Genomic DNA, 60,948 nt, shown 5'->3' with positions numbered 1-60,948 from the left:
ACAACTGATACCACACTCCGGAGAGCCCCAAGCACAACACACCACACCTGGAAAAGATTGCTGCATCATCACATTTGACTGTTCCTGGGCAGCCCATAGATCTGGCACCTGTGTCACACTCTTCGTGCATCCCAAACAGATCAATGCAGTGTCACCTTAGAAAGTCTTTAAAAATGGACTTTAAGTTGCTCAGGAACCAAATCAAATGCACACTGTGTACCCAAAACCTTGATCAGATTCTATACTGCTTCATTTCAAAGCTTTCATTTCAAAGGACAAGTGGAGAATGCAAGTGCATCTCTGCTTCCTTGACTGTGAGCAGGCCTCAATTCCAGCAATCTCCTCTAGTTCTGAATCTCCTTCTGCCCTTGGAAAGAAAAAAGTGTAGCTGATTCTAGCCCTGCTTCAGCTTACTCTAGAATGCACCCATTAAAAACCCAAACTGTGATGAACAGGATGCAGCAATAATCTTACGTATCTAACTACCCATCACAGCTAAGAAGCAAAACATAGACACACCTTAAGAACAGGACGGTTGGGTTTGTTGGTGATGATTTGGGCATTTTTCAGGTCTTTTTTTTGAAAAGCAGGTGAATACTAGGCAGCGATTAGTACTCTGGAAACAAAACAGCTACTTGGAGTAAAAGAGGAACTCTCAGAAAAAGAATGTCTGTGTCTTATCATGGGAGAATTCTTTCAATTCTTTTTCATCTATCCAAGATGGATAGGGTGGAAGTTGATGTTAAAAACAAAACAACAAAAACACAAACCAAACCCGTTTGTATGCAACTAAGAGAAGCCATGGCTACTGGCACATTTAGGAACTAGAGAGAGTTCAGAAAAGTCAAAGTAATCCCAGACTGCAGGGGTTGAAAGTCTGATGCACCATGGCTGCAACCAATTTCCATAAGCATCAGCTGGGGGGGTGTTTCTGTTTTGTTCGGTTTCAGATTTTTGTGTGGGTCTGGTTTTTTCTGTCATGAACAGTCTTCTGAAGACTAAAACTTAAATATCCAGATTTCTGTGTGGGAAAGCTTACTTGTACTAACTAACACAGGCTTAAGAGGGTGGAGGCATCAAGTGATCACAATTTAGAAGGAGAAAACTGGTTGTGAAGCCAATCAAATGAAAAACAGTATATGGAGACTATTTAAATTTTAAAACCACATGTAGAGATAATAAATGGAATAAATGCACAGAGAAGTTCAAAGATTTTTCTCCTCTTTATTTAAACACAAATACATTTACAGCATGCAGGTAAGTTAAAACTATATGGCGTCTTCCCCAAACCAATTGTTTTAATGCATCTTAAGTGTACTGAAGTTAAATCAGATTCCACAGGTAGACTTGTCCTCATGTCAAATTTAGAGTTACACACAGTAGTGAGTCAGCATTTAAGTTAGGTAAATAATTTAGTTGTTCACCAGAAATAAATATTATTTCACCAAGTTCCTATCCTAAACCATCTTTTAAAAATATGATCTAGAGGAACATAAAAGTAAGAACCATTCAAAGACTGCAAGTTGAAATAGCAGTGTTGAACATTCCCTGTATAGACTGAGTATTTTAATTTACAAAATACAGTAATTGTCCTGTCTGGCTGACCTATGCCAGCCAAACCAGAAAGCAAAGGAAGTTGTGTGTTTTTCTCTTTTACATTTTAAGAGGCAGTTCTTGGTAAACTTCATAAAAGGTTTAAAATAAAAAAAGATTTAAATATAAAAAGGTGATGTACACTGAGCTACACACTAGTTACTGTTCAATCTAATTTTTTAAACACAGCAATTTTGAGCACCAAAACCCATGACAATTACCTACAGGAATGAAACCCCCATTCACAGGCATGAGAAAAAAATCCTGCTTCATTTGAGTGTGTTGTTTTGTTTCTATGATTGCACATTGACAAATGAAGGCCTGAAAACCTGTAGTTAACATTGAGAAAGATAATGGTCAGTGCTGATTCCTTGATGAGAAATTTAATTTAAAATATTTTGTTGTTTCTTTTTTTTTTCCTCAGTATGCTGCCTTCGACTGTGCTCTAAAACAACTGCAAGTTTGGAGTGTTTGGTGGCCTTAAAAAAAAACTGTCTTAAAAGCTGAAAACTCCAAAATAGTGGGATTTCCAACTGATACAATCAAACTTTAAAAATCAAACTATTAAAAATTCAGACTACTGTAGATATAGAAAAAAAGTGGTTCAAGGTCTAAAATTTGACTATACTCCATCATAATATAAATATTTTGCCTATTTTAAAATATAAAAATTGAAAGTGATTTGCTCTCTGAACAGTCATAGAGTTTCTACTGTTTCCACAATAACTGAATACCCAGCAAAAAACTCAAGCCAGAACAAAAAGTTCTATCAACCAGGTCTGAAAAACCCATTGAATTCTTCCAGCAATACTAAGTTCCTTCTTTCTTAAAGACCTGGTAACTAGTTTCTATACAGAAGGCTGTTCTAAAAATTATAGTGGCTAAACCCTATCAATAAGTTAAGTAAATTACAATATAAAAGTTTAAACCCCGGATTTAGCTCAGTGAGAGTACCGGAGCTTAAAACAAAACAAAACAAAACAAAACAAAAAAAACCAACAAAAAAAAAATCAAAACCCCACATTTCGTTTTGTTAGCCACTTTACAGGACTTTATTGCAAAGAGAAGAAAAATATTCAACAACTACTACTTTGGACATTTCATATACCTACTTACAAATGGATTACAAATACAATTCAGGGTAGCACTTTTATTTATTTTATTGTTATTTTAAACACATGCCTCTGGCATTTCTGGATACATCAGTTTTAAAAAGTTGTGTCCTTTATTTACGTATTTGAATTCATTGGCCTGTTGTTGAAAAAGGCTTTTTAAAATTGAAAGTCAAAATTTTAGCCAAAAATTCCAGTACTGTATGTAGTGGAATATAAAGTTACATTTTTAGATTGCCCTCATTTCACTATTACAAATAGCAAAAGTGAACCATCATAGATACAGACAAATGGACAGACAGGCTCATCAGAATGAAGCAGAATGTTTTCACTCCACCAGACTGTACTGTGTGCAGAATCAGGAACAGGACAGATGGGATAATCCATTGCCAAAGTCTTTTTTGTAAACTCAGGTTTACTCTTATTACTGTACAGTATTTCATTCTAAGTCACCCGGTCACTGGGCACTGAATGAGAGAACAGTTACACAGCCTTGTTCGCACTGAACCCTTTAGGGCGGCGGTGGCGCGCGCGCAGTGCCTCGTGGCAGCTGCCGTAAGCACCTCAGGATCCTCACACTGTACAAACACAGTTAGTTCCAATGCTCTATGCAGCATTCCAAAAGAAAACTGTAATGTAGAGTGCTGCCCTAATTCAGTGGGACATGTAGTGTTATGTGAAGTGACAAAAATGAAAGTATACTTAAACACTGTTGCACATTCCCTAAGACAATAAGATGTACACAAATTAAGCTAGAAAATTTGAACTAAGATTTTCTCAATGTACATTCAGCTTGGCACAGTGCAGACTAAATTTAAGACATGAAAGACAAACTGTGTAATAAGCAGAGCTACACTTTAAGTAACATGTCATTTTTCAAGACGCCAAAATTGCACTCTAGTTGGTTTTTTTTGGGAATCAGTTAGCAGAATTTGTAGAAGGGGGAAGAGCTGTACAGGCCAGGTATAATTTATACAATTTTCAAAAAATAATCCTACAGTCCCCAAATGGAGAGATTATTGTCATGGAATGACTCCCTCTACAGAATATCCAATCCTCCTCATGCTGCATTTACTTTTCAGCAACTGTAAATGAGAAAAAAACCACAGAGTTAGGCCAAAAAAGCAAAGTTATTTACATTTACAGTAGACCATATCACTATTTACATGGCCTTTAAGAGCCCAGTTCTTAAAACACTCAGATAAGTGGTAATGAAACATCCACTTTAAAATAAGAAATCACACAACACAAAGCATTCAAGCAATGCTGTCTGCTACCAACAAATTTACAGCACGACAAACTGACAGGGTATGCAATCTTGACTGCAATAATAATAAATAATTAAAAATAAATAAAAAAACCATTACAGACAGAAACCACTTATAGCCCAGCTCCATTTCCCATGACTGTGGCTGCTTTTCCTGGCTAGTGGCAACTCCTTGGTCATTCAAGCTAAATGTTATTCAAAGTTGAAGTACCCTTCAGTTCAACCTCTTATTTACTAAGAGACATTACTGAACAGAACCAGGTACCCTGCCTAGTTCTACAACCCAGTTTTCTCTGAACTGGAGAGAAAGCTTGGATAAGTCAGTCAGCTAATGAAAAGAAATGAATAGACACAAGATTCACATAAGCTGCTCTGGAGCCCTTCAGAAGAGGAGCACCCAGGTTTCAAGGACCCACCCCATTTTAGATGTATTTCAAACTGAAGATGCAGATAACCTTAACTAAGGGAATGTCTAGAAGACATTTATAGACACATTCAAAAGTGAAGGTGACAACAGAGAATATAAAGTAAAGCATTACTGTTAGGTGAGCAACAGATCAACCAACTATAAAGCAGATACTAATTAAACGATATGATTCTGTAAAGCAACTTAAACATACCAAATGCCATACCACATGCACGTGTATATAATATAATAATACTATGTGTAGTTACTTTGGAGATTAGAGATGTTTTCAAGTAAGTGCACATTTAATTTCAATTGCTATAACTACATTTGAGCTAGGCTAACATTTTAAGTCTACTGGATGAGGACATGAATTCTGTTAAATAATTCCAAGTCACTGACACAAAGCAGTGTGCAAACACAGAAAGAGAAGCAAATAAATAACATGTAAAAAACCAGTAAATTTTATTTCATCACTGAATGTTTTCCTGAAGAAAACCATATTTAAAAAGATACTAGCAGGACAAAAGAATTTAAAATGTCCACTCCTTTCCCAAACAGTGGCTACTGTCTTTGACTGGTAACTACCTCCAACTGATTGTTTCCACATTTTGTTCTACCCCAGGAGAACACCATCAGAATTACCATTTTACAGCAAACACATTTTAGAAGAAAAGCAGCAGCATCTTTAGTCAGATGTACATTATACTGTTCCACTGGCTATAAAATTCTGTAAAAAAGACAAGTTAGTCTGACTATTCAAGTGACTTTATGCCACAGAATGAACTGTAATAAACCTAATACAAAGTAGTTTGCTCACACATTTTAGAAAATGCTACAAGACAAACTTACACTTTGTCTTGCCGTCCACCTCCACGCAGCACAACTGGCTGGCTGTTCTGAGTGAACGCACCTCCACCACGAATTGCACTTGGATGAGTTGGAGAAGCTGCTGGATGCTGGCCAGGGCGGATAGGCTTAGCTGCATGGCAAGAAATGTGACTTACAAATATATACACAGCAATTGTACCTTGGATTATTCAAATTTACTGATACCATTAGCCAAATGTAATAATCACAACTGAATGCACTTTGAATAAGAAAACAAATTTAGAGGATGGCATTCTGAGAACGTAACAGATTAGTGTCAGCTACAACAAACCCTGGAAAATAGACACGGTTTTGCTTTTATTGCTCCCTGTTAAAGCTTGCAAAGCTTCTGATAAAGATTATCTTCACATGAATTATCTGTCCCACCTAATGTATTACCTTCTATGAATCCTATTTTTTGGCAGTAAGAACTCAAATAAGACACAACAATAGACAGTTTCATGAGAGTTATGTCACAGTAAGCAATCATTATAGCTGCTGTCCTTCCCACATCTACTTGATTGATAAGTCACTACTTACACTCTCTGCAGGTGGTTCTGTGTACCAACACTCCACAGATAACAGTGCTTCATCAATCTACCATCACATAAAAATAAAACTTGCTCTATAGCCCAAGTAAAAACCTGGCAGTTTTGACAGGTCCTTCACAAGCTGCAAACACTTAATAAACCGTATTTTCCATCAGTTTTGCACTTAGCTCTTGACAGAACATGCATAATGTATGTGTAGGACTTCACAAAGTCCTGTAATATTAAAAAGAAGCACCTAAAGTTTCAGCAAGCAAAACTGAATATAAAGAACCTACAGGCAGCAGCTGCAGCAGAGAAACACTTCTCAATTACTGCCTTATAGGATGCTGATCTCCAGTAAGACATGACTGGTTCATCTAGATATTTAAGCACAAGAGGCTGTATACCTCAGGTGAGCTCACTAGAGAATTGTTTGTTTTCTTGGAGACCACTTGAGAGAAAATTAAGACAGAAAAGCACCTGTCTGCAAGCTCCCACTTCATGTGACCAAAATTTTGTAACTATTTTGCAACAGTTCTTTGCAGACCTACAGAATATGGGCAAAATTTAACTGCAACACTCACTTCAGTCACATTAACATTTAAGAGAAGTATATTGATGCCTTTAGTTCTACAGCTGTAGTGTAATGTGCACGGTTAAGTCCTCCACGGGTTACACACCTTCTCAGTCCTCAGCACTCGACAGAGTAATGGCAGGTGGAGGAGCAAAGGAATATGACTATGCTACCTCCACCTTCCCACCCCTTTCTGTTTTTCCATTACTTTCCCCTAGAGAAGGCTGTGGATACTGTAATGTTTTGGAACAAAGAACTGAAAGGGTAATTAAAGATCTTTGGATGTTGTGGGTTTCTGTCTGCCCCTCTCCCCCATAAGGATCAAGTAAATTTTGTTGTTGTTGTTGTTGAAAGTGATGGCTTAATCTTTCTTGTTGCCTTGAAATACCTATTTAGTTTTAGAAATTGGAATGGAATTGTAATAATCTAAGAGATTAAGACTCACATGCAGTGTACTGTTTCTTCTAGGAAATGTAATATATTCAGGCTAGAATTCTAGGCTGGTAAGCCTTTCCCAAAGCCATTTAAAGTAAAAAAAAGCCAAACAACCATAAGGTACCACCTGCACACACAGTCTGTTAACCAAAATGTAACTCACAGTAGAAAATAGATCACATTCACATGGGCAGTTTCAGTGAGGGCTGAAAGATGCGCACATACCCAGAGATAAAAAAAAAAGTAGGAGACAGATAAAGCTTTAGGGGGCAAGGGATTCTTTACTCACCGATTTGCGCTGAATGTCCTCTTCTGGCCATATTCTTGGATCTTACAGCTTCCTTTATACGATCTACTTCTTGCTGATACCGCTTGCGATCACGAGAAGCATTCTCTTTGGCTTCCTTCAGTGCAGATTCCAAAGCTTTAACTCTTTCAGCTGTAGCTCTAAGTCGCTTCTCCAGTTTAGGAAGTTCGCAGCGAAGATCAGCATTATCACGTACCAGCTACAAAACCAGAATTGATTATTTCCTTGGTATCTCTCTTCATAGGGAGAGCTAACCAGATAACCTCCCCACCCCTGAAGAGGCAAAACAGTAGGGTTACTATATTAACTTTGCTTAAGCTTTTAGTAAATCTATATAGTTCAGTGACATTAAGACTGTCATTTGAAAAGTCAGGTACTGTGGAAGAACCTGCTACCCAACAGAGGCACCTCTTCCATCAGAGACAGGCAACCATCCCCTAGACTGACGCATGAAGTCTAAACTCAAACTCTTCAGTTTAAATGCAGCTATTTTGTTATACACCCACATGTACTTAAATTAGCTAATTAATTTATGTTACAAAACAATAGGCTAAAATTTTCCTGTATCAAGAGACACACTTAAGATGTAGAAGTATCTACTTATAAGTTACTTTATGACCAATAGGCAGGTGCTTCTGTAATAACGAACCTGGAGCAGTTTTATTAAAATTTGAAATGAAGCCTCACTGTACCTGCTTGTGAACCTTTGTAAGCTGTTCAAGATTATTCTCAAGGAAGGAAATCTTCTGTTTCTGTGCAGCACTGCCTCCTGTATCATCTGAGTCGATCTCAGCACTCTGCAGTAACAAAGGCACCGGGAGGGAGACATGAGGCTGAGTACAAATCTGATCTTGAATATTAGGATCAAGCCAGAGGAATTACACCAAATAAACACCAGTTCCTAGTTTAGTTCTGAACTAAAATTTATGTAACATTCTCAGAAACAAGCTTCACTATAACACCACATTACCTTTTTCACTCTAGTAGCCAGATCTTGAACAAACAGCTTCCGAAGATTGTGAAGAGTCTGAAGTTCTTTTGCCTACAGTTAAGGACAAGAAATTAACAAAACAACCCAAACAAACTCTGAAAGAAAAAAAAGAAAAGACAAATACTGACATTTGCTTTGGAATATATTCTATCTTACCACAGTCTCTTCCAAACCCTTTAAATCTTGCCTCGCTTGTTCCCGTCTGTCCTGCATAACCCTAGAAGAGAATAAATTATTCCTGAAATATCCTAGAAAAATTAAAAATTTTAATGTTTTAGAGAACTAAACACTGTGTTGTACAAATGAAAAAAGTCTTTTGGTTAAAGTCTTAAAGATGTAACTAACAGATGACACCACAGTCAGAAATCTGTATGGCATGGCAGGGTGGGATTGGGGGAGCTGCAGAAGGAAAGAGGGATATACTTTTAGTATTGAATATAAACAAGTACATTCAGATGCATAAACTATAAAAGTTTCCAGAATAGTAAAAGACAAAACTCTGAGAGTCAGCTTCAGAGTGAATACTTGGGGAGATCTTATCCTACAAATGTTCTTAGCTCTGACCAGCCAAGATCATAAGTATCGTGTGACAGATTAAAAATTTTCTCTTTGGTTTGATTAACACCTCACCCTCAACACGTTGGCAAAACCAGCATCACAAACAACGATGTCAGTGTACAGGAACATAACCTGATGATTATCAGTGTACAGAGCCGCTGTCTTGCCAGTTAATGTGAAAGCATTTTCTGCACAGGAAGTGTTCTTTCTCAGAACTGTAAGTCAGTGCAGTTATCAAGATGACAGAATATAGGAAAGGAATGTGGACCTCTCTTTTTATGACCTGAGATTATAATAGAAAGGCCAAGGGCAGAATGAAAATGAAGTGTTCCTGTTAATCAGTTAAAAAAGCTTCTTTTCCTCTTGAAATTTCTTCTCACTCAGTTTCACTACTAGCTCACAGTTAAATCAGTAAATATTTGATATAATAAAATATTCCTAATAGTGTCAGTATCCTATCCGTTTTCCAGACCTCTCTGTATAAGTAGTTCCAGGCATCTTATACAACTCCAAATTAAAAAAATTGAAGTGAATAATGTGCATTGTTCCTGGCCTGTCATTTGCCATGTGCATTTATGATAGACAATGGAAAGTAACTGGATTCAGAAAGGCTGGAGGAAGACACAGAATACAAAACTAATTTTTAAACTTCTTTGCAAATCTTTTGGAGAGGAATGTTTCTATACAGCAAGTGCTTTAAAGTGGTCAATGCTAGATGTAGCTGAACGTGCAAACTGAAATAGGAAGCAATAAGGTGCTACATATAGCAAATCTTGCAAGACAAGAAAACCTATTGTAGTTAATGTAAGTTTTGTAATCATTGTGGCATATAAATCAATCAAAATAAGATGGATTCACAAGACCAGAGTACTGTTAGTTAAAATTTTAGTCTTAAACAGGATAAACGAAAAAAAAAGTAAAAAAACCAAAAAAAACCCCAAGCATTGCTTCTTGGTTACCAGCACAGAACAATCAGGTCCCTCTGATTACTTCAAATTCCATGATAAAAACCCCTGAAAACCACTGTGTGTGTTTTAAACAGCCAAAAAGCACTTTTCAAAAAGTACTTTTAAGTATAATGTATTTTTAGCTTCTATAAAGATAAATATGTATGTACCAGAAAGGGGTTGCAACTGATACACTTAGAAAGACTTCCAGGAGATTAAGGTCAGCTTTCTAGAAGCTGAGAAGTGTTTTCCAACTGGATACTTACCTGCAAGCAGAATTTAATTCCAATTTTTGCACTAACTTTTGAGTCTCTAATTCACCAACACATTGTATGTAGTTAATCAATGAAGCATGCAACTGTTTAAGAATAAACCAATTAGAGCCACCTAACAAGGTAAATCACATAAGAACCATAGAGAGAATAAGGGAACACAAGAACCAGTAAAAGAGTCAGGAGATTTGTTAGAAGACTCTTGTAGTTTTACAGAATGCAGTATGTAGCCGCAAATTGAAAAGTTAATTACTCCAATCCATAGCATATTAACAAAAAAAACCAGTTGTGGCCTTCATATCTTACATAATTTTACTTCCAATTTTAAGTATTCAGGCAGTGAGAAGGTTTTAAAAAAGGTCCAAGAAGGCCTCTCTTTAATAAGCATACTATAAAGTGAATGGCACTTCATCATATTAGGTCACTAGTTTATAGAGTAAGTGTCCCCACACACATTTGTTTCATGCGTCATTATCACTTACGTAAGCTCATGAAGTTTTCTGCTTTTTTCCTGATCGGTCGCTTTCAGCTTCTCGTGCTCGACTCTCAGGCGTTCCTGTTCAAGCATCATCTTCTGGTTTTGGCTGAACACAGACAGTAAGTATTTCATCAGCTGAAACTCTCAGACACCACATTCAGTAACAAAATAGAAGACAGAAGGACAGTTCTGGAAGAAACTCTTGCCACTTCCTTCCCATTGTACTGTGCTTCTGTACTTGCACAGTCCAGAGACATTTGGCACCACTAAAATAATGACAATTACTTACTCTTGAAGCTCAGTGATGAGCTTCTCCTTTGCATCAACTTCATCTCTCAGGCTACTGATTTGTTTCTGATGCGTCTCACGATGGCTCTGAATTTGCTGCTCCACAGCTTGCTATTAGTAAAAACCAGAACATATGAAATGCTCTGAGTTACCACCAGACTTCACTCTGTGGGGATTTGGGTCATTGGGGTTTTCTTTTTTAAAAAATTAAATTGGTTTACCTTGACTTCATTTGCAGTTTGAACCTTATTTAAGTGCTCTTTCTCCATCTCATGGACCTTTTCTAGTAGGGACAGAGAAGAAAAAACACATTTTAGCCAGGTATCTAGGCAATCACATGGATGATGGCACTAATTTCCCTCTCCCTTGCCAACACCTTACAATTTGGAAAAAGTCCGCTCCCGCCACAAAAATCAATTAAATTAGTAACATCTTTAATCCTATCAATAACAGTTCTTGCAAACAGCAAACGTATTTTACCATGGATTAATTCTGCATGTTCAGTAGCAAAAAGTCTTTCTATAGGTCTACCTTTCAACTTAAACAGAACAGAGCAATTCCCTATTTATCACTATAATCTTAAAATGGTGGTGGTGGGTGGGGTGTAGGGAAGCACATCCTACCCTGTGCTCGGAGTTGAACTAATTCTTCATTAAGGGAATCCACAGATTCTTCCAGCTGCCTCTTTTTCTGTTCCACATTCTGAAGATATTCAGTCAGTGACTTGATCTTGGCTTCATGCTTGTGGAATGAAAAGATTCATTTACTTTGGAACTAGGTACCATAGAATTACATCTGCATAAATGGTTCATATTTATTTTTTACACAACAAGTGACCTCATCTCAAAACAAAAATGGTGCCAACTAGACTCTCAGAAGAATATGACTACTCAAGTAGATCTGTAATGTAGCCTGTAAGACAATGTCTTTATTCTGGACTGGCATGAAATACATTTTTGGCTGCAAGAAGAGATATTTTGAATGTTAAATACTAACAGAGGCAAGAGAGGCCCACTGTACTTAGATGATTGCCCTGAAATATGCTTCTCCTGATTTAAAAATAAAAGAGGATTATCTGTATGTAAAACAAAATACAGAAATATTAAACTGCATATGTAGATTACAGTTATCAGAAGTGTTAGAAGTCACATTAAAATGGCCTCTCTCACATTAGAAATAAATTTAATCTGCTATGCAAACCTCCTGAAATTTTACTGTGCCATTACCTCTCCCACTTCCAGCTTGAGGCATTAGCAGGCAGAGTGCCCAGTAGTCACTGCTTCAGTAAGACTTATATTTGTAAAGAATCCTGTGATGGAGAACACACGGACTCCAGTATCTAACACAAGTGCTACAAAAGCATTAGCAGGCTACAGATATTTTGCAGAAAGTCTGACATCCTGTCACACTGAATTACTTAGAAGCATCCAAACCAAAGAGTACTAAGGAAAAAGCTGAGTCTTATGGCTGTTTACTCACAGTGCACTTTGTTAGGTGCCAAAAAAACCCTGCAACTTTTTTTTCCCTGATAGGTTAATGAATTGAACTTATAAAGAACACTGTACACTGTAGAAAAATATTTACCTGTGAGATCCGGAGCTGGCAGGCAGCCAACTCCTTTTCATTTTCTTCCATTTTCTTATTGCTTTCAGCCTGTGTGCCTTCTAACTGCTTGCAACGCTTCACCATTGTTTTTACTTCTGATTTCATTTTGCTAATGTACAGTCTTGCAACTGTGAATTCTTCATCTATCATGCCAGTTCCCTCAGGCTGCTGAAAAGGGTGGAATAGCACATTTAGAAAGCTCAGATAACAAAAGTGAACTAAAGGTGCACTGGAGCAGCTAAATGTCCAGGACACATCCCCAGCCTCAACTGATAACCACAGAACTTAAAAAAAACCCCCAAACCCTTATACTGTATTTAAATTTTCTGATTGATTATTTAGCGGTTTGCACAAAGATGAGTTGCTTGAAGAAGGAAATACAATTCACTATTGATTTCTAATACTGCTTACATTCTTGCCCTATAGCCATCTTCTGAATTTCTCTCTTATTTCATGCCCTCATTCTGTTTTTAATACAAGTATCATCCTGATTGTCTCTGTAGGTTTGTATTAGATTACCAAGACAATGCTGTCGATTAAGACCTCTTCATATAGCAGTTTGACAACATGAATGAGAACACTGCTTCAGAAAAAAATCATGCCTGCTCTTCCTTGTCTATGCATAATCAAATTCTGTCTGGAACCTGATTAAGTCCCCATATAAGGAATGGAGGAGCTTATGTCCAAATTATTAATATACATGAAGCTTCCTATGGTGGTAATTTTTACCACACTAAGAAAATGCCCCCACCTATCCACAATGTATGTGTTTAATACACGGCACTAAAGACAGCCGCGATTAACTCTTACCTTGACATCGTTATTTCCTACTGCAATTCCAATCTCTGCAAGATCTTTTAGTAAGGAGGCCATCATTTCTGTTGCTCGTTTCTTTTGATGGTTGGTCATTTCTTTAAGTTTCTGAAGCTCTGCATCTATACTGGCTAAAGTGACCTACAGTAAAAGAAGTTACCCTTAATTAAACGACACACACTCTTGTTCCTGGAATTAAGTTTCATACTATTCACAGAGTGCCAGCATTTCTTCTGAAAGAACTAAAAAAATATTGGGGACAGAGACCTTCAACTCACAAAATACAATCTTAAAACTCTGCAGCAACATTAGTGTTATCACTGCTAAACAGCATTCACAGTTATATACGATTAAATATTGCAGGGAATCACATTTATAGAAAAAGGGTAAATGGACAGCAAGTCCAACACTTTTCACCATATTTCGGTAAATGAAAACAATTTCAGCTTCATATGCACAGCTCTTAACTCTTCCCTACTTGCAAATCAGAAAATGACAGTACTCTCCCAGCACTGAGATTTCATAAGCACACCACTTACTCTACAGCACTTTTTCAGCTGCTTTGAGCTGCTGTGGTTGTAGTGGCTGCAGCTCAGCAGCTCACATGCTCAAGAGTCCACTATTTGTTGTCCAGTTTCAAAAAAACACCAGAAGTTTTACAGCAGGAAGGTTTCAGGCAGAGATGCCAAAGGATGGTTACTGCACTGGTTAGCTGTGCCAGATTGGAATTTTATCTTAATTTTATTTTATCTTAATTTTATTTAATTTTGTTTTAATTTTATGACACCTCTGAACAGTTGCTTTCTTGCAGATTGAGAGTTATTAATGACATTCAATGGAAGTTAGTTATATCATCTAGAATCACTACCTATAAACTAATTAGAAACTACATCAATAAAGCAAACAAAAAACCTCCTGCAAAAATCAAACCATACATTTCAGAATCATACACATACACAGCAAGCCTATTCCAACAGATTTAAAATGCTGCTTACAAGACCATAGATTCTCTTTTGGCCAACTTTCAAGTGATGTAAGCTACCAGTAAAGATTATTCAGCTCAAATACTTAGAAGTTGAAAGAGAAGTTGCATGATCTTGTGAACTTCAACTACAACATTAGTATTCTATCAAGTCAAATCTTACTAACTGAAAATTGAAAGCCAGTCACTAGAAGACCCAGACCCTCTTATTATCATCTTCAAGAACAGAGAAGAATGAGACTTGTGCCATTAATACTGTCTGCAATACCAGCAAACATGCTGATCCTTTCCAGTACTTAGAATTTTAGGATAGTAGGTAGAGTATTAACTGCTTAAAACTGATTGAGGCCTGCCAAATAACTGGCTACCAAAACTGTCAGTCAGTTCAGCAACTTTACAGGTACGTAAGGAGGCGCACACTATTCTGTGAGACTGATGCTGCACCTGTATTTTAACCAGGGTTATCTTTTGGAATACATCCTCAACTACTCCTTTCAGAAAGTAAACCAAACTGCTTATTTTTGAAAGCATCAAGGTAAGTTATTTCACATTCCATACACACAGCAGACAAACACACATTCTTTTCAAGAAAAGCTGTAGCATGCTCACTGCAACTTCAAGATTGGAAGAAGCAGATTCTTAAGTCAGGATTTCCCCAACTGCACCAGGAAGACAAACAAAACCAGCATGTAATGAAAGAGTTAAGTTTTGACATCTAGGGTATTTCTGAACACTCTTTAGGTAGTAAAATGCCACAAGTGCTATCAAGGTCAATAATCACCATACATTTTTTCATAAGCTTACAGATTTTAGAAAATAATTCCCTGCAAAAACAAATTAAGTTTTGGACTTAAGCTCTCATTTTCCCTTGTGAAATACTTTCAAATAACTAAGAAATACGGGTAAGGCAAGCAAAGTCACACTAAAGACTCTCAGTAATTTCTTATCCCAATTTCATACCGATTTTTGATTGAGTTCATCACTAAGCAGTTCATATTCCTTTGCCTTATCTTCTACTTCCTGAGACTTTTGATCGTAGTTCACAGCTAGCTCTTCAAGGGCTTGTAACACCTCTTTCACTTCCTCTTTAGAAGCATCATTTTCAGCCTGAAGGCGATTCAACTCTGCTTGCAGGTTGTCTTGGTCCCGTCTGGTTGATGCCAGAAGCTGCAATATTGACAGAGATTTAATAAAATTACAACAATAAATAATCATGAAGAAAATTCCACGTATGTCTTGGATTTTATTAATGCTTTTAGCTACTACAGTAGCTTTATATCTACATTCCTAGTGACTAGCTTCATGCAATAAGGATACCAAGAACAGAATATAATGAACAACTAAATTTACCATCTATATTCACAGTTCTTTAAGTTTTTAAATATCTTAAAAATGGAAGTGATTACAAATGAAGACATATAGGGATAGCAACTAGAAATGCACATGGAATATTTCAAGTTCTCAAAAAAGCCACTGAACACTATTCATGAGTCTGAAATTGCCAACAGTCTAGGGACTAAACTTCCAGCATTTTAACACTTAGCTGCTGAAGAGTAACTAGACAAAGGGTACAATTGCTAAAGAAGCGGATTTATTTATTTAAATTAGATTCAACAGTAACTCCAGCTTCCCATTTCCTTCTGAATGTGCACAAAAGGATTACCATTTTTAAAAAATTTTGTGCTACAGAGAAATAATTTTTCTAATATTTTGGCTAAATGGAATTTTCATTATTGATAGGCATTCCCCCCCATTAATTAAGTTATACCCCTGTCAACATATGCATACAAATCATTTGAATATTCTAGGAAGAATGGTCTGAATTAACACATAGATACTTCTTTTTTTATTATGGGCCAATACATTTCCCTCCTCTCTCTCCTCTCTCTGTACTGCAACTGACCAGAAGTAAAGCTTAAAACAGATTTCTCACACTAAATCAAGTTACTTTCAGTTTTGACAACCTGCTAACTTTGCATAGGGAAGTGTCTTGGGGTGACTTTATGATGTGTATCCCATGTCGCTGCCCTATGGCCAGGAATTAACTTTGTGCCTTTCCATGCCTCTAAACTGAGCCTGAGAGGGGGAAGGAAAAAAACTGAGCAAAACTTTTTCAAAGCAGTTTGCAGCTTGTTCAAGGTCACACAGAGACAGCGTTTTTTTTCCAGCTGCGGCAGGGGAGGGAGGAGGTACCCGGCTTGCGGCTGCCTGGTCAGCTTTTGGCCAGTGGTTCAGCTTCTTTTTCTCCGGAGAGAGACTGAGTGTTGAATTTTTTTTTCCTTCCCTGGAATTTCAGATTTTGTCCCTTTTCCACTGGACTATTAGAACACATCAGGAGGACTTTCCACCGGGCACAGAGGGCCTGGCCCAAGCCCCAGCTCTGAGGAGACCAAAGGGAGGACTCGAACACTTTTTCCCAGGTTTTTTTCTCCACAGCGAGAGATTTTATTATTTAGCATTATTTTTCTTTTCCCATGTGTTTGTTAAATAAATAGTTTTATCTCCTTCACTTTCCTTCGAGGAAAATTTATTTTTCCCGAACCTGGTGGGGGAGGGGTGGTTGTGCCTTCCCTCAGAGGATGTATTTCTAAATTTGGCCAAACCTGAACAGCAAGACAACTGCTGCTGTCTTTGCATAAAATACTTCCAATTCTTTCAGTCTTCATGGATACTTAAGATCTAAGTAAACTGGTTTAAGTTTAGCCATCAGCACAGTGTAAGCAGGAGGAATGAATAGGCAGAGCATTTAGATAAGGCATAGAAGAAAATTATTGTGCCGTAGCAAGGTGTCATTCTACTCCCTGGTCATAAACTGTGACCTATTCCAAATACCTCCAACTTCTTTAAAGGAAAGACAAACGAAAATAAAGATGCAAGAGCAAAACTCACCTCTTCTTGATCCAACATCTGTGTCTTCAGTTTTTCTACTAGTTGGCTCTGCTGATTAATTTCTTCATCCTGCAGTTGAAATAAGACTGTGTTCATTACACTGACAAATACCACTCAGAAAAAATAATCTAAGAGAAAGAAGATGCTAGGTATCTAACTTTTCCTTATTCTGAGATAATTACACAACAAAGCAATAAAAGTAAAAACCAATCCTTTTCATTTCACTGATTGATTCATTAGGCTCTTAACCTGGCATGTATGTAACACACCATGCTTCAGAGACAAAAGTCTTACACCTGTGCTTTTGCAAGTCTTCTCCAAGTTTTTCTAACTTCCAAGAAACAATTAATATTTAATTAAAAGACTTTTTCTATCCAAATACAGTACTACCACTTAAATTTGAGATTATATTCAAATAAAATATCCAAAACATGGGGAAGAAAAAAGTTTTGTCTTCAAATTACTCATTTTCCCACTTCCATTATTTTCCAATTGAGAAAGGATACTCCCTTAGCACCAGATAATGCAATTCGATTTCTCTCAGTCAGAATTAAGAGCAAGCACTCTCAGCAAATACTTAAACAAGTTGAGCTAACAAATGAATACTGGCAAATTAAATACGGAATCATAGAATACCCTGAGCTGGAAGGAACTCACAAGGATCATCAAGTGCAACTCTCAGCCCTGTGCAGGACACCCCGAGAGTCACACCCTGTGCCCGAGAGCATCGCCCAAAGGCTTCTTGAGCTCTGTCAGGCTGATGCTGTGACCGTTTCCCTGGGGAGCCCATTCCAGTGCTCAACCTCCCCCTGGATGAAGAACCTTTTCTAATATCCAACCTAAACCTCCCCTGACACAACTTCAGGCCATTCCCTCGGGTCGCAAGAGTGAAGAGATTTGTACCTGCCCCTTGGCTTCTCCTCCTGAGAATGCTGAAGACACATTATACAATAATATAGTTCAAGATATATTTTGAAGAGATCTTACATTAAGTAAGAATGGCATACCTTGTCATCCAGTTGTTTGTAAAGTTTGGCAATTTCTTCCTCACATTTCCTTCTCTCAGCATCAGTGAAATTGCCAGTTACTCCAATTGTGGTAGCTGGTTTATCATTAGTAACAGTAATATCCTTGTCCACTGCAAAAGCTTCTAAGTTGGCCTTCTCCTTGTCAAACTGTTCATCAACTGGTACGGTCTCCCCTTAAAAATACACTTAATTTTAGTACAGTTAGCCATGACACATTTCCCACAAAATTACCCTTGAGAAGTATTAGCTACTTCCTACTAACAGTATTGCAGTTAATAAGCAATTGAGTTCAGTTGATTACTTGGCAAAAAAAAATAAGCACTAGATTATCCAAACTATTTCCTGCTTACCACAAAACATTGTATTTCACCCAGTTACTCTGCTATGAGTTCCAAATTACACATCAAACCTTATCTTCTAGAAAGTCACCTAATTTTCCCAGAAGACAGAAAATTCTCCCTTTCCCTTGGCACTCTGTTTTGCTAAGTAGCCATATTTACTTTTACATTGCTTTGCTTCTAATTTAAAATATTTTCAGTTATACTTTTATCCTTTTATGTTCATAAAGCTTTTTCTGATGAGAACACTTTAACTTGACAGAGAAGAAAACACCACATGCCAAGGCACTTCTCTGGTAAATTAAACTAAATTCCTTAGTGCTTTATTCAAAACATTTTATGCAGTCCTCAGAAGGTACAGGCTCTTTCCAACACCTCAGTACCTCCTGTTAAGTATAGTTCTTTCAGAATATTGACATTTCAGGTGTGGCCTCATACCAGCTCTATAAAACAATAACTCCCCCCCCCCAAAAAAAACCAACCCAAAAAAACACCAAAAAAACCAACCCAAAAAAAAAAACCCAACCCAAATCCTACCAAACCTATTTCAGCAAACCCATTTTTTTCAGATTTATATCAGGATGTGGTACAGTTGTCTATAAGATTGCAAAATCATATTCTACAGCTGCCAAACTCCAGAATATATCAGTATGACCTATGTTCCTCTCTTCCCAAATTTATGGCTTCACTATTAACTTGCATTTTGCCAGCAACTTGAACTGATAAGAAGTTAATCATTCAGGAAGAATGAACAGGCACACATTTGGTACTGTCAGCAACTTTGGGGTTTGGGTGGGTTTTTTGCCGATTCACGTTTGAGCTTTAAATGAAGGCAAGATCTTGTGATACTGTTTTGAATCAGACAACCAAAGCAGAGAAAACATTTTACTCAGTTTCTGCACTTACAAATAGTATCAGTGTTTTGTCCCCCAAAATAAAAGTTTTACAATGTATGTAACTCTAGCCCTGCCAGAAAACCAAGTGTTGAGCAATCTAACATGAATACACTTTCAGACATTTTTGTCATTACATGATTATTAGAAGTTGTTTCAGTTGCAATAAAGTGAAAAATATCATGCTCCAAAGTTGACTTAATACTATAGCTTTAATATCCTTATTTACTGTCTTGCATAGAGCTCTTAGCTATTTCTGGTAGCCTGAAGACTAATTCAGCGTCTGTTGTCTTGCCTAAAGTCTGCAGAGTAATAATGTAACTGCTTCTCACCATTCCTCCACCTGTTGAGCTCATTTTCCAGCCACTGTATGGTGTTACGCAGAGTCTTGTTTTTCTCTTTTTCCTTCTCATACTTTTTCTTCCACTGTTCTGCAGTGAGCTCCACGTTGACACAGACTGTATTCTTAATGGTCTTCGCTCTACACAGAAAAAGCAAAAAGCTCTGAGACTTCATTTTTAAAGAAAATAATTAAAGACTATTAAATAATATGTCCACATACCACTGGTGAAAGCATAAACATTCCCACCTCTTCCAAAACCTTATTTCTATTCCCTGTCAAGTTACTATTCTCTCAATTGGATTGATACAACTGTCAATGGACAGAGCAACATAACTTTGGAAAGCTGAGAAATCTCAAGCTGATTGAATTGGACAAATTCAGCTGCTTCACTTGAAAGAATTCAGGTCAGGACAGTTGCACACAGTTTTGAACAAAGGATAGTATTTCACATCTAGCAAACACTGTCCAACGGAGAGCATAACACTTTTAGGATGCAAACCATCTGGCTTATCTAAGAAACCGCTCATCTCAACCAAAAAGACCAGTTACTATGTCTCCACTAACCAAAAGGTGTTACAAGCTACTTAGATAACTTGCAGATGTGATTCTCTACATTCAGCCAGGTGAATCCCATTCAATTAGGTTTGGAGACAAAACTACAGACACTGATAACATATTAATGAAGTAATGTATATTTTTCGCTACAGTGCCATACACTTACTTAATCTCAGTAGTTTTCCTGTTTGGTCTTCTACTACTGAATATCCCACCCCAAAAATCAGAACAGGAAAAAAGCTTAATGGCAGTTAAACATCTCCGTTGCCCTGACTTGACTCCTATAAGTACCTTTCTGAAAAATCTTAGTGAGACATTACTACTAAAAGAGACATGATTTTCTGCTACATTATGTGATTATTACATAGCCTTTGGTTACTACAGCTGATGGCTTCAGCATAAATTTGACATCCCTAGAAAGTTGAATTAACATACTGAACTAACTGTGGCAGCTGAGACAGAAGTGCACTCTGTTAACTCCTGAAGACATCAAGAGCACAATGTAGTGAAACTACATAGCTGCAGCTGCAAAACACTTTCCAGTAGCTCAATCACTAAATAATAAAAGGAAAGACCTCCCACCTTCTAAAAGGAAACCAAAAACCTCCACTGTTGTAGAACGCAGTCATTACTCCACACTCACGAACTATTCATATTCTGCCAGATTTCTAATCTGGTCTATTTTCCATAGTACAAAACTTCTCAGCGAAGACCAGTAGGAAACTATGTGTTGGACTGAAGTGGGAGAGGTACACTAACAGCAAAGACCAGATGGACCAGCAAAACATTCACTGCTTTTGTAATGTGCTCCAGCAAATGATGTGATTCAATCTAGTGGTCAGGAACTGGAGTATAACAACAAAGCATCAATAATAGAGTAGTAAAGAAGAGCTACCTAACAAAACACCTAATTTGAAATGAGTATGTAAAAATTCAGTTACACATGACACAGGAATTTCCAAATATCATCTCAAAGTTTACTGGACTGTTAGACCAGAGGACAGGCTCTCCTGGCAAATAAAGGATTCAACTTACCAGGGGAGAGCTCCTTCCTACCTTCTTCCACTTTAGGGAGGGCCAGGGGACAGGGAAGTACTTATAGCCCTGCAAGACTATACATTAAACCACATTTTGAACCAAATTATATGCTCCTCCTGAAAATACAGTCTTCAGGATCCTGACTGGTTTAAGGATTTTTATATATTATGAGGTAAGATAGATCACAACACTTAGCCATATATACACTGAAGAATTACAGAAAGAAAGTAAACATTCTAATTAATTTGTTTCAAGAATCTTAATAGAGCAACTTACTTATTTCTCATTCTACATTTATTCCTATTAAGTCACTTACTCACCTTTGGCCAAACAGAAGAGTAGATTTTGTTTCAGATTCATTGTAAGAAGATGGAGAACAGCAAATAACAATAGTGGTTCTGCAATTACCCCCTAGTGAATCTTGAAGGATTCTGGTCATTTTGCTATCACGATATGGAACATATGTCTACCAAGAAAATGGTTAAATGATCAGTCATGGGTTTTCAGACATACTTAATTTGTTGAAATATGAGCTATGCTTTTGCTAGGTATGACCTTACCAGAAAGACATTAAATTCTACTTTAATTCATTAATAATAAGACTGTATATGCACAGGATGACAAAATTGTACTTCTATGTTTGGTAACCTTTAGAGCACAAAGAAACTTTCAATATGATGCTCGGATCCCTCAGCATTCTTATTAATCTTTACTGTCAATACAGTAAAAGAGTACTGTAGAATACTGTAGAATAAAGGCCACCTGCAATGCACTGGCTCATATCACTGAGATTGCTAAGAATTTCTGCATGATATGTTCAGAGATGCAAACTTTTAAGTATAAAAAAACAAAACAGAACACTTACACTGCTTTCAGCCAGTGCTGAGATGACATTTCCAAGAGCAGACAAAGACTTGTTGATGTTCTTGGCCTCATCCAGCACAGCACCTTCTGCTCCAGTTTTACTAACCTATACAATATTTCAGGACATTAATAAATGCATCTTCAAAAACCACTTCAACATTTATCATAAAACTTACGTAATTTCTCCACTTATAAGTCAGTCTCCCTAACTTTATGAGGTACACATAAGCAAGCTCTTCCTCAGACTCTGATTCATTATCAATTTCTCATTCAAAACTCAAGTGTCTGAAGATGTTTCTCATATTTTTAACTGACATGAATATTCTCCCTGCAAAATACACCTTTTTGTAGAAGATAAACATAGTTAAAAACTTCTGTCAAACTAACAACTTCAAATGTTTTTTGAAGTTTGACAAAAATATTGAATTCTTTAAAAGTAAGTATGTATTATGAATAGTTTGTCCAGAGATCATCCATAAAACCAAACTACCTCGCTCCTCTAAAAACCCTAACAAAAAAAATGATAAAACCCAAACCACAGACCATTACTACCCTGGAAAATTCAGCAGAGTCTTCACGAGCAGAAATTTGTGAGAACAGATTTTAGAGACTGAATCTGACCTACATGAGTGCTCTAGGAACTTAAGTAGGTATCAGCAGAAATGTGAAAAAATCGGACATGGTGCCATTCTATTTACCTTACCTCTTTTGCCTCAAGGGCTGAATTTGACTTACAGTTCTATAACCCTCCCTTTACTATTTCCACCAAGCCATGATCATGACTACAGTTAAACTACTTCCCTGTGCTTAAACTGACACACAGCATGATGAAACTCCATGTATTTCAAAGGGACTGGGGAAATGCACAAAAGTAAAGTTTGAAATGGTGAAAGGAAATACAGAGAAAGGAGATCGGCAACCCAGCCCTTTTCTTTAAAAGAAAAAAAGACTCTAACTAAAGAAATACATTCAGAATAAACACAGGATCAGAGACAACAATAAGGTCATAGTGCAATGATGTAAGGAACAACAACAGCAAGCAGAAATGACTGGAAAAACTGGGGACAAAGACAGGGGTAAACCCAGAAGCAAAGATGAAATGTCAAAAAGCCAGCTCTTAAAAGACCAATTACAGTATGTATTTCCTCCCGTTTTAAGCCACTGACAGGAAAGCAAGCTGTCATTTTAATCAATGTTAATCAGAATTTCAAATTATGAAACTTAGTATCACTACATAAGAAAACCCAGATATTCTGCAACCATAAAACTTTATTCCTGTACTTGGCTAACCCACACACCTGTACACTTTTTTTTTTGCACTCTCAGATACCGAAACTGAACTCTACCCTCTTTCCCCACCCTAGTCCAGATTTACAGTCACTGCAGAAATGCAGATCAGCTTAAAGTGGTAGTATCTAACAGCCAAGCCAGCCTAGGATTCAGAAACCATGTTTCAAAGTCAAAATTAACACACCTCAGAGATTACAACTGAACAATCAGTATTACACTAACATAAAATACTTGACTGTATAGAAAAAACACAGAGCTTTTCAGAGCAGAAAAAGAAACTTATAATTACCTTCTCACTACCTGCCAAGTCCACAAGGTAAAGTTTTCCACTTAGTTTCTGTTCTGTTTGAGTATTCTCTTGTTTTACATTAATAAGAAAAATACTATGACTTCGGGAGCTGTGTTCATTCATATCTATAATTCAAAATAAACACGTTGTCAAGACGATTTGTACAACCAATCTCACTTAAAACACCACCTTCCCACAGTGCAGCAAGAGATCCAAAGCTACTGAAGCTGTATAGTGCAATCTCTCAGTGACAGTAGAACTACAGGCAGCAAAACGAATGGTATCATCTAATTGAGTAAGAAAGATCCAGTTTTCCCTTGGGCTCCTATTAATATCACATATAAGTTCACTCATCAGGTTTGCTAGCTTGTCAACTACGGATTTCACACATTCATTTACTTTATTAGAACAGAAAGTATATTTAGGTCTTGATAGGAGAGTTTTGTAGACCTCCAGTGTACCACATTTTATCCTTCTGTGAAAATGTTAACTGGCCATAGCCTTTCATCCCTGTCTTGTACTGCTCCCTCTGCTGTGAAACATTAAGAGAAAACAAGACTTGTTGAATTTAAAGTATTATTTTAATCTATTAACAAAATTTAAGCAGACTGCAATCCGAATGAGAACATCTGCCTATTTCTTCCTCCTTTTAAATATAAATCTCTCACAGTTCTAAAAGTACCAGCTTACTGATGTTAAAGAAGCAAAGAACAGAAAATAATATTCTATCCAAATTTCCTTAGTACAGTCCCCATTTTGGAACCTTCTCACTTAGGAGCAATGAAGCAAAACTGCAAGACTGAATCATTCCTTAAAAGGAACGTTGTATTTTTCTTTTTGATCCTTAACTGAAGAAATGAGAAGAAAACCCTTACATTTTCTTAATGACTGTATATTCTCTCTTCCTAAATAAAGAACTAGACACAGGAAGACTGTGCAACATCCTCTAATTGGCTCTGAGACTTGTCACCTCAGTTGCTAAGAACTCAAGTCTTACTTTGCAGGCACCTACAACTTTCCTTGTCTTCTCTAACCCTTCTGGCAATTCCAAATCCTGCTTCTTTGTGGGAATTTAGAGACCTATGACATGGCTCCTTGCAACTCAGCTGCATGCTACAGCCAAAAATCTTGGGATGCTGCTTAAATCTGCAGCAGGTCTGAATTCTGATCAGCTGCTCTTAAAGTATGCAACAGAATGATCAACTGTGGACAAGCCACACTTACATATTTCTAGGTTAATTGAAACAAATTCCACAAACTGGGATTTTGCACTATTCCTAAAGGAGAACTACACCTTTTTCTCCAGTGATTCATAGTTCCTCGATGATGACTTACTTTCTCCTTTCAATCCCAGTGTAAGCAACATCATCTAACCAGAAATGAACTATTTGTTTCTGAAAGACATACTGAAACTGCTTATGCCTGACCCTTTCAAAAACCTGAATTATTTAGCTCACTGGTTTTGCCTTCCCTACTTTTTTAAGGTATACCAGAAGCAAACAGATAAATCACTAAAGGGAAACAGAAGATGATACTTACTTGTAACTGCTACATGTCGATTTGATTTTCCTTCATCTATAGTATCCATAACTTCCTCTGGACTACATACAAAACGCTCTGTGCAACCCTTCGGAAAAAAAAAAGGGGGTTGTGAAAAATGAGACCACACCAACAAGGAAGAAGTAAATGGTGCACACTAGAGAAGTGCAAGATGAAAATATATCAGACTGATGCTCACCTTCACATAGGGAACTCTATTTTTGTCCTCATGAACAGAAAGATTGGTCTTTGAAACTGGAAGACAAACCATTCCAAAGCTAAAGTGAAACTGAATGAAAACACTGTGCACAATGCATGCCCAAGCCATAAATGCTACCTCTCAGCAACACTTTACAAAAACTTAACATACAAGAAACCACCACCACTGCAGCTTCAGTAATATTACATAGATGAGCTGTATGCTTTCCCATCATGATGTGTCTTTATCATGCAAAGATTATTAGCATAATGAATACCTAAGTAACATAAGGGGCTTTTTTAATATGTTTCTCCAGAATAATTTATTTTATATGTTCAATACCAATAAAAGTCTTACCATCCAAAAGGTCCCTTATTTTATCCAAGTATATTTCAAAATATGACACCTAGAAGTAAGAAGAAGAACAGAGATACATCAGAAAGCAAAAATGCTTTGCTTCTTGATCACGAGGATCCAGCATGATTACTATGACCTCCCACATAACACTACATCCAGCTCAAGTTCTTAAGGCTGAACTAAAATACACCTTTAAGAAGAAACTGTTTTGATCAGAAGTTTCAACCACTATCAGCACTGCCACAGGTTATCAGCATAGTTTCCATCAATGTTCAATGAAACAAAATTAAAGTGTTAAGATAATTCTTAAGAAGAATCAGTTACTTCAGAAATAACTCAGGTTATCATGTTTCCAAGTTACAGGCATTTGAAACAGATACAGAATAGCCATTTACCCAGCGACTACCTTCCAGTTTTAATACAGATTAAATAAGTAAAAATGAAGAAAAGTTTACCTTAATATGAAACTCAAGATTCTCATCCATGGAGTAAATATAATTAAAAATATCTTGCACTATTCTTGGAATAATGCCCATTCCATCTGGGTCATGAAGCTTCCCCTTAAGAGAAAAAGATACGAAACAACAAAAAATTCATACTCAATCCAGCATTATAAACAGTATTCAAACACAAAACATCTGGTTCAGGTTAGCAGACAAAATGCTGACAAGTATGATGCACTCACTCTAAGTACAGTCAACCATCCACTTAGCCCCAGCATTCCCCACAAGTGAAAAGAAGAGCCTCAGAACTCTCCCAAACTACTACAAGCAAAAATATGTTATTGATATTATTCTTGTTTTTCTCATACTGCTACTGACGGCTGAAAAACCCTACACTAATTGCCATTCTCAGTCCTAAAAAAAATAATGGGGTATCAAAATGTTGCAAGAAAACAAGCAGACATCTTATTTCTACAAAGCAAAGACTACTGTGAGGAAAAGACATGACAGTGACAGTAAGAGGAAATTATTTTAACATTTCTTACTTCCATCGTGTGTGTCTTTCCAGATGATGTTTGCCCATAAGCAAATATTGTACCATTGTATCCCTCAAGTACATCTAAAGGGAAAGAGTATTTTCATTAGCATTCATTTCCTTCTTCTAAAGGTAAGTTGAATTAAATAGAATGCAAGCAGGCAGGTCCTGAAATGTCCAGCAAGTTAAATCACTGAATGTTTGGGAACCTTGTGCTAGAGTTAGGGGGAGGGAGTGTGTTCCTCCCTGCATCTTTTAATGCATTTTGCAATCACTGACTGTGTCTTAGAAGCTGCCTGTGCCAGAAGCATACGTTTCTTCAACAGAAAAATCAGGACTTAACAGTGAGGAACAAAAAGGAAATTGATATAATCGCCAGGCTGAACAGATGGTCTTTGGTATCTCAGAAGAAACCAAACATGAGAACACCATCATATTTTCCGCCTTCAGGAAAATTTGTCATGAGAATGAGCAATGCCCTAAGTTATAAACATCTTGCTCTAAGGCCATAAGCTTCTATTTCAAAGTTTTGAATTGAGGGGTGAGGGGCTGGTGGGTGGCTTGTTTACATGTAAGTTACTGTAGAATCACATCCTGCAAGCAAACTTTTATTTTCCAAAAACAAGCACGAGTAGATACTCCAAATGGTGAGGTCTTTGACACTCCATCATACCCGTTAACCCATTTGTTTCACCACTAGAACTCACTTGCCAGTCGATGTAGCACAGCTCAGAAATGCCACACAGAACCCAGAGTTTTACATGGAGAAAAGGGGCAGCATTGCAATTCTTAGCTAAATCTAGTTTTTAAGAAGCAAACTTCTGATCTGAGCCTGACTACTATTTAACTCATTAAACAGTTAAATACTTGCAGCAGCACGGATTTCCCACAGCAATTCATTCTTCTAACGATGAAGATCTCCATATGTTTACCCAATATTCTCTTGTCACTAATAGTTGATATTTCAGGGGCTTCTGACAAGGCTTTGAAAAGCTGTTTTGAAAGTTGGGTCAATTAGAACATATTGATGCCCTCAAGAAATTAATCAATTTTATTTTCAGGGAACTAGTTAATTGCTTACTACAAAAACTTACTGTGGCATATCCTTCTTTGTGACAAGACTTGATTTTCTGAAGTTACTAGGCCAATTCTGACAATTTAGTTTTGGAGAAACTGCACACCCTGACATGCACAGCAATAACTCATATTTCACAATTTTCATTTCCTCTTACACTCCTCCAAACAAACTTCTGTATGATGTTTTTCACCAGTAAATTTGGGGGTACGGGGGGCCTATGGGGAGAGCAGATGACACACCTCAAACCTATTAATAGCAGTTATTATGATTAATTTTTGACAAATTGTTTCAAACTATCATTGCAGAGAACTGTAAAAAAACCCTAAAACATAGCAGGTAAATGTTATCAAATGTTGCAATCAACTGAAACAGCAGGTTAAGCACTGACATAATTTAATAGCTCAACTACAGGATGACTGTATAGTGCTACAATCCATGTTGGCACTTATTAAATATTCCAAAGATAAAAGGCAGCAATAAAGTATTAGTTTTGAACACCGAAATCCACAGGAATATGGTATTTTCTTATGGTAAAGTTGCTCTTCCACCTTACCTTTGACAATCTTTTTAGCACAGTCATTGTATACTTGTTCTTGTGATGTGTTTGACTGGAATACACGGTCAAATATATATGGCTTGGACTACAAAAAAAGAAAAACATAATAGAAGAGTTATCAAAAAATGCTGGAAGCAGAACTGGAAGGTGTTTGTTAATAGTTTAGAAGTATCCTACACTGTCTCAGCCCAATCTTCTATTTTAAGCACTTGTAGCGAGGAAATCAGCTTATACAGTGCTGCCTAAATCTTCACACGCTTGCTGAAGGGTAAGGCCTTGAATTAAATACATTTGGTTTTAAATTGTTATCTAAACAGTTCTGCAAAACTACTCTGCCACATGACCTCAAGTTACTTGATTTACAAGGTAAGCTAATGCCTGGTCTGTACATCTGAGAACCCCTAATTTTCTTCTACTCTGGTAGTAGGTTTACTCTGGTAAACACAAATTATTAAAAACAGCTTATACCCCATGACACAGAGCATCTGGCTTGGTAGTATTTGTTAAAAAAACACAAAAAGAAACATTCAATGCAAATTATTGTGCCACATAAGATACCATGAAAATAAAGCTCCCCACGCAGAAGAAAAGGCTATATTGGGGAAGACCTTTCACAAGACTCATTTTGGAAAAGACTATATGAGGAAAATCTGACATAATTTTGAGAGGAATGCTGGGTATTGCTTTGTTTTAGAAAAGAGATTTTCATAACAGTTCTAGAAAAGAGATTTTCATAACAGCTCTAAGCAGCTGACAATCCATTAGGATATAAACAATTACGCTGATCTTACAAAGCTCAAATTTTTGTAGCACTTTCAGAGCTTGATTTCGTAGGTAGCCAAGCAGATGGGAGAAATTTACCTAAGAACCTAGGTCAGTTAACATTGTTAAACTCCCTGCAACTGTTAAGTGTTCCATCCTGCCTAAATTTAACTCTCTATCATCCTCCCACAAGGATATTCTGGAACTGGCTCTCTGGCAAAGAAACAAGTATGGCTTCCATCTTTCATCCACCCACAACAACATTTCCCCTCCCTGGCCCGACCTTCCATTTGCCTTTTAATAACATCTAGCACCATACCAAACAAAGCTTTCTCAGACTAAACATATTTATCTGAGGCCTTGAATTCAGGTGGATGAGTGCCCTCTTGGAAAAATAATTACATGTTCACTGTATAAATATGTTCAAGAAACCACAAGACTCAGTAGGCAGAAACTGTCCCTAGGGCGCTGAAGTTTGTCAGAACACTTGTTTCACAGCAGGGAAAACACCACCTTTCTCCATTACTCATTTCAGTTTCAAAGACACCTCAAATCCCTATGTTCTGCAGGTAGAATTGAGGCCATTAGATACACCAGGAGGGAGACAACTAACAAGTTCAAGTAACCCTGAGGTAAGAAAATGAAGACTGAGAACACATTACACAAAAAGGAAAATCCTGTAGAAAAGATGACACCACCTTTCTCACTAGCAGCTGTAGTTTCAAAAAGCCTCCAATTTCACACATAGTAATCAGCTACACCATACACTGCAATTCAGCTACATCACAAAACATTAATCAAATCTGTTTCATGCTCAAGTGCATATTTATAGGCACTGAAATAATTCCATTGTGGAGCATCCTATTTACCACAGTACACTGGAAAAATAGAGTGAGAAAAGTGATAGTGTCCAATGTCATTGCAAATGATCCATGTGACATTAGAAATCTGCAAGTTTGTATTTTTAAGATTTAACCCATCCTTCAAATTATTGCTCCAGAAAGTACATAGATAACTATCATTCCAATTAATTGATTTTAAAAGAACTAGGGAAAGGTCCGGGATACAATCTTCTGGCAGTCTATGCAGCAACTGTTAACAATACTAAGCATTTCTCACAGATCACAACATATCTGATCTTTGCTGATACCAACAGAATATGACATTGATGAGAATGGAAAAGTACGTTAACATGTAAACATTATTTTGTATAGTATATGTGTTTGAATGTATACAAACACATCAGCACATATTTATATATCACTACAGAGTATTTCTGATGCCAAACCGCAGAAAGATCCCTTGTTTAGAAAGAACTGTAGGCACAACCTGCACTCATCTGCAACCATATTGCAATCTTCAGGTATTTGCAGAAGGTTCTAAAAAGGCTTCCCTTCTCTACATTTTTAAACAACATTTAGAGGGGTTTAGTTTGTCTTTAATTCTTCTGCCAAGCAAAGTTTCACTGAATTGAACTATCCTTTATCTGTGTTAAAGAAAAATATTATTAATTCGAGAGTAATCTGTAGACACAGAATACTTTTAGATTATCTACTCTCCAATTGCCATTTAAATGCCTCCAGAAGAGAACAGAGACAAATTACTGTATCTCATATAATTACAGTCACTTTTGTTTAACACAACGTTAATATAAAAACCAGCAAATATCATGAATGCCATGGACTAATAAGCACAGAAAATTAAGCTGCAAGGCCTTCATTTGGGCAGTACTGCCTTTAATTGATCTTGTTTGTTTATATAGTGAAATCTGCTAAGCACATGACCAATTCCAATTTCCCTCAAGTTAACAACTGCTACCAATATATAAAATTTAATAATCTTGGCCTAAAGAGTCCTCACAAGGGGTCCTGTTGTCACTTGTCACTTCTCCATCCTTTGCAGGTGGAAAGTAGCATATTTGCTTACATGTCCTCATTTTTTTATCACACCTAAGAAAATCCATATTAGTGGCATGTCCCTGCTCCTTCATCACTGATTCAGTATCTATCTAATCAAGTAGGTTTAGACAAGCAGGTTCCAGGATAATTATGTTTTAAGAATGCGAATTACTCCCACTCAGTATGGTTTCACATCTTTGACATCTACAATGCTATGTCTTATCACTTCTCTTTACAGTCTACTTTCTGCAGTAAACAAAGCTAAAACAGTATCACACAGATTACCATGCCCTAGAAAGCCTCATTACCTTTAAGAGATTAATCAAGAAAGATTAAAGTGTCAGATATTTTTTCTACACCAGATGCCTTTTCTTCCTCAAGTAGTAAACAATCAGATCTAATGATGAACCGAAGACACACAGGGCCCAAGCAGCATTACCACACGGTGTCCATAACAGGGCTAGCAGCTGTGTCACTAACACAGCATAAGGCTGCTTTGACATCCCCAGAAGTTTTTGAAAACTGGTGCTCAAATTCTATTAACAATTTAATACATATGGCCTTATAAGCAAGACATAAAATACGATGCAAACAAGCAGAGCTACTGACTTCCTCTCTCTGAATCTTTTAGCTCCTTGCCTAGCCTTCTTTTGTCTGTAGTCAACCGCAAGACAACTTCAGCTCTCACAGTTGCCTTGTACTTGAAGGGATGTGGTCTCACAGCGAAAACTTTCCAAGTGCTCTCACAGCCTTCAGAAAAGTGCAGCTGCCAACACGACCTAGCAGTAGTTAAACTGAATCTTAATAAAGGGATGATGCTGAAGTACACAGCTCCATAGCTAACTTAAAGACTAGTTATCCATTACATAAAATGATGCTCAGCCAATTTAAATTATACAAAATTTGGAGTACATGTGGGTTTTTTCGGAAAAGTTTTTTTGTCAATATGATCAATGAGGACTACAGAAAAAGCTGCAATCACAACTACACTGAAAACTTACATCAAAAGTCTGAGGAATACTTAAGGTTATCTCCACAGAAGTAATTAAAAAAAAATCCCTTATTAGTATTGCAACTTTCCATAAAGTACAGAATTGGTTATTTATAAGATCACCTGAGTTCATTCACCTTACTTTTATGCACTGATGTCTGAAGCAAAGTCAGCAGTGAAAATTCACTTGAAAAATCAGTAGCATATTTTTCTATCACAACACATCCAGAAGTTCTTTATAGTGTTTTTTGCTAGAATGGACAGTTAAAACAGTGCTACAATACCTACCCATGCTTAGCCTATTCTTGGTGAAAGGTTAAAGTAGTACATAATGGACTTACTTTGCCTTTAAGTTCTGCATCTATGCTAAATAATGTTCTTCCCATCAGCGCAAAATATGTTAAAAGAATAATCCAACATGGAATAATTTCTGGAAAGTATGATGTCAGATACCTGACTCAGTTCTTCCTTTTACTAAGCTAAGGTATTGCTGCTTTGACACACCTAATCGAGTTCAGCACGGCCAATGGGTGGAAAGGCACAACTACAAATTAATAGTTTCATTTTAGGATAAGGGAAGAGGATTTTCTTCTTGTCTTAGCCCCATGCACACAAAAGTGCAGCTGATACAGAACAGTCAGCGAATCTCAGCCCTTTTTGTCCTCTTTCTTATTTCTGTGCAAATACTGCAACTCAAGTATTAATATATTTTACAGCAGTTATTTATTGCTAGAAATGACTAAAACATGTGATTTAAAACGTTGTAACTAGAAACTCAATTTCCAGAATGGAAACAGAATAATTTTTGAATAAATGTTTCAGCCACACTTTATTTTAGTAAAAAGGTTCTTCTAAAGAGAAAAGCAAGCACTGATGTTATAAAAATGTCACTGAATTTCAGAAAAAACCCCAACAAATATGAGCAAGGTGTTTCTAAGCAAGGGGCACAGCAACCAGAGAGCAAAGCTCTCCCTGTACAGATTCCTGGAAGCCAGAATATTTGTTTTCTGTTAAATCATCACACCACTGTCATCTGAAAAGCGTCTTTTTTAATCAACATTTAATGGAATCAGGTAAGAAAAAGAGATAGAGAGCAACACTGGAAGAATAGCATTATTTCAGCTACAGATTGCAATTCCTAATTCATATTTAAAGTTCCACTGTAGACCTGACACATTTTTTGTGTCTCTAATTAAACACTGCTTTCTTTTGCATTGGCAAACAATAACAATAATAAAATTACTTTAAGAATGCATCTCACTTCTTGAATTTATACAGTCCAGTACAGCCTTCAGCATTTTTCTTTTGAAAAACCTACTATTAAAAGCTGCAGCAGTAGCAAGTGACCTTCATTACCTGATTCTAACAACTTTCTAACCTACCCTTCTCATTTACGATCCAACACTAGTTTAAAAGATAATGAAAAAGAAAGCCAAGTATCTCAAGCTCTCTCCAGGATTACACTAAATAAAAACAGTACTTAAACAAAAATGAAAATACAGACAGGTAGCCATGATTCTTTCCTATAAGCCATACAAGCAAGTAATATACTATGATTGTTACTAAAAAACATTTGGACAACAGAGACATACTGCCCATTTTTGTGCACACCAATAAGGCCTCACTACTTCAGACACTGGGTCGTACTGGTTTTGGTTCAGGCTTCAGTTCCAAACCCCTGAGTGTCACTGTATTCACTAATGTATCTTTTGTGCAGTTTTAAGATGAACAAGACTAGGTAGAGAAAGGTTTTTAAAGAAGATGTATAGATATGTTACTCAGAACTATGCAGCTACTCAGTTGCATGTAGTTTTATATTTGAAAAATCAAAGGATCTAAGCCTCTATCAAACTGTTCTTCCTCCCTGTTCCGTCTTACTCAAAAGCCTGAAACCCATGAGCAAATTGCTGTCAATTTTCACATAGAGGTACATTTCTAATGTTTGACATAAAAGTCATATAACGAGTCACCCTACCATCTGTTTTAACAAAATCCTTGTATTTAATTAACAGGAGAAGCCATTAGGAAAAAATAATTGATAGAATATTAAGATGGAAAGAAGCCACCTTTAATCAATAAATTAAGAGCTCTTTACTAGTTAAAAAAGTTTCATCCTGTGGAAAGAAAACACTTTGTTTCAGAGTCTGCTCTTTAAAGCAGACCAACACCATATGTCCCCTCAAACTGCTGTTACACACTAGTTACAGTTAAAACTATTATTTTATCTAACGTAAATCAAAATGACTCACTTGTTCAGAAAGACAACGATGACATTAATTACATAGGAGCTAGGAAAAGAATGGATTATAGCTAGCTCAGAGATGAGGGGAGTCAAGGAAGGAGGAGGGTTTGGTTATAGTCACTGATTTCTCTCCCAACCCTCCTCCAGAGGAGTCAAAACTGCTAGATCAGCTCTGCTTCTGCTGCCTCCCAGTTTTCACCTCCCATCGACCATTACAGGCAACTCCCAGGCATTGCTAAAGCAGCCTCCACTGTTCAGCACCAACCCAGGTGCCCAGAGGAGGTGCCAAGCCCTTCAGGCAGCTGAGCAAAGCAGCTATAAAAAACTGAAAGTGGCTCAATTACTGCTCAACAGGCAGCCAACGGGACAGGTAGTAGTAAGGACAGAAACCAAAGAGATGAAGTAACCAAACACCCAGCTTATGGAGGAAGCCTTTCAGACACTGTTTCATGAGCACTGCTTCTGTTATCCTCCTTTGGGCAACTGCAACACACAGAAACAAGCAGTGGTTGGCTACAGGCTCAGGTTAGAGGGTCCCTAAATTTTTAAAAAGTCAGTTAACGTGTTAAAAACAAAACCAGCAAACACAAGTTATTGTCCCAAGAGTTTTAGAGATTTAAGTCATAATTTGGAGCATATCAATCTTGTCCTATAGCCACCATTACAAAGACAAAATCAGAATATCAAACCTTTATTCAAATTTTGTGAAACAAGACACAAATACTGTCACTGCTACCCAATCTAATAATTTTGGGGGCATTTTTCTCCAGGTCAGAAATGGCAAGTCCTGGGCCCAGGACAACTGGGAAAATCCTTCTGATTTTTACCAAGCAGAAATCACCAAGGTACAGCTGGCAACACCAAACATCAATCCTAAGCAGAAAGTCCCATGTGATCCCTCAGGAGCACTCCATCAAACTGTTCTATTCAGATATAGAACAACGTCAGCACAATCTACCTTTTGGATAATTTTAAAGTGCACTTAAAGAGTATTTTAAAAAGATACGCTTTCATTTATACTAGGACTACTGCAAGAAAATGTGGAAAATTTGTTTTTTAAGATAGAACACATCAAGGTTTCTAAACTAAACTGTGGATTATAAACAGATTATGCAGTGTCACAATGCATGGGTGATGAAAGTGAGATTATTCACTCTAGTTAAGTTTTCATTTTCCAGGTTTGGTGCCTTACTCTGAGTTTACCTGTACAACATCATGAAAGTGACGTACTCCAAGACAGTAACTTGCCAGCTGAAATAAACCCAAATTACCTCATTTCACAAGCATGCTATTGGTCTTGTCACTCCAGACTCATGGAATTCCGTATTTTATTCCATATAATTCAGCTGAATATTAACAGACTAAAGCACTAGTACTTAGTAACTCATCTTAAAAAAAAAAAGTATTTTATTAAATTGCCTCCTGCATCTTCAGATACTGTGCAAAAAAGCTCAAAAAACAAAACATAACCCCCCGAAATTTTAACACAGATAACTAGCATCTAAGGTACTTTCAGCAATGCAGAATCAAGCATTCTCTCTCAAGAAATATGTTTACATGAAAACACAAATTAAAAGTTAACAAAAATAAACGCTGGGGCTAAAGTGTGTTTGTATAACACCAACCAAACAAGGCAATTAACTACTGTACTTTATTTTTATATTCCAGTTCCACTTTGTAGCTAAATATGATCCACTTAACAAAAAGGAGAGGATTATCTTTTCCCCTGCAACATCTATATTGTTTTCAACGGGCCTCATACCTTGCAAGGAGACTCCAGTTAAAATACATTTACAAACACGTAGTAAGGCAAATAGTCTGTTTATTCTGATTTAAGAACAACAGAAAGAAGTTGTCAGCTGAAGACTAATGTACAGATCTCGAGCACTAATTCTCTGGAGCCTGCACTGTCGTTCCGCATTTCTTCCCCAAAACTCTCCGCGGACAATTATCCGGCGGCAGCTCCCACGCGTGCATTTTGAGCGCGTATTGAGCGGTCACATAGCACGGCCGGACAGCCCAGGGACCGCCCGGCCGGCGGACACACTGCGGGACTCGCCTTCACTCTGCACCTCGGCACTTGGGCCTCTCGCTGGAGCCTTTGTCAAAGGTCTCCTGACCTGCCCCCACCGGCCTGTCCCCGCAGCCCCACGCCCCTCTGCCCCACCCGCCTCCCGCCCCTTGCTCCACCGTGCCCACACCCAGGCCAGCCCCCCCGTCCGCAGCTCTCCCTGCCCCCTTTCCCCTTTCCCTCGGACGCGAAGGAGGCCGCTCCCCGTCCCGAGGCGTCCCTGCCCGCGGGCGCTCCCGCGCCCTCCCGCCTCACAGCGCGCCCATCCCCGCGGCGTCTGACCCCGCCGACTCCTGACACCCCCTCCCCGCGGCGCTTCCCGCCTCCCCCGTCCGGGGCGGCCCCTCACCGCGATGACGACGGTGTCTTCGCCCTGGAACTTAGCGATGTACTTGTCGCCTCGGGCCACTTCGGACTCGTTGAGGGCCTGAAGCGACACATCACTTTGATGTTACACTCCGCCGGGTCCGCCATCTTAGGCCACCGCCGCCTCCGGGGCGCTCAGCTCCGCCGCCGCCAGCTGCCGCCGCCGCACCGCCCGCGCCGGGGGTGTCGCAAGCCGCCGTGGCCGGGAAACCCGCGCCCGCCCCGGCAGGAGGGAAAAGGGAAGGGCTCCTTCCTGGCCGCCGCCGCCACCTCCCGCTCTCACTTCCTCCCCAACATGGCACCGGCCATGGCGGCTGCGGCCGCGGGTCCCGCCCCGCCCCGCCGGTGGGGCGGGCGGGTGACGTCACCCTCCGCAGCGCCCGCCCCACCCCCAGCTCCGCCCCGTGCGCAGGCGCGGCACCGCCCCCAGGCGGGCGGGGGCGCTGCTCGCGGGGCCGCTGGGGGCGGTGGCACGGGCGGGGTTGCCTCAGGCGGGCGGAGGCTGCGATAGCACCGCCCGCGACCTCCTGCCGTGTCCCGCCGCACCTGGAATCGTAGAACCGTAGAATCACAGAATCACAGAATCACAGAATTATAGAATTATAGAATCATCAATGTTGGAAGAGACCCTTAAGATCATCAAGTCCAACCGTCAACCCAGCACTACCACTGTGACTCCTAAAGCACTAAACCGTATCACCCAGCGCCCCATCCAGGCGCCTCTTAAAACACCTCCAGGGATGGTGACTCCACCATGTTCCCGGGCAACCTGGCGTCATCCACACAGAATCACAGATTCAGTTAGGTTGGAAAAGACCTGAGGTCATCAAGTACAATCTGTGACCAAACATCATCATGTCAGCTAAATGCCACATCCAGTCTTTCCTTAAACACATCCAGGGACAGCCACCACAGCCTCCCTGAGCAGCCCATTCAAATGTCTAATAACCATTTCTGTGAATAAATTCTTTCTGCTGTCCAACCTAAACCTCCCTTGGGCCATCTTAAGGCTAAGTCCTCTTGCCCTGTCGCTGGTCTCCTGGGAGAAGAGACTGACCGCCACCTGGCTACAACCTCCTTTCAGGCAGTTGTAGAGAGCGATAAAATCACCCCTGAGCCTCCTTTTCTCCAGGCTAAACACCCCCAGCTCCCTCAGGCAGGTTATCGGCCACAGGGCTGCAGGGACGAGGCCTCGCTGGCCGCCCTGGTGAGGAGCGGCGGGCACCGATCCGGCCGCCAGCGGAGCTGGTGTCCGAGGCGTCACAGCGTGGCCCTGCAGCCAGAAGGACGCCGGGCACAGCAGCGCTGGGGAGGGCACTGTGTATGACACAGAAAGCTGAGGGGCAGAGCGTGAAATAAGGGCTTAAAGTAGGCAGTTGAGAGAGAAACCTATGATATTCGGGGTTTTTAGTTAGTTTGTTTACGTTTCTTTACCTCTGATGGCTAAAAAGGGGAAAATCCACATCGGTGTGGTGTTCACAGATGCCAGGGAGCTGCCAGTGTTCCCGTGAGCCTCATTGGATCCGTGTGTCCTGGAGCTGGAACCCGGCGAGTGCGATCAGAGCACACGCAGCCCAGAGCCCGCGGTGTCACCCCCGGGATGGAGACTGTCGCCACCTCTTCATGCCAATTGAAAAAAGAGAAAATCTGGACAGCAATTTGTTTAGGCTTAATTTATTGCAAGTTTGTTTATGTATTTATTACAGGGGCTCTAAATCTAGTCGATCACAACTTAGGGACTGTATCTAGACAAAAACATCAGGTAAACCATTCTGATAGAGATTCCCAAGGGTCTCACACCTTTACAACTGTGCCTCTTACTTCCAGGCACGAACTTTCAGATTGGAACTAAGTGCAAACTCACAGCTTGGCTGAGTTCAATCCGTTTCCTAACAGAAGTCATGATTTTTACTGGAAAATTTTCAAATAGCCTTGAAGATAGTAACAAAAAAACCCCCAGAAAAAGTAATAGGGAGCCTTTCTCTTAAGTTAGTATATTTTAGTAGGTCAGAATGACTCAGAGGAGCAGTGTGCTTCCCTTAAAAGTACTCGTTTTTTCATTATTATAAAGGGGGGAATGACTGTGAATTTTAACAGGGACCTTTTGTAAACAGGCATCCCCCATTTTTAAGACTTCTCAGCTCAGGGATTTCAGTGATGTGCTTTTACTTACAATAGGTGTGCAAGGAGAACTCTTCAAAATTGCTCCACATGACAGAAGAATTACCTAATAATCTAGTTGCATTTATAGGTTCTTTTCACAGAGTAATGCGAAAAATATTTCTGTGCCTAGTTTATCTTATGAAGTAAGCTAAGTCTTCTAAATTGGGTTCATGTTGTAACTAGTTTATTTTTCCGCTGTGATTAAAAATGTGGCAGGACTGTGCTGTCTTATGCAGGGCAGCAACAATTACCTGTCCACACCTATGAGCACATGTGGAAATAGTTGTCTGGAAAAGCCAAGATATAGGCTCAGTCTGTAGATGGTGCAGTGCTAGTCCACAACATCTAGTATATGAAATATACACAGACATCTGTCTACGATTTTCAATTAAATGTTTTAAACATAATTGTTATTAGGTTTTACATGTCAGAAAACCTGTTTTAGTTGGCTGCTATTTTAGAAATTATTCCTTTGTATCTCAAGCAGCAAGATACATTAATGCTTCTATCTCATCTATTTCTGGAATTATTCACAAGCTTAGGGCTAGGAATGTTCTTATGCAGCTGCTGGATTTGGATCCTCAGATTTCCTATGACAGAAGGTTATTACTTTTATGAAAGGAGTGTGATTTATTTACTACTTTTTCAATTAATTTACTTTTGTACATAAGGAAAAAGAAATGTTAGCTGCATAATAAACAGCTTTGTGATTATTACTCACAGAAGTACATGTTTCAGCTGCTGAACATCCTTTACCCTAATGTATTGAAGAAATTTCTTATTATCCATTCAAAGGGGATGTATCTTTAGCTACATTTGCTGACATGTAGTGCCCAATGTAAGAACATCTCAGTCAAGGAAGAAACCTCGTAATGATGTGATTCTCAAGAAAATATGTGCTTGACCTTGCTTACCTGTTGAATGTTTGACAGAGCAGACACTCCACAAAGACAATACAGACATATGAGTAGATAATTACCCATTTTAACTCTGCTGGAACAAAAACCGTCAGCATTTGTGAACTCTGTAGATGGAAATGCCCACTCTGAAGCGGTTGGTTCTGTGCAAGCTCATAGGAGAACTGGCTGATGATGTCCCATCCCAGATGTGGGAGCCCTTGGTAAAGGAGCTGTGCTGAACCACACGTGTGCTCTCAGATCCCTGTCAGGGACTCTGTCATGAAGTTTCTCTTCTCTGATCTGTTGTTCAAAATAGCAACCGCTCCTTGACATGACCTACTTAAAGGCTGACACAACAAAGCTGTGCGCTCAAAGAGGGCACTGTGTTATCTCTACTGGTGCCAAGATGCGTCAAAAGATCAGCCTTGCGGACTTGTGTTTAAAGATGTGGTCTCACGAGAACAGGGCAGAGACTGAGCATCCTGGAAAATTTCCCACTTTGTCACAATTACAGAATGTGCTTTCTTTGCCAATTGAGAATATATTTGCCATCTTCTATGTTGTTATGTAATGTCTGTAGCATACATTTTTTGACACTTGGGATAAAAGACTGTTTAAAAGTAATATATTGTAATGAGAAAAAATTATATATCAGTTGCCATAGAAAGTGAATTGTTCTGTTTGGTGTTTAAGCCTAGTATGCCCCCATGCAGCTGACAAAAAATTTTGGCAAAGTTTCTCAGTAAAGACCAATGTGTTTTATTAAAGTAATTTATGTAAGGAATTTGTGTTGTCAGTTCACTAACCATGTTTCTTTCTCTTTATGATCTGTGCAATATGCCTCTACAAATTCTTTTATGACTTGCAGCTCTTTTAGATCTTCAGTCTTTCCCAGCAATAAAAACATGTTAAGCAAAGGGAATTGGCAAACCTAAGCCTTACAGGGAAGCTATATCGGGATAATGATGTAATTAACCATCAAAATTGTTCCAGCAGAGTAAAGTGGTCTTGATTTGGTCTTAAAAGAACATTACATGTTTGAATAAATCTTTAAACCAGGTGTTTGTGGAGAAGCAAATTAAAGCTGCCTCCTCCTGACCTTCCAAGAATTAAATTCTGAGATTCATTGGTTGACCATACTTGTTGACATTCAGTATGCCTAATGCAAACACAAGTACTCTTCTCATTTTAATTTGCAGTGTGCTGGGAAAATAGATTATATGACTTCTGAGAATTTCAGGTGCATTCCAGGTCAAATTTATTCCAAATTTTCAAGTCAATTTTCAGGACAAAAGAGTGATTAATCTGCCAGATATAGCGTACCTCAAACAAAATTCTTTGTTGCTTGTAGTGCACTCTCTAAATAAAGGCTATTAAGATGACTTATGAAGTCCAGCAACATTGCCTGACACTGGAAAAGTGTAATTAAAATTAACAAAACTTTATGGCTCAAACAGCTTGTGCAAATATATTTTAAATAATAGAAATATATTTCAAGTCTCTTTACCAAGAGACTGTGTCTGGTCAACAGCTTGAGGAACTCACTAACTGATTTATTGAGGTTAGAAGATTGGTGGATGGAGTTCAATGGCCTAAGATACTGTTGGAGTCCAACTAGATTATGTGAAGCTCCTACCTCGTTGCAAAACACTAAAGCTTCTTTTCATTCCAGCAAACAATATGATTTGGAATGTATCTCATGTCCAAATCAAGTTTAGGATTTTATGTGAGCTAGAAGGATGAAACACGTGTGTTGAGAGTGCTTCTGCTGATACATAGTAACAACCTCTTGGCAAAAATGTAAGTAATTCTAAAAATCAGCTTTGTTTCTCTTTTTAGCTGGAAATGCATAAAACCTGAAAACCCTCTAATTTGTTCCTAATCACCAAGATCATATTTAATATTCTGATAGTGATAGACTAATTAAAAGCAAAAGCAAGCTCTGGGAATAATGCCACATTTTAGATGTTTATTTCAGCTAATTTGTGCAAATTCATGCAAAAAATCTGTCTGCTCACTACCTAAAGCATCGATTCCAATTCTCTTTGAAGAAGAAACACACTTTTGGACTTTGTTTATATTCTTAACCATTAAAAGCGTCCAGCGTATGTTGTCTGAAACATCCCATCATAAATCTCTATTCTTAGTTGCTTTTCACTGTTTATAACCCTTACTAAACTGACCACTGGATTGTATCTTAGCTTGCTGGGTGCCTGCCTGAAGCAAATTTTTTATAGTTGTAGAAAAAATTGATAATTAATTTATTCATTTTAAAAATTAAATTAGATATGCCTTGTTTTCCATTGTTGCTAAAGGAAAACTCTTAGAATCCTTTCATGTGGGAGTTATGAAAGAGAAATTTGGTCTCAGATTCCTGTAGGGCTCCTGTAGGCTCTGCTTTTGATTATCTAAAACTACTCAAGGCTGACACTGGGGGAAAAACCTCATATGAACATATTCTTTAGAGTCCTGCTGAAGCTTGTACTAGAATTAAACCCCCCATCCCATGGCTGCTGCTGTCTGTGCTTGGTGTATGTGTGTGAATCACTGAACAAATGATCTCGCTCCATGTCTCGGCAATGGGGGTTTGGCAGCCTTTGCTTTTTCAGTCTACCTGTTTGGTCTGGGAGCCAGAGAGGAAGGCAAGGAGCATGACTGTCTTGAATACAAGAAGAATGTGCTTTATTTACAGAAAGAAACAAGAAAAGTAGTTGGGGTAGGAGAGGCAAAGCGGAAGAGAGAAGTTTGGGAACATAGAAGAACCAGGCAAAAAAGCCTGTGATTTCTGCAGGAGCTCTTTCAGCATCAGAAATGGGATTTAAGATCCCTCATTTTCTACCGTCAGCCAAGAGGCATGGAACAAGCAAGTGAAGCTTTGCACACTCAAAGGGACACCATCCCACATCTGCCATAGGCTTTGTTAGTGGTAGGGGCTGGGGCAAAGTGTGATCATGAGAGCATCTGTGTGGTTTATTGAGCTACTCCAGAAAAGAGCTGGCTCAGCTGCTGCAGAACAAAATTCAGGCCAGTACTATAATATAGTAATACATAGAAAAAGAGGGACATTTACAAGCTTTTTAAAGGATGACGGAATTATGCACTGAAAAAGCTTTGCAAAAATTAGCATCCAAAGGGTTCAAAAGAACACAAAATTGTTCTTGGCTGATCCACCTGTAAAGACCTGGTATTGACAAGAGTGGTGGTCTCACAATAGCCTGATTTAAAACCACTGATGGCTATGAACATCATTGCTTTGCACCTAAGGTTGCACACAGAAATGGCAAGAAATCCCACTGAGATGATCATTCTGTTACATACTTAGCTGGTGGGGAAACCACCATTACATGGGAAGCAGATACTACAATCCTACCTGAAATGTGAAATGAAAGTCAGCCTCAACTATGTAACACCAGTGTATTCTGAATGCAACATTTTTTTACTCCATTTTGGATTTGCTCTTCTTTTTTCCCCCTATTTCTTTTCAATTTTGTCTTCTCTTTCTCTTCACTGCAGTATGCTGAAGGAGCATATCCTGATAAGCTTGCCTGCAAGCAGCAAAATTATGGATAGAAGGTCTACATTTGAAACTGCAGCCTTGCTTATTTCTTCAAAATGCAGCCATGTTTTTTTCTTGACTTTTAAATGGTAAAAAAAAATTAGGGGGAACAAGTTACATTGTGAACTTTACAATCAAGAATAGATCCAAAGATGGTGCATCCTTTAAAGTGTCAGTCACAGCACCTCATTGGTACGGTGTACAGATAACCTTGCTTTATTAATCTAAGTGCTTTTATGTGACAAAAAACCCCGCCCCCCTAATATAATACAGCTTAGGTCATAGCTAATTTGCAGTCCTTCAGACCCCAGACTTGGAGAAAGAAGAGTACAAAAAGTAGGTTGAAGGATAAGGAAATGTCAAGCTATGTATTTTATGACCATATATCTATATGACATGTATTATCTATCAAAATACATTACTCATATATCCTGTGTACTTCAAAGCACATCAGAGTCTGTCCAGTGGTCTTATGTAGCTGGCTACAAGGGTGTCAGAAATTATATACATTGTCCCATTTTGAGTGTGGAAAAAATCCCCCAAGGCCCCTATTTTTTTTTGTTTGTTTGTTATTTTGAAAGCTTCTGTCTTGAGATTTTGGAGGTAATTCAGCAAGATCTTATTTTCAGTGATTAAAAAAGGTTTTTGATGGTTTTTTAAGGAGTCTTTTCTGGCACTTTTGCCTCCACTGTCGTTAAAGGTATTTTACTGGGCACTTGCAAAAAAAATCTAAATTCATATGTTTTCTGAATTTTAATATAGAAGTATCAAAGGAATAAAAAGCCCTAAATGTATCAGTTAAAGCCCCATCTCTTCATATGTTTCTTTAAAATCTAAAGCTCAAAAGACAGTAATATTTGGGAAGGCCTTATTGAATTCTTAAGGAAAGACCTAAGAAGCCTTCTTGAACAGGGGTACCATCTTGCCTTTCTTCCTGTTTATTAATTCCTGCAGCTAACCAGCCAAGCTTGTCATGCTTCTATCAGCCAGTGAAAACTGAAGTCAGAATCAGTTAAAGATAAATAGGGTTTGCCTCCCACTGATATTGTTCTGAAAAATTATACCTGGCTAGATCTTTTTGTCCAGTTCATGCATCAAAAAACATCAGAGGTTGTGACTGTTGAAGTAAACTGTGTTTTTCACAGCCATTACATACGCGCGCACACACACACACAAAAGGACTGTAAAATCCATATTTGTTTTGTAGGGCTAATTCTGTTTAAAAAGATGATCACACACATGGTTGCTTTTTACTCAGCAAGTTTGAAATATGCTTATACTCAAATTCATGTCTAAAATCTCTTGGCAAAATTGTATTTTATGGATCTCTACTTTAAAGCTTTCCAGAAATAATGCTGGAAGAGAAGAATCTAACCTTTTTTCTAGTTCTTTTATCAATTCAATTTTTCAGTTCTGAAGTTTATTATTAGTGACAGTACATGAGGTAGGCAGAACAGAGCTGACTTTCAGAGTTCAGTTTAAAACTGCTGGGCTGAAAGTGCTTTTTCAAGTTGCATGCTGAAGAAACTTCTCTAGCAAAGGTAAATGCACCATTCATGAGAGGTGAGAGGGTGGGATGACTGCACTTCAAAAATCAACCTTTCCTGTGAAGTTCCTGCTGACCTCACACAGACTCACCATCCTGACTTCCAATCCTCCCATAAATGGATGTGTGCTGCCCTAGGTGGAGGGAGTGAGGGGGCGTGGGGGAGTGTGTACATGCACATGTATTCGTCATACTGCAATTCATACTGTTTTCTCCATCTCAGTCATGTTTTTATCAAGCTCATTTACCATGCTGTCCACCTGAAACAGTAGAGAAGTTACACCAGATTTTCAAGCTGTTTAGTAAAAGTCTCCTATTTTTTTTTTCTTTCTACTCTGGGTGTTTGCCAGCTCTTACAACATGGAGTTGGTGTGTGGGAAAAAAGCAGTTCTTAGTGGTTATACAGGAGCTGTGGCGCTAAAGTGCTGATTTAGCACTCTAAGGAGTGGCTGAGTAAAGAAAAGAAAATCAGGTAAGGGATGAGACGGGTACTAATCACTTTTTTTGGCAGCATCTAAAGAGCTTTTGTCATCCTAAGTAAACTTCTGTCTCATCCCTATTTCATTCATGAAGGTGGTCACTTTTCAGCTTTAATACAGCTCTACCCTGTCTATCCAGCCCTGTAATGGTTTTCTGTGATATATTTGTTGCTTCCCCAGTGTCCAGCAGGCATCTCAAACCATTCAGAAAAAGTATAGCTACTAATAAAACCTTTTTTGTCCCCGCATATTTAATTCTCTCTTTTTCAAGTGCCTTCACAACATTAAAGATCGTTGGTTTTGTGTTTCATGATTTGTAGGACTTTGCTGCTCTTTTTTAATCTGTCCTTGCTTCTGCTCATGATTTCCTGTTCTCTTTTCTTTGATGTTGGGCATGGAGTACAATTTGTCTCCCAGAGTTGCAGCAATGCTTTCTACTGCATCACCCTAGCTATTAAATAGCCTGGAAGAATGAATTTTATCATGATGCCTATCAAAATGGTGAATAACACGGGCAAAGACAAAAGAACAGTGAGAACAATTTATGAAACCCCTTTATTTCTGATACTAAGAAAACATGGATTCATCTTAAAAGCCATTAATCCTTTTGACTGTGGTACTCTAAGACATCACATAGACATCAACAAACAATTTTCTTAATTGTTTGTAGAAAAATTTAAGGCACTGCCAGAAATACAGAGAAAAAAACGGAATAGTGAAACTGAAATTGCCTTTGTGATTTCCACGCCTCTTGAATAATTGTATTCTGATTTGTCCATATGCATCTCTTCCAGAAACAATAGTATCATCATTCCTGGCAAAGAATACTTCCTTCCTTGGTTACAGCTCTGAAGACAGGGCTTGTACTTGGACGGAAAAATAAGGAAATGGATTCCTCAGTCGCTATAGTCTTCATTTTTGGAGCCCCCCAAAAGCATTAGACTTGTCACCAGCTAAAAAGGAAGAACACTTAATTAACTTTTCAGTAAGGTTTGTGTCCATTAAAATGGAAAACAGTGGCCCTTGCAATAGCTGGAACTTACATAGCATAGTGTGAGTAAAAATATTCTTTGTGCCCTTTTTCTCTGGCCAAGCATATAACAGGCAGCACAGAAGGGTGATAGATCACTGCATTCCTCTGAATCCAGTTAAATGATGTGGGATTAAAGGTTTACCTTGAAGAGTGTGTGAGGGTTAAATGTAGGGAGAGGTTTGGGAGCTTAGAGTGAGGAAGATGAAGCTTTAGCATGTGGTTCATTGGTCATTGCAATTTGGCAGATCAGCCTGTAGAAGGTCATTAAGGACACTGTAGATTTGAAGCCTTTGTGTCCTTTAGTTCCCCTTACCTCATCCACCAGACCTCTACCCAGTCACAGCTCTACAGAATGGTTACTGTGCATGGACCTCATAATCAGTGAAGTAGTTTTAGAATAACTTGTAAAATCATTTTATGCATAGACTTGAATATGCTCCAGGATATTTTCTAAAGTGAAAATGTATTTGAAATTAATTTAGTTAATGTCAAACTTGTAGTGTGAAACATCAATGGTCCTTGTATGCTTTAGGCCCAGTTTACATTGCACCTAACACTGGTCAAAGTTAGCAGCCTTGGAACAACTACCTTTATGGATATCAGAGTCCTTTTTCAAGTGTTTTCCCTGGAACAGGCCCTTCTATGTTTCTGTTATACAATTCCATCTTTGTTTACCTGTTAGTTCTAAACCTCGTCAACATAATCTCCCTTTCTACTTACAAGTCAATAATATTGGTGTTTTCCCTTTTCAACAGTTTAACTCCTCCTATTTTCAGAGATATCATTGACCACATTAACAATATGCTGAAGTAATTTTAGTGCAGAAATTTTCCACTTCTATTGTTATGTGTATTTGTCATTATTGAAAAGAAAAGCATTTGTGTTTATTTACTTTGTAAATATACTATCAGTATTCTATGTGTGATATTAAAATAATATATAAATTTCTCACTGCTAATAAAATTGATGATCAAGTATCCAGAGCAGATATAATTCCCCAAATTCATTTAAAAATGGAAGAGGAAGGAATATCTCTTTAATCCTGTCACTGTTTCTGAAAATCCTCCCTCTTGAACATTATCATCGTCTCAAGGGTCACAGTGGCATAGGTGGGTACATAGTATGGCTTGAAAAAAATTATGCTTGTATGTGCTTTGAATTTAATCTAGGACTTGTGAATTCAATTGTGTCAGTGTTTTATGCATGAATTGATTATCTGGAGCAGCTGTCCTTTCTGTGTAAGGATTACAGATCACACTGATTACAGATACATCAGCCCTACCTCCATTACTGGAAGGTACAGCCTAGTCTACAGAAAACAGCACTGGTCACTATTATCTTAGATGTCTAATATTTAGCAGAAGGATGTAAGGATTAACACAGTTCATACGGCTTAAATAGAAAACAAATGCATCACATTCCTGTTGTATTCCCCAAGGCTAGTTTTCCCTGGGGAAAGGTAGACAACAATGGTACATTGTTACAAGAAACTCAAAGTGTTTTAAGATGGAGGTTGATAAGTTTATGGATGGGGAGCACAAAACAAGATAAGAATGACTGTGGAGTTGGAATTAAAGCTTGAGATAACTGCTCATTTGTATCCAATTTATTGGTAGGGCGGGTACCCAAATGCCTGTTAGAGAGGAGATTCTGTGTGTTTGCAATGCTTTAGCTTCCCATTACAGGACTTCTGTTCTTAGCTCTGGGTGCTGGGCTTAGTGCTCAGTGAGAAGCCCTGCTCTTGTGTCTGGTGTTAGGAGCTCTTGGAGCTTCTTAGGATCTTTTGGTCAATTTACTTCCAATTCTTACTGCTGTAAGGGTGTTGGGAAATGACCATGCCTGCTTTCTTCTCATGGTACCCCAGACGTACAGCTTTACTCCCTTTTCTTTGTGTCTCAGGCCCACAGGGAGTCAGGAATAGTGTTCAAGCTGAGGTATGGGGCTGTTCATGGAGGAGTTGTATGGATCTTTTAAGACTAAATACCTGTTGCAGTGGTTCTTGGATTGCCTGGGACATCATTCAGTGACCTAAGTAGTCTTTTTCAGTCCTCTGTTACTATATTCTAGACTGTACTAAGACCTGAACCCAGAGAATAATGAGCAGTGCTTGTAAGCTTGGAAGGCTGTTGGTTGTGCCTCTGACCTGCCTAGGGTCTGCCTGCTCTTCTTCTTGGCCAAATTAAAGATTTCTCAAAAAATCTCTACTGAGCATTTTGTGGACGTTGAATATGTCACAAGAGCTGGTTTTTGCTGCGAGTGCAAAGTACATTTTTCCTTTCTCTTCTTTGTATCTAGATGGAGGTAGTGGCACAGCTCTTTCCCTGAGAAACAAGTATTCCCTTTCTTATACTTCTCAGCTCAACAGCATGACTCAGTCTTTAAAAAAGACAAGTACTGGCATGTTGGTCACATCATGTTAGAATTAACTAAAAAATCCAATGTGATGTAAATCTTCATTAAGACCACTGAAGGTTTTATGAGATATACAAGATTGTAGAGGAAATCCTTTCAGAAAATCTCATATGTATTAATGAAAGTACAGCATGCCAGTGTGTTCTGATGCATAGATTTTTATTTTAAAGAGCATTTCTGCTCTGACAAAAAAATTGTATGACCCTGACAGGTTTTTACTTACCAAATCCATTTCCTTGCTCTGTAAGGATTTTATCTGCACACGCAAGTGACAAAAGTAATTTTTCTTTGTTTTTTATCCCTGCTAGACAGGGTAATTATGTATTAGGTAGTAAGCTGAATTCTGTTCCTTTTTATACATGGCCAACAGAATTTACTGCATTGTTAGCAAGGATATTTATGTAATTTAATGAGAACACTGAAAAAGGAGCAAAGGTTTGGTTTGCTTCAGACAGGCTTCCCATGAGATTACCAATATTTATTGCTTTGATCTCTCCTCAAGGTTGAACATTAAAAGAAGCAAAATCATATAAACAAGACTTTAAAGTTGCTGTCAACTGGTTAATTGATTATTAATTCTTTGAAATTACTTTGTTCCTGCAAATTAAAACCAGCCAAAATAGTAATCTTTTATCTGTGGAAACACTGTTCTTCTGCTAATAACTTAAAAAAAAAAAAAATAGCGAGGGAAAACAGATTGTCTAAGGAAACATCATATACCATAGTATATAGGAACCTTGGTATTCATGTTCTGTAGTCTGGTTGGTGTCCAGGAGAGTCTCTTCAGCATTTTGATGGAGGAAAGCTGAAGTTCTGTCTGCCAGAGAGGTGTTTTGTTCATTTTTTTTGACCTTGCCTGGGGTAGGAGGCTTCCTAGAGTGTTAAACAACCAGAACAGTTAAAACCTAGAGAAGATTTCACCTAATGTGTTATAAGCGTATATAAGCTAGCACATAATCCAGTGTTCCTAGTCTCCTCTTGTAGTCTATGAACAAATTTAAATAGCTCAGAAGGTGATCTATGTCATTGTAAGGTAGGTCAGATAAATTATCCTGGAGAGGCCCATGTACCTTCTATTGACTGTAAAAGAGCCCAAGTAAACGAAATTAGCTTTGGACAGCCAAGTCCTAGATGCATAAAGCTTAGATAGAATGAAGACTGAGCTGGACTCCTAAGTGGGGGAATTTTAGTCAGATGCTTAAATTTACTCACAGAACTCTTAAATTTAAATTTGGATCCACCTTAAGTAGACTTCCAGAAAACTGCAGTAAGATCTGCAGCAGTATGTAATATATTGATAACAGCAATGCATCAGCCTCAGACCAACATTTCTAACTGCATGAGTCTCAGATGTGCTGCACACATTTGGTACACTCTTTAGAGCAGTTTTTTCCAAAGCAGAGGCTGTATTTGGCACTCACTTGAAGGAAAGCATTCAAATGATGTAGAACTGGATTGGTTCTCTCCATCTTGCAAAGATCAAATAGAATCCATTAGAACATTATTGATTCAAACTTTTTGCTGAAGTACTGTCTGAGAGCTCTGCCATTAGCCCTCTGAAAGGGCTGATTAGACTCTGACATGAGTTATGAGCAGAGGGAAGCTACCAAATGGTACTAGTGCACATAGTGAAAGGCATTGGGCATTAGCAGGGGGCAGGACTAGGTCCTCTCTAGAGTTCACTTCCAGCCTCAGCTATTCCATGATTCTGGGATAACTGCACTTCTGGCATTCATGTCCTTACAGCCCCTCTTCCCCGTGCCTGAGTTCTCAATTGCTTTGCCCACCCTATTATAGCATTTTCTCTACTAAAAGAAAGCCCAGCTGAAACTAGATTTTTAAATATTTTAAAGAAGTCTTTTACTTTTATGTCAAAGAGACAAATTCGGCAGGCGCCTGTGGTATATTTGAAAGAAAAGTAAGGAGCAATCAGATTCAAAATGGAATCCTTTAAAGATTGACTATGCAGCCTGCCAGTAATGGCCCACTCTGTGCTTTCCCCACCAGGTGGGAACAGAAACATCAATATCAATGAATGCATGTCAGATTGAGTGGAAACAAACCCTAAGGACACAATAGTGTAGTAAAGTTATCTACCCACACAGCGTTAAAAAAATTGATCTGCCAGTGTATTATAAGTATTTAACTGACACTTTGCAAAGATCAAAATCAGACATTCCACTGGCAGAGCACAGCATGCACTTTCTCTTTTAATTTATATATTGTTTTATGTGTTTATCAAAGTGATCAGCTTTTTTGGAAGGGATAATAAAGAAAAATTGCATGAAAAATAAGCTACCACATGTTATGTTAGAGGATATTTTTGCTCTTTTCTTTTTCTTTAAATAAAAATGAGCTTGTAAAATGGTCCTTACTATAATTTACAGTATTCCAACAATTTAACCAAACCATAAAATTCTCAGCATGTGCAATCAAAATTAAGTTTAAATAAAACAGCAGTATCAACATTTTTTAAATTTCTGCAGTATTTTCAAGTTCATTTTTCCCAGTAAGAGGATGTTTTCACTGCTGAGTTATAAGTGAAAATAATGAATTCCACATCATTCAAGATGTAGAATTTGAAGATAGGAAATTGTTTAGTATCTTAATTCTATACTCCCTAAGCAAGCACTCACAGTCTGATTCATCTAAATGCAATAGTCCTCATTCAAACCATCTCTATGAATTTTTTTTTTTTTGTCCAGTTTTAACCCTGGAGCACTGCTTTTGATTTCCTAAAGAATCAAAGAAAGTTGATGAATAAGACTATGGAAATTTTATTTACTGAAATCAAAATATAAAAGAGTTATTTTGATTGGATGGATCTCCTTTTGATTTTTTTCTGCTTTGGGACATGGTGTTTCTAGATTAGTCAAATTGATGATTGATTAATAAGTATAATCTCTTAACATTACGTGCATATGATGACAGACTGCCAAAATTCAAACTCTTTGACTGCATCACACTAACTTGTATTTTCAAATAATGTTAATGGATTTTCATATCACAGAGATAATCAATCAGATGATTTGCCTTCCAACTGTGCAAATGCATGCGATGGATGTGTGTCATAGATGTTTTGTTATTTCTGAGGTTGCCACAATAAAATATCCCTTTTTGACAGAATGTTTAATTATTTTGTCAGAAGAACAAATGTATCATTGACAAAACTTGAAACATTTGCTCTAGCAAGCTATATAATTTCAAGTCACAAACACGAGGTCTGTAAAACTGACTGTATTATATTGTTTTGGCAATATGCTGATTGCCACACGTCTGACAATCTACCATGAGCAATTCTGCACCAACTACCATGAGTCAGTGAAGGAAATCTTTTCATTCCGTTTGGAAGGTACAAACTGTTTTGTTTTTCTTTCTTAAGGCATGTATTTTAGCTTCTCAAGGTGAAATTATCCTTGTCATCTCTGATGCTGCAATTCAGGCTGGGAATGTAACAGAAAGAATATGTAGAACCAGCCAAACTCATGGTCATTCTGTGTGCTCTGCATCCACTCTGTTTTGTACCAGCAAAACCAAGTGTTGACTTTTCACTTTGGCTAGTGGCTACCTTGGGCTGCATGTAAAGAGACCTTTCAATAACAAAATGTTAATTAATAACATAAGTCTAGCTGCAGGTCAACTGAGATATTTTGCAGATGCATTTTCCTCTTCCCTTGTATGTCTGTATAAAGTTTGTAAAGCAATACAGGGCCCATCAGTGTTGAGACTGCTTGGGTATTCACCCAATCTTCATGAAAAAAGCATTCCCAGCACCTTTACAAGGCAAGAACTCTATTTACAGAGGCATTAATGAGCCTTTCCAGCACTTTTCTCCCTTGCATGCCATTTCTCTGCCCGGGTTACAAGGGCAAACACATTCCCAGTGGCACAACTGGCAAAGGATCAAACACAGAGCCACACTGCTGATCTCTAGTTCAAGATGCAGATCAACTTATTTTAATCTATTTATTGAGGTGTCACACTTTTGCTGATGAAGTCTTTCTTAAATTTAACATTTTTCAGCTAGGTGAGATAATATGCAAACCCATAAGCTTTTCAGAAAGGGTTGCAAAGAGTTCTGCTTTATTTGACCTTCAAACACAAACCATTAGGCATAGAGTTGGTTGGGTTTTTTACATTTTGTTTTACTTTGTCTTTTCTTCCTATTACTTTGGAGAGCAAAATGTCTGTATTACTTAAACAAGTGATGAATCAAAAGCAGATCACATACTGCCTGTAAGTATTTAGAAGGCATAGCAGGTTCACTTCATGTGAAATATACATGGCAATTTCTTACTTTGATTTATTTAGTTTTATTTACATTATTGCAAGTTTTTTATCAGAGGAGAGGTGTTGAACAGGAGCCAGCTTTTGTTTTTACAAGGCCAGGATTAGTTTCACCATTCAGTAACTGGAACAAAAAATTGGCAGTTGTTTGAGGAACTTCCTTTCATGCTTAAACAATAATAAAAAAAAATTCTTCCAAATTTCTAAATGCCCAGGTGCTTTGCAATGGGAGGCATAATTAATGCTTCTAACAAACAGTTTGGGTCAATTTTCCCAGTGGCAGCAGCACATGGCTGCCAGGTATTTTCCTGGTGTTCTGCAAGGAGCCATGGGCCAATTCCCAGCACAGAGGTGTCCTCAGAACCCAAACCGGCACTTTTGTCACACATGGCAGCAACCTGGGCAGCAGCAAGTGAACCCAAGAGTGACATAAACTTCCTGTCCTACCTGTGGTCTTTTCGAGTTACGTCCGAGATACATTAGAAATGGGGGAAAAGGCATCTGCTGCTTCTCCCTTCAGTCAGGCAGCTGCAGCTACAAATGCAGCGAGTGCAGAGGGCCCACAGAGACTGTTACTAAATTTCCCTTAGGTCTTAGTTTGGGCACAGTGGGACTGAAAGGAATGTCATTTATCCATATGCCCCAGAGCACAGCACAGCTCCAGTCTAAGGAATGGAGCTTTGTAATTGCCCTCTGAAAACAATGTTCTCCTCCTGACCACAGCCCATGATCAGTGCATTACCATCATGGATGGGATGTTTTTCCTGAGAAGCAGAACAGAACACTAGAAATTCTCATAATATTTTCTTGTTTGTTTTCTTTTTCCTTGTCCTGTCTTCATCCAAATTACATCCAGAGAATTCACTAGCATAGAAAAAGAAGTGTTGCTATCCTGCTCTCCGAAAAGAACTCAGCATTATTATTCTGGACTAGATCAAAGTAATTTGAGGAATTAGTCAAAGCTAGAACCAATTTCTAATTGAAAGAAGAAAACAGTTCCTGCTTCCTTGGTGGCAGGAATATTCCTGCCTCGTAATGCTGAAATGGATTTCAAGGAAAGTGCATCTTCAGGTACATTATGGAAGTCATAAAGATGTTTGACTTTGCTGACAGCAGAGTCACAAGAATAAATAAATAAAAATATCCTAAGCAGACTGTGTGGTAATTATAAACACATGCAAAGTAGGCTTCTCTTCCCTATCAGTCCTCCTCCTGCCAACTGACCCATCTGGGCATCAGGAAGGTCCTCTCATGTGATTTCTGTTTGAAGTGCTGAGGTGCTTTCTGACTATTGACAATGGTCTCTTTGTATGCTGAGCAGACCGGGGTATACTCACAGTCAGTCAGCTGATAGAGAAATTATTTTAAAGTTTTTTTCTGACTTGAAAGTTGGAGAAAAAGCTGTTGTTAGAATTCTATAAATTAATTACTTTTTCCCTATTCAAGATAAAAAAGGAAAGAAAAGACAAATTAATCATAAAATCAGTAAGAGACATTTGAAGTTAAATAGATACATTTAACCCCCATGAAATATCCCAAAGTATGACTTAATTCAAGAAAGTAAAGATAATTCTTCCAGCAGTATCATGTGCTTTTCCTGTTCTCTAGTGAACCTAGTCTGATTTTTCTCTAGAAGGGCACGGGGACTATGAGTTCAAATGGACCAAAGAGGACAAACACAGAAAGTGTTTTGGTATTGCTCACCTCTCAGAAAAGAAATGAGTGATACTGCCGAAAAGAAAATGGTATAAAGACTCTCACTGACCTGTGAAGTATCTTTTCACAAAGTGCAAAAGATCTTTACTACTGAAGTCTGGGTAGTGCAATAATCCTGCATCCCCCATCGCCAAGGTGAGAGGGCAGTGGGCAGGGTGAGGGTAGGGATACCCGCCAAGCCCTCCTGCTGGACCTATCCTAAGAATATTTAGCGAACAGCCAAAGTCAGCTGGGAACAAATGCCCTCAGCATGTCTCTTATCCCCACCCGCTGAAAGGAATCCTGCCCTTGGCACCACATTGCCAGGAGCATGGGATCGCCCTCCTCCACTTGTTCTTCAGCTTGCTCTGGTGCCAGCCAAAACAGAAGTCAGTCTATGGAATGCAGATTTTGGAAATTAAGCAGCAGGAATTCAGCATTTTACTTCCACTCTCCAGCAAATAGGTCCTTCTAAAGCATGTTTCTTAATTGTAAATTTTAAATTTTGCCTTAGTGCCTGGTCAGCAGTGGATTTAATCTGTTCAAGACATCAGGAAGTCTTTTTGACCTCAATTAATGCATTGAGGAACTAAGCTAGTAAGCATTTGAGCCATTACTTTACCATCATAGGGACATATATGTGTTAGAAACATGTGCTTTGCTAAAATGGTCTTGGAGCAGTTTCTGCATGCCTCTCTCCCCCCTTGGATCACTCTTGCCATTCTCTCTGTGCTGGCATTCCAAAGCTGCTGATTCACAGCCTGTATCTGGTCCTGTAGCATTCTTGCCAACTCAAAGCCCGATGGATTATTTGGACACTTAACTCGCTCAAGTCATTCTCCCTCTGTCACTGACTTGTTTTTTTTTACATTCTCTGTGTTATAAATACATTTCTGCAGGGCCCTTCCTCACTATATTTGATTAGCCTATTTGAATTATCAGAAATGAGATGTTTTCTTCCCTTCTTTCTTTCATTCTTTCTTGCTTTGGCTCAGTTCTGCTGTTGAGGATGAGAAGAGAGTTGGTGATTCTTGTACAGAGGCCTTCAGAAAGGCATGGGGTAGGTGAGAACATCTGCTTAGGAAGAGTGACTAGACCAAGGACTGGTGAGCTGTCATCAGAGAGTGAAAAAACTGAGCTTTCCAGATGTGTTACTGTGGAGAGTCACCTGGGATTTTTGAAATTTAACATTACGATATTTGTAGACTGACACATACCCCATTTGCTTAGTGTTGAATTGTATCTGTGTTAATTTATAATTGCTCATGAGTTTGAATTCTTCAGTCATGTAATACAATTTGGGCATCAAAGTTGATATGTGAGATCAGATAGCAGCTGATTTCTGCCTAACTTGTGGCTGTAAAGAGGCTGGGAACAGTAGAACAGTGACTATGCTTTATTACATGCATGGTAGGAGGGATGCCTTGCTTTGAATTCCTGCACTAAACCACATGAAAATTACATGATTCATCTCCACTCCATCAAAAGTGGCCACAGTCCCATCCTGTTGAAATAAACCAAAATTTGCAAGTAATTTCAATATATCTAGGATTACTTCCAATGAAATCTATCCCTTGCCTTAGGCTGTTCTTTCCTAGCCATCAGTTTCAGTGAGAGTTCCTCACAGAAAAAGCTGCTTAGAGCATGAATGGCTTTTACAGAGTGAGGTTTCTTCCACTGAAATGTTTAATATGGGTAGCATCTCTGAAGCCCTCTTTGCCAATGCACTTCACGACTATTATTTCCAGCTTCACTAGGGAGAATTATTTTCCAGGGGTGGGATGTGAATTTAATGTCCATGGCCCTTCAGTCTTCTCCTGTTGAAATTTAGTTATAGTGCCTGTGTGGCTGTGCCATTGGTGGCAGGGGGAACGTGTACTGGGAACACGACAAGCAACGCCTAAGCCACTAAGAAACTTTGTACAGTGCTTTCAGTGAGTGCTGGCTGTTGTTCAAAAGCCAAAACCAGCTGTCTTTCAAGAAACCTGCCTATAAACTGACACAGAAAGCCATTACTGACATGCAACAGCAGTCATATTATGTAGTGTGCAGATTGAGACAGGCTCAACACTGGCTGTAGTGGTCCTTGTCCATAGCACAAATAAGGAAAACAATCCAGATTTGACAGGGTTCTGTGTTCCTGCAGTTGGGTGTTCTCAGCTGCCTCCAGTCCACAGCAAGATTTGCAATATCAGGTTTTTTTCCTCCAACCCATCATTCCTGGAGTCTGACAGTCATGTGGCAGTTTTCACTTTCAGAGATTTTCTTGCTAAGAAACATGTCTCAAGTCTTAAAAAAAACCTGCTGAGTGTACACCCCACTGGATCAGAGCCAAAAGGCACAATGTGTGTGGGTTTTATTTGTTTTCAGCCAGTCATAATTTTTTTGCTTGCTTGAGTTCAGCATAAGGAAGTAGAAATATGTGGTCAGATCTATCCTTCAAATATGTAAGGTGTTGCTTCCAAGTTAACTGAAGCAGGAGGCAAATTTAGAGATCCTTGAGCTGGTTCCTGTAAGCTTTGCACCTCTGCTGCCCTGCCTCCTCTTGCTGCTTTTCTCTCCCCTGAGCACACGCCCTCAGGAGCTGGACACTGCTCTGTGTCTCACACCACAGCACAGAGCAGCTGCTGTGCCAGGACAAATCTGCCTCCTGAGAAACAGTGGGGTCCTGGCCAGCAAACCCAGGGCCAGCTCAGGAACCTGCCCTGCATTGCAGACAGCAGCTGAGTGTCCATGCACAGCCTTTCCCTAACTGCAGGCTGAGCTCAGGTTTTCATCTTCCTTCTACACATTTTCCCAGAGCAGGATGCGACAGGAAGCATTATGATTTCCATTGCAGGAATCATCCTGGAGGTTTTCAGTCTCAATTATTTAAAGCAATTGTGACATTATGGCCAAAAATAAAGTCTCTATCAGCAGATGGAGCTGAGCTAAGGTCACAATGATCCCATTTGCCATATCCTGAATAAAAGCCTTCAAGATGAAACTAAAAAAAAAGGTACTTGTGATGTTTTACCAGTACTGAAAACAACCCAGTTTAGTGCTGTCTGTGACTGGTGAGACAGCTCCTCTCTTTGAAGTGTCCTGATATCCCTTGTGATATTCCCTACACGAGGAATGGTTACCAAGGAAGGCCTGCTGCACATCCTTGATGATGGCCCATCCTTTTCTTCCCACAGAGTGACAGCTGCTATCAGACAGTGCAGCTCCACTGCCAGCCACGGCAAAGTCAGTCTCCTGGCAGAAAGTCAGAGCTCTGTTCTGGGTATTTTTCCCCCTAATCTCTGTACATTTCTCACTAGAATTACCTTCCCTGTACTTTCAATGAAGCTTTCTCAAGCCTGAGAGCTGGCCAAAAAAAGCCATATTCACAGTGAACTGATAGGAATTTGTACCAGGAACTGTAGTGGGAAGGACAGAGAACAGCAAAATTTATCCAAAATGACTATCAAAGAGAGGCATAAAAGCCAAACTAGGTTAGAGAGATGAGACTTCTGGGTGCCAAACACGATATCACTAGAAATCTTCTGATAGCTATGGTATTGGTATTTTTAAGACACTTGAGGAAATAAGTAGGTAAATGCAGGTAGATGCTAAGTCATTGTAGGAGCATATAGTAATGACCATGTGAGAAAGGCCACTAAGTCCAGTGGCACGAATGTAATTCACTTCCAGGAACTGCGCCAACCCAAGGCCTAATCTCTGCCAAATTATTTTGGGCCAGGTTTCTGTGGTTGCTGCTGAATCTGTCTTTTTCCATCCTACAGTAACAGGCGTTTAGCCCCAGCAGACATATGAAACTGAACTAGCAACTTATTTCAGGGAATGGGCTTAATGTTCCTGACAAGATGGAAAGTCACCAGCTGGGTTATCTTCTGCACCTCATTCAATCAAATATTTTCATTATAGTGCCTATTAGACCAAGCATAAGTGAAAGGCAAATTTTCCCAGCATCCACAAAACTCCATAGCAACTGAAAGGGAGGCCATATACCCCATAATTTTTTTCTGTGGAAACAGTCAGTATCTAAAAAGGCACAAAGCCTTGACAGGTTTCCATACTCCAGTGAGTGCAATTTTAATGGTGTTTTTAGACGAATAATCTCATCACTGCAAGTTGTTTGTTCAGCTGATCTGGCAGAGCTGGATGTATTATAGAAGGACGGATTATAAGATGTCTCCACGAAACTTCCAAGTTAAATGTAGCAGTCCTGTTAGAAAAGGCAGTGTCTGAAGACATTCAACACCTTCAGCCAAATTGTTCCTGCTGCTGAGAGTTCTTTCAGGTCTGCTCTGGGATCATCACAGGTAACAGTGTCAGGTGCCCAAGTGTCGCCAACATTTCTCCTATTCTTGCTATAATTTTAGCACTGCATTTTATTCAAAGTGGGTCCTAATTCCAATTAGATTATTTGGTTTTCTGGTATGTCAGTATTCAGCAGAGTTTTTGTGCACGTTATCTTCCTTACTGCCTTGCCTTGTTGCTTGCCTCTTTCTGTGGATCTTTGCTAAATCTACAACTTCTTCTCTATAGAGGGTTCCATATAATTATCTTGTCACCCTGATTTACAGGGAATGAAAGAAGGCAGTAAATCCCTGAGAAATAATGTTTATCATCACTTGACTTACTCTGAGGGAAGGTTTTTTGAGACCATCAGCAAGGAGATAATTACATAGCTAGACTCAATGTATCATCTAACCCATCTTTTTGGTGCCTTTATTTATATAAAACAATTCTTGTTTCCTACACCTGCCTGATGCAGAGGTGCAGGATTACTTTAGTACTGCTAAATCTGAGGTGGGAAACGAAAATGTAGATTCCCAGTGAAAGGGAGCTGGTATGTCTGTGTTGGCTCTGTTAAAAACTGAATCTTCAATGCAGAGCATTGAACCACATTTATGTTATATTTTTAGGACTGAGATTGTATCACCAAACCTCATGTCTGCTTACAGAGGTCCAAATTAACTGCAGTTGTGGTGATTGGTTTAATGATTATGATGATCCATGTCTGCCAGGACTTGACTTGAGACAAACTTTGCACTTTTATGCTACCAAAGAGCTAAAAGATGCCCTCTGATGAGCTCTGGCCTGTGTTGCAAGCAGACAAATGCCCTCAGGGCAAGCCCCTGTACCTCCTGCAATGCCTTAGAGTCTTCTGAAGTCTCCAAACCAGACAACTATATCAATGTTGTCTGTATCAAGAGAAACTATAAGGTCAAGCAGAAGGACAAGAGACAACCCCGGGCAGTGGCCAAGTCTAAAGGAACAGAAAGAGAAAAGTCAGCGGCTGGTGGGCAGCTTGGGAGGGCAGATCTGCGAGCCATGCACCAGGAGAGAAACAAGGACAAACAGTTGGAAATATGAGACATAAAAAAGCCTGAAAGTGGGTTTGGCTGATGGCATCTGATTGCTGTCTCCAGCCACAGTCAGGCACTCCTCCAAAGCACCAAGACAAGGCGTCTGACAAACTGCTTATCCCGGTGGCTGCCAAAGGCTGTGCTCCAGCAGGAAGTGCCGGCGCCAAGGAAACTGCAAAGGAGGCTGCTAATTTTCATTCTCCAGGTTTGTTCAGTGTTTACCCACATCCGTCTCCTCTTCCTGGGCAATCTTCTCCCCACACCCCTCTTCCCAGCCCACACGGAGTGACACAAGCCTTCTGCAGAAAGGACCCTGCCCCCCGGCCAGCCGCGACCCTGAGGGACAGTGATTATCGCGGCTATCAAGGCTATGCTGGTGCACGCCCACACAAACGTGCTCAAGCATTGGCTGCTGACAGCTCTTACAAACAAGAAGGCTGGTTATGTAAATGAAGAATGGAATAGATGATTTTTGGGTGGACACATTTATTTTCCCCTTCCTGAGCCTTACTTTCTAAGATACAAATGATACAGATTATCTCTGGAGCACAAGCAAAATGTTAAATCAACCAGAACTCAGAAAGTTTTTCTTCTGAAATTCTTCATTTTGATCATACTGCTGACAAAATGCTAAAAGACACCACAGATTCCAACTCTGTGTGGCAGTCTCCTGTGCTAAAGCAATAGCTATTGCCATAAGCTTTGAGCTTTAAATCAGGCATTTTTTGAAACTGCAAGTTGTGCCTGTTATACCGATGACATCAATGGACCACAAACAACTTAACCTAACGCATTAAACAAGCTCTGAACTCCCAGCAGATGCCAAACTTCAGATTTATCTATGCTATATTATCTCTATCCAGATTTTTTATGTGGCTGGTTTCCTTTGTCTGTGCATAAGCATCCTTTGAGAGAAAGGTTCATCACAC

General features: G+C 38.8%; 1 protein-coding gene across 1 annotated transcript; it reads right to left on the bottom strand.

The window, feature by feature from the left end:
• Positions 1 to 1,204: 1,204 nt before the first annotated feature.
• KIF5B (kinesin family member 5B) lies at positions 1,205 to 36,930 on the bottom strand. Its single transcript, XM_039548744.1, is given in 27 exon segments — positions 1,205 to 3,790; positions 5,231 to 5,360; positions 7,077 to 7,293; positions 7,787 to 7,891; positions 8,065 to 8,136; positions 8,242 to 8,302; positions 10,345 to 10,446; positions 10,630 to 10,739; positions 10,850 to 10,911; positions 11,252 to 11,369; positions 12,213 to 12,401; positions 13,044 to 13,187; positions 14,989 to 15,195; positions 16,918 to 16,986; positions 17,925 to 18,118; positions 19,509 to 19,657; positions 21,433 to 21,578; positions 21,978 to 22,082; positions 23,556 to 23,680; positions 25,095 to 25,182; positions 25,294 to 25,349; positions 25,651 to 25,699; positions 26,106 to 26,210; positions 26,639 to 26,712; positions 28,260 to 28,347; positions 36,576 to 36,649; positions 36,652 to 36,930. Coding segments are annotated over 27 exon segments (2,895 nt in total). The 5' UTR covers positions 36,701 to 36,930; the 3' UTR covers positions 1,205 to 3,783.
• Between the last annotated feature and the right edge of the window lie 24,018 nt (positions 36,931 to 60,948).

Source organism: Corvus cornix, chromosome 2, assembly GCF_000738735.6.
Source record: "Corvus cornix cornix isolate S_Up_H32 chromosome 2, ASM73873v5, whole genome shotgun sequence".
Lineage (NCBI taxonomy): Eukaryota > Metazoa > Chordata > Aves > Passeriformes > Corvidae > Corvus > Corvus cornix.
Note: the sequence above shows the minus strand (reverse complement) of the source record. Positions and strands in the feature narration are given on the sequence as shown.